This window comes from Acanthochromis polyacanthus, chromosome 8 (genome assembly GCF_021347895.1).
Source record: "Acanthochromis polyacanthus isolate Apoly-LR-REF ecotype Palm Island chromosome 8, KAUST_Apoly_ChrSc, whole genome shotgun sequence".
In the NCBI taxonomy this organism is placed as follows: domain Eukaryota; kingdom Metazoa; phylum Chordata; class Actinopteri; family Pomacentridae; genus Acanthochromis; species Acanthochromis polyacanthus.
Window position 1 is genome coordinate 10463048 of NC_067120.1, and position 72089 is coordinate 10535136.

At 39.8% G+C, this 72089-nt stretch overlaps 2 protein-coding genes across 2 annotated transcripts; both read right to left on the reverse strand.

The window, feature by feature from the left end:
* Positions 1–3570: 3570 nt before the first annotated feature.
* LOC110949352 (solute carrier organic anion transporter family member 3A1-like) lies at positions 3571–42888 on the reverse strand (the record flags this gene model as incomplete). Its single annotated transcript, XM_051952070.1, has 9 exons — positions 3571–5305; positions 7099–7163; positions 7259–7434; positions 7874–8042; positions 11315–11513; positions 11606–11770; positions 12814–13086; positions 13173–13271; positions 42660–42888. Coding segments are annotated over 9 exons (1728 nt in total), but the record flags the coding sequence as incomplete, so codon positions are not given.
* On the reverse strand, positions 42887–49557 carry LOC127535196 (solute carrier organic anion transporter family member 3A1-like). Its single transcript, XM_051952379.1, has 2 exons — positions 49256–49557; positions 42887–43114 (listed from the first exon to the last, which is right to left on the reverse strand). The coding sequence occupies exons 1-2, from the start codon at positions 49415–49417 to the stop codon at positions 42914–42916; spliced, it is 363 nt and encodes a 120-aa protein (XP_051808339.1). The 5' UTR covers positions 49418–49557; the 3' UTR covers positions 42887–42913.
* Between the last annotated feature and the right edge of the window lie 22532 nt (positions 49558–72089).

Consider the following 72089-nt stretch of genomic DNA (forward strand, 5'->3'; position numbering starts at 1 on the left):
GGGTTAAGGTTGAAAACAGCAGCAGGCTCATCACTGGCAGGTCTTCATGTGATGACGCTGATGTTTCCTCCCTGTTTAGGAGCCGGAACACTCAGTATGAGGATAAATTTAATATAAAGTCAATTAATTGCCATCTAGAATGAAAGGACTTTACTGTTTTCTAACATCTGAGTGTTTCCAGATCAGCTTCACATCCCTCCACTGCTCAGATGTTTTCCAGCCTCACAGAGCGTCAGTGAGCTGATCTGATATTTTTCCACTGCTGGTTTATGAGGCACTGAAGGCTGCTGCGTTCTGAACCACCCTGACCTCTCAGACCTTCTGCTCGCTGCCCACAGAGTCAAAACTGAACTTGGCTGCATTTAGTTTTCATGTGCCACATGTGCCAAACTTGAGGTTTGAGCAAACTAACAGCTCCTTTAAATTAGCATTAAGAATCTGCTTTATTTTGCTCTTGCATCTGTGACAGCTGAGGTCAGCACCATTAGGTTTTTGGGTTATCCATCTGTCGCTATTCTCGATATCTCTTGAACAGCCAGAGGGAATGACTTCACATTTAGGAAAAAACACATTGACTCTGTCAGATTTTAGCGGTCAGAGGTCACAGTGACCTTGTATAGCATGTTTTTGGCTGTGACGGAATAATTTATACAGTAATCATAAAAACCTTTTCTACAGTAAACATCTAGCGGAATAAAATTATGAAATAGTTGAACTTTGTCTCTGAAAGGTCAAAGCTGAAGTCTAAATGAACGTGGATGTAAACTGCAGCTTGACTGGTTGGCAGAAGTCAAATCTTTTTTTTTTATTCGAATGCTTTCTAAATCTGTCTTTTTATTTTGCGTTATTTTACATCTTGTCTCGATGACCTTTAACTTCTTCAGTAAAACACATTTGGAAGTTTGTGATACTGCAGTGAACTTTCCTTGTCTTATGTCATTCTTGTTTCTGCAGCATTTTCTGTTCGGGAGACAAACTGTACGTATAAATGTGGTGACGTTTGTTTTTGATCTGTATCTTCTGACTCATTTCAGCTTCCCTATGAAATCCTGATGTGCTCTGTAAAAGACATCCTCACATTTGAAATCATATCTCATGATTGGGTGGGGTGAAGGGAACTTTGCCTCTTTATTGTTAAGAGTTTATGTTCATGTTCAGTGTAATTTAGTTTCTTAGACCTCCTGTTAGGCTTGTTCATCAGGAACAGCAGAAATGCTCCTAGGTCATGTTTAATTATCCACTTATATCTCATTATTAACTCCATTAATAACCATTTCTACCTGTGTTTAGTGTAATTGTGTTCTGTTTTTTAATTAAAAAAGGCATGTTCAAGCCTTTTTAATGTGCATTGGAATGACCTCCATATAAAATACAATAGTTCTGCATGATATTAATTTTCTTTCTTAGATTTTATTTTACATTTTGAATTTTTTTCTTTTCATGGAGTTGATAATTTAACACAAAACACTTCTTCTGTTCAAAATGGGTTTGCAAATGTGTGAAATGAACCATTTTCATGTTATGTGTTGATTGCACCTGTTAAGCCAAGCAGAAGAAGCTTCACACTGAAAAATAATTGTCAATATTTTTTTTGTCAATCTGTTTTGATTTGGAAGTGCCGCTGTTATTTTTGTTTGGTTTTTTTTACGGTAAAATCATTCAAGATTTCTAAAATTTTAAATTGTGAGTTGTTGTTTTAGCTCCACAAAGGCAGGAAATCACAAAAAAAAGTTAAATTGAAGAATATTTTTTCCTCGGTTCTCAGGCGGATACACACACATATATAGTATGCAATAAAGTAAGACGCTTTAAAACCAGACATGCTCACCTGCTTTATAACTGATGTGTTCAGTAAAAAACATTCCCACATTTACAGCTCCACAACTGTGGGATCAAAATTAAATGCCTTGTGCTTTATTTCATTACAATCCTAATGCTCTGGATAAAAGACACTTGAGAGAATTCTGAAATACAATAAGTCTTCTTATCTTCAGCACCAGGCCGGAGTTAGTTTTGAAAAACTCCAGCTAAAGTTGACATTTTTCCTTCCACCCAATTAAAACCATAAATTAGAGCGAAAAGAGAAGCAGTCATGTAACAGTGATTCTGAGACACTGATGTTTCTGAATCTGCTCTAAAATCCTCAGCTGCACCAAATTTGATGTAGAAGAAACGAAGCGCAACAAGTCCGACATCCCTTTTCCCCACAGTCGTACAAGGCAGTGAACGGTCCACGCTTGACAAGCCTCACAAACTGCCTTTGGATTCAGCCTGACCTCTGCTCACAGACCGCACATCCAGCAGCATATTCACAGCTTCTCAAACACTCTGCTGCTCCTTCTGTCCTTGTGAGCGGTAAGTCAGTTCTTAAATCTGTCAGCTTCAAATCTGCTGCGCCGATCAAAATATGAAGTCTCTGAGCTCATGTGGTCCATTAATTTTCTCAAGTCCACACAAAGCATCTTGGCGAGCGAGCACTTAGTGCAATATTGTGAATGTGTGCCGAGCCGTGAATGGAACCTGGCAGCTGAGAACGTCAAGCTTTTATCTAAACGGTGCTTCGGCTCTTTAATGAGAATGTTTAAAGAGACGATTTGAAAGAAAAGAATGTAATTCTGCACAATACAGGCAGCGTATCAACGCCGGAGTTTAAAGGAGCTCAGATTAGATTTTTTAATACCACAGTTACAAATCCCATATTAGATGATGATGTATCATTTTCATACGATTCATAAAGAATCTTCACTGTATTTTCTTTAATAAGATTTTCTTTGGTTCTTTCAGTTTGAAATCCTCTTTGTTTGTGTCTGCAGAAAAATTGTATATAAAGATGTATGTAAAATACATAAAATCATTAAACCCTCCTGTCATCCTGCAGGTCAAAACTGACCCGTTTTAAAGTTTGAAAATGTGGGAAAAAAATTTATATTTTCACAGTGAAACTTCTGATGTCCACATTTTCAACATTTTTGGGACATTTTTGAACATTTTTTCACATACAAATCAACCAAAATCCAGCAAATTTCGCTGGATTTCGGTTGATTTTTTGTGAATGTTCTTAAGGAAAATTTTAGAAGTTTTACTGATATATATATATATGTAATCACTTTAGATATTTTTAGGATTTTTTGGAAGATTTTTACTCATTTTTTGAAAATATTTACAAGAATTTTGAGAAATTTGGGGGGATTTCTTTTTTTAAATAAAACTTTTAAGGGAAATTTTTAAGGAATTATTGGAATTTTTTTCCTGAAGGTTTTTGCAAATTTTCAGAAATTGGGGGAATTTTTTTGCTAAATTCTTGGATTTTTTCAGACAAGGAAACAATATTTTTTGGTGGCCATAAATGAGGACAACAGGAGGGTTAACCTTCATATCACAACAGGAGGATGGTTACCGTGGAGATCACATCAACTTCTAGTCTTATTTTGTGTCATGCTGGGATTTATTGTGCTTTTTATTCGCTTTTTTTTTCCTATTTTGTCTTTCCCATTCATGAATAAAACCAAATGTAAAGCAAAAACACTGCACACAACAGGCCCATGAAACAAACAAACAAAAACTCTCAAGCTTTTTCTGAAAAATAATTTATTTCCAGAGTAAAATAAACCATATGTTGCCATACAAAAAGTGTAAGAAAAGGGACAACATCAAAACTGTAACTGCAGAGAGATCAGTAGAGTAACGGGTCGCGTGTGCCGAGTCACGTTAAAGAGTTCAGATCCACGAAGAAATACAGTGCTGTTCGCTTTGACCCTGAAGCTTCATGTCGAACACTACAGGCCGAGCTCCAAGACACGGATTGTGTTTCTTTTCTCTTTGCTCCACAACATCCCACTTTCATCGCTACGAACTGTCCCAAATGTTCCGTGACATCAGACGCACACATCCCAGATAATTAGATTATATTTATAATTTAAACTGTCCTTTCAAACACAACCTATTAAAACATTCTGGGCCTAACGAAACAAATATATTACCCCTCTTTTACCTCGAACGCTGAAACACAGAAAAATATTACTTTTGATTTTCTTCTTTGCTCTTCCACTAGGTGCAACAGCCGTGAGAAAATATAATTAACATTCTTATTTAATTAATCCCTTATTAAGACATATTAGGCTGAAGAAACTCTGCGGACGTAAAAACGAACGTGGAAATGAAACAAACTGCTGCAATGAAAAAAAGCCTAAACAAAGCTGCAGTCTGACTAGGAATAAACACAGACAAGTCAGATATGAATTGCACGTTTGCACCTATGAGACGAGACCTCACAGTCTAGTCTAAGCAGTATCAAAAAAACAGTGTCTACGATCCAGCAAGAGAACAAGAAACTGAACAGTTAGAACATCTAGTAGGCCACTATAATAACCCGGTCTGGGCGTTTCTGTTCTCTTTTCCTGCATTGAAATCAAATGCATCGACTGATCAACTATTAGTCTGTAAACACTTGGCAACTTTTAAATAACCGAAGAACCACCTGAACTCTTTTTTTTGTTGTTTTTTTGTTATTGAAATAACCATAAAAATCTCATTTTTGAGAGTGACAGACGGAACACACAGTGCTGACTGAAAGGAAACTGTCATTTTTCACACGGATCACTGGAATCATGACAGACCTAAAAAAAAATATGGCATCTATAGTCGGAGCGGCGCCGCGTCCGCTCGCTAATAAACGACTAGGACTGAGCCACACAGTGCTGTAGTTGTCTTCTACCACCGAGTCAACACAGGAATTCACTGGCAACACTTGACGAAACCTCGCTCAAACGTAAACGACTACAATGGACCCTTTCGATGCAGTTTACCGAGGACGTCTCCAGTGACCTGAACTGACCGCCTTTATCAAAAAACTTTTTTCCTTTCAAGAAAAAAGAATAAAATCATAAAATATTCCTTTTAGAGAAATGTAAATGTCCACATCGTCCTTTTTTTGTAATTTTTTCTTTTACAAACTATAAAACGGATTCCATATTTTCACAAAACTCGTGGTCCTCTAGGTTATATATAAACTTTGTTCTGTCCACCAGCTTGGGGCCGTCGTTCAGAGACGGGTAAAACTCGGTTGGCGTCAGGTGTCCCTCGTGGCCTTTGATGTATTTCTTGTAGTTCCTCCGCAAGCAATACCACGTGGTGGTGTAGAGGAGGAAGGCGACGCCCTTCAGGATGATGGCCAGGCTCACGTAGAGATGCCTGTACGCCACGTTGTCGTACAGCAGGCAGGCGCCCTTATCGCCACAGTCCGTGCTCCAGAAAAGGCAAGTAGAGTCGATCCCAGCACCAAAGATCAGAGGAGGGGGGATGAAACCTGGAAAACAGAAACACTTCCTGAGCCCACTTACTTTAAATACCTTCTGAGGCAAAGCAAGGCAAGTTTATCTGTATAGCACCCTTTATGTTCAAGACAATTCAAAGTTCTTTACATAAAACATTCAGAGCATTACAGTGAGGTGCAGATAGATGAAAGGTATGGTGCAGATTTCATGCATGAGAAAAGAAACGTTTTTAACCTGGATTTAAAAGTGTCTACATTTGCAGAAAGTTTTATCTTTATCGGCAGTTTGTTCCACTTGTTTGCAGCATAAAATGCTGCTTCTCCATCTTTAGTCCAGACTCTGGCCTGGACCAGCTGACCTGAGTCCTTGGATCTAAGAGCCCTGCTAGGTTTGTATTCTCTGAACATATCACAGATGTATTCTGGGCCTAAACCGTTCTGGGATTTGTAAACGATCAGTAGGGTTTTAAAAGTCCATGCCAAACCCTGCTTTCTGTCTTCATGCTAAGCTAGGCCAGTGTTTCTCAAATAGTGTGGTGCAGAGGCATGAAGACGGGGGCGTGAGCGACTAATTAGGGAACTAATCAGCTGAACTATTGTCTCAACATCAGCCTGTTTTTTTTGTGGCGCACAAACTGCGGTGGCCGTCGTGCAAGTCCATACTTGGCAAATACGGACTCCTGAGAACAGAAGAACGTGTCGTTAATGTAAAATTGGAACACTGGTGTACTTGATCACGTCACCACCTCGGCCCACCAGATGGTTCATTTCGGCCCGTGGACGACTTTATAAAGTGTAAAAATTACAGAGAAGACATTAACTATAAATTGTAAATTTATAAAACTGTAAACTTTAAATCATTTCCAGACCTTGACAAGTTGTTTTGATCATAAAGTGAAATACCAGATCGCTCAGTTCCAGATGAATGTTTTGTATGTTTGTAGATAAACTGTGACCTGAAAGTTGTAATGTGTAAATGATAAACTGAAGCATAACACTGATGAAACTGAACTTATGTTTCCTAAAAAACTTCAGGTTCATAATTATTTCTAAAAAGATTCATTAAATTCATTAAATGTGAGCATTTTCACAATGTACTTTAAAAAAAAAAACTAAAACAAAGGGAAAAAGTTGGAGTTGTGGTGATTTATATGCTATTATGTTGTGATTTTACTGGTGCAGCCCTCTGCAGATCCAACTGGGCCCCTGAACTAAAATGAGTTTCACATCCCTGGTCTTTACTGTGAAAAACAACAAAATGGAATCAGATAAAATAATACAGCCCTGCATATTCATGTTTTAATATAAAAACTGTTTATATGTGAAGTTTTTGTCCTCCAAAGAGGGGCCTGACAGAAAACTAGAGCACTACTGAGCGATGCTAACCAGCTGCCCATTGTAGCTTCAATCTATCAAACAGCTTCCTGTGCTTAACTCTGAAATGATTCCAATAACATCACGTCATGTCTGTGTTTTGTACAGTACGCCTGCATGTCTCCATATAACTTGATTTAGATTTTTATAATTCCATTACCTCTCCCACCTACTGAATATGAAATTGTTTTTCCACTGTCATCAGTTGAAATTGTGTACGTCTCATCTGATTTATGTGTTTCCTGTGTGGAAATAAACTAAACCAACAGAACATCTGAGGTCGAGGCAGGCGTGTATCTGTGTGAGTGACAGTGTGGCCTCATTAACGGAAAGTCTCGGTGAGCTCAGGTAAACTTTAGCCTTAGCAGGAACCGTGGCAAACGCTCCGATCGTGAGTAATGAGACAGAGCGATAGAATCTAAAAACTGATGTGGTCTGATCGCAGCTCTTACCAAGCAGTCGTAGCAGCAGGAACAACACTCCGAGAGCGTATGATTTCAGTTCAGGGCTCACAGTCCTACAGAGAAGAGCGACATTCTGTAATCTTGTAAATTTATTCTGTGAATGAAATGAAAAAAACTGCACACTCCTCAAGTGAAGCCGCAGCGATACCTGATTAGGACGATGACGGAGGGCGTCTGGGCCATGGCTCCAACCAGGCTGCAGGCACAGATCACACACAGGAAGATGAGGAAGGCCTCCTGGCAGCCGGGCATCGGACACTTCCCTGGAACCGCCGTGCCGAGTTCACCTTCAGCACTGGTTATACACGAACACCCCCTCGAGTTCTGCAACAGAAAAAGAAGAAAGGGTTCAACAACAAGTACTTTGCAGGGAACATGTGAGATCTGGTTGTCACAAATGGTGCCAACACATAGAAAGAACTGTTTTATATCTGCACTTTAAAAACAAGAGTTGACGATGACTGCGGCAGTGAGGCAGCAGTAAACTGATATTCTGTGCTGCCGAGCTGAGAGCAATTCTCTCTACATGTGATTTGAATACAGAAAGCATTAATCTGCAGTCAGCATCTGATCTTGAAACAAGCGCAGCAGCACTTGATTGCTCAGCATGTGTTTGCTGATGACAGAGCTACGAAACACTGCCACTGTTTTCCTTGTAACGAAACACACGTTAAAACACACCGAGCTGCCTGCATATTTTTAATGGGTTCAGAGAAAAGCAGCAGTGGATTTCGTAGCTTTCTGTGGTCGGTGATAATAAGACCTTGGAGGAGTTGGACGAGGTCTGAGTGGATCCTGCGGGGCTGCAGCCGGCGAAGCAGGCCGACAGGTAGGTGACGCCGTTGGAGCCGCACACCGGGCTGATGGAGGAGGTGACGCAGTTGCAGTGACTGATGCACTGACTCTCCGGCTTCTTTCCCGCCGTTAACGTCCTGAACAGAGACGCAGAGAGAAATCTCAGCACCTCTCTCCACTCCACAAGTACCAACTACATCCGTACGAGGCACAAACAAAAATCGAAACAAGCACCCTTAGCCCCTTCATCCGTGATACTATGGATCTCTGGTGCACTTTTAACATCTCCATGGAAACTGCACTGAACAGCTAACCTGCTCTGTAGGAGAATGGGTTCAGGGTAGCAAATCAAAGAGCAGTGAAGCCCCCAAGTCAGTGTTTCTACAGGGCCACTGTACAGACAAAAATACTGCTTTCACACTGAAATAAGAAGGAATAAAGTCCACTCTGAGGCTGGGGATTGAGCTTGAATATTACTGTTTGGTAGAATCAGAACCTGTCAAGGATTTTTTTACTTAAGCTGTCTTAAGAAGATCTAAAGTGTTGCAAATAAAAGGAAAAGAATACTATTTCATACATCAATTCCTCCCACTGGCACAGCGGTAAAGAGAAACATTTTGCATCTTTCAAATGTATAATGTCAGCCAAAACACAAAGAAAAAGAGGCTTCTGTATAATTTAAAACACAAGTCGCTTTGCTGGTGCAAAACTTTAACTGAGAGATACACGCACATGCATAGAGTATCATACTGTGTACAGAATCCATTATCCTCCTCTGAATTTAATGTTTCCCTCTCCCTCGTGACAGTGCTTGTGGTGTTCTTGTTACTTTGCTGTGATCAGAGCTGCAACTAATGAAAATTATAATTATGGATTCATCGACAGATTATTGTCTTGATTAACTGGTTAAATCATTTTGTCATCTATAAAATACTTGCAAATTTCTGAAGACAAAAGAGTGGCGATTACACAAACTGAAAGTCAGAATAAAAGATGACAGAGACGGTTAACTAATTAACTCAATTGTTGTGTACTAATTTGAAAGCAACAAAGTGATTTGTTGATATTTTGCAGATCCAGTTACGGTACAGAGAAAAGATTTAATTGTCAAACAAAAGCTGTAATTGGCCTCCATTCACCTGTTTTTCAATGAGATATTTATGGATATAAATAATGCTTTGATTATGTTTAGTCTTTTTGGCTTTAATTAATTAAATTTGAGATATTTGGTGTCTTTTGTCCTTAAAGCAACTCACTCACAAAGTATTGTTTTAGCATCTAAACTTCAACATGAGTGAAGAGTATTTGCATAAATGTATTGTGTTTATAGCCCATTATTAGTTGTTATTCTGTTTTAATCCTCTAAACTCCAAGCAGTTTCTGGATTTTCTTTATTTCTGTCGTATTTGTACCAAGTTTTTACCATTTAAAAAGATCTAAAATATATCTGTATGTTGATTTTACACCCAGTTAGTTACTATTTATATTTTTGTTATTATTGTTGCAAATTTTGGACAGACATGTAGACTAAAGTGATTTTTACAAATATGGTGATTTCAGGGTTAGATTTAGTTCTGTTTTCCAGTGGAACAGCATGTAAACCGTGAGGACTACGACGACTGCCAGAAACTCAAAAGTTAAACAATCTCTACACTTTCTTGCTCAATAAATGACGTAATTTTATTGATTTTTACAAAACTAGAAACCCACCGGTGGATTTTGAGATTTAGAGGGTTCATCTCTTTTATTTTCCTTTTTATTGCTTGTTCTAATATATTTTTTCTGCAGCCGTAAAGAACCTGAAAGCGACTCTGTGTCTGAACTATGTGACACAGTTAAAGTTGCCAAGACAAGAACAGGCTGAGATGAAGTGACAGATAAAGTGGGTGCGAACAGATCGACAGTGACTCACCCAGCCGTATGACTCAAATACATATATATATATATATAGAAGGCATTTAGCATCTAACTAGAATTAATCAATCTATCAGTGTGAAAGTGAATGACGCATCTGACTCAGCTGTATTCATATTCAGTGTATGCAACCATCAGCAACACAAGGCCACTTTCTGAATAGAGAATCTCTTTAAAGACTTCATGATACAAAGTTGTTTGAATAAAAAATATGACTAATATACTAAGAATTTCTGTTTACGCATTTAGATCCCCTGCACTCCGCCTCCACTAAAAACCTCTGGTCTGCTTAGTTTTCACCGCTATCGTTTTGTTTAAGCTGCTTTCATTCATTAGAATAACTGGGACGCGAGCAGTGCACTTCTGTCACAATCTAGGGCATGAAGACACGATGAGAACAGAAAAAATATATTTATATAATATCTATTGTTTATTGTTCTTGTGCAGCCCGCATATAGCTCATCTTATCGGACAGAAAATACATCGTTCTGATGAAGCTGTGTGCGATCGATTCAAAGTTACAGAACGAGGTTTATCACGAAAATGGAAAATTTTGGGTGAGTTGTAGGACGAGTTATTCAGGAAGTGAAACGTTGTTAAAATAAGATCATTTTAAGATAACCTCATGGGAACTGTCACGGGAGACGAAAAGCGTCGTACTGCTCTAATCTTTAACCCTCCTGTTGTCCTCATTGACGGGCACCAAAAAATATTGTTTCCTTGTCTAAAAATAATGAAAAAATTCTAAAAAGAATTCCCTAAATTTTTGAAAATTTGCAAAACCTTCAGGAAGAAAATTTAAATAATTCCTTAAAAGTTTCCCATAAAAGTTTTATTTTTAATAAAATCGCCCAAATTTGACAAGAAAATTTTCTAATATTTTCAAAAATGAGTAAAAATCTTCTAAAAAATCCTAAAAATGTCTAAAGTGATTACATATATATATATATATATATATATATATATATATATATATATATATAAAAGTAAAACTTCTGATATTTTCTTTAAGAACATTCACATAAAAATCAACCAAAATGCAACAAAATTCGCTGGATTTTGGTTGATTTTTATGTGAATGTTCTTAAAAAACATTTCATAATTTCTTTTATTTTCCACCAAAAAATGCTCAAAGATTTCCAAAAAATGTTGAATTTGTGGACATCAGAATTTTCACAGTGAAAATATTTTCAGACTTAAAAACGGGTCAATTTTGACCCACAGGACGACACAAGGGTTCATGTTTTTGGCCTGATACAATGACGAAATGTGTGACCTCCTGTGACCAATGAAGAGTTTAGTCAAAGTGATTTCTAGTTTTATTCAAATAATTCCACAAATAATGCTGATAATCAACAGAAAAGCAAATACATTTAGTGCTGAGACTTGACTTTTTCATCTCACAGCCGCTCAACTTATAATTTATGTAGCATCTCCTGTCCTATCCTGTATTCCCCATGATGTTTAAATGCCATATAGTGATGTTCTGTCTTACTCGTTGCCGTATTTGACCGTCACTCCGGCGACGGGACCCGTGTCACAGCCGAGGAACAGGAAGGAGACGTAGCAGGCGGTGGAGATCAGGTTGACCAACATGGCCATGCGGATGGCTCCCAGTGCCGAGAGGTTGAGCTTCTTCACCAGCAGACCGCCCATGAAGATCCCCAGACAGGCGCACGGGATGGCCGTCATGCCTGAACACAAAGTGGGCCAAACATGTTTATCACACGGGTATGTATGCCAACATGTGGTGCTGCTTGTGTAACGTTTTGCCCTAAATGCAGACCTAGCAGCTGGTTTGCTGAGGTGGTGGTGAGGTTGAACTGCTGCTCCAGGTACTTCCCCAGAAAAGCTGCAAATCCAGCCACGACGGCGATCTCCATGCAGGCCGCCAGGATGATGCAGGTGAACACTGGGTTGGACAGGAGGTGCTTGGTCACCTTTGGGATCACTGGTGGTAAAGAAATGAGAGAAGGTGAGCACTGATTTGGTGGCATGCTGCTGAGCAGGAAAGACAGGATGCTTAGTTGCCTTTTTTTAGCACCTGTTCTGATCTCACTTGATTATATGGGTTTAGCATTCAGATAGCAGCAATTATACACTTCCAAAACCTGTACTTAGTGTCACAACCGTGCAAAACAGACACACCTGAGATAATTGTGATGACTGAAACTAGCATTTAGGTTCATTATTTAATTCGTACAATAGAAACTTTTAAAGCTTGAGAGCAGCTGCAGAGTTAGAATATGCTGCAACTGCTTAAAGTTCTGCATGCAAGTACACTTTTCAAGTTCTTTAGAAATCTAAAGAGATAGTTTACATACAAATATCTGGCAACACTTCATATTTCAGAAACTTTTGCAGTATTATTCAACATTTTTACTTCATTATATTTACTTATGACGGAGCAGTATTGCTGCTCGGGCCACAAACCAGCAATTATTTTCATGATCTATTAAAGTGACAGTTATTTTCTTTCTTCATTGATCTGTTTTTTTGGTGTATAAAATGTCAAAAATGTGCAACCTATCTACTAGAGTTTCCCAAAGCCCAAGACGATGTGTTTAAATGTCTTTTTTTTTTGTCTGCAACCCCAAAATCTTCAGTTTATTGTAATAAAGGAGGGAAGAAATGAAATATTCAAATCTGAACCATCAAATTTTTATTTTAGCTTCCTAAAAAATGCTCAAACTGATAAACAGCACATGAAGAAGTTGGCATTTAATGTAAAAGCTGGCAATTTATTGATTTAATGTTACTAATTGCAAGTGTCACTTCTGAAGGATCTGTACAATATTATTGAGCAGGTCAACTGCAACATCAGACACGTAGTTCAACAATTTAATAATTGTTTTTTCAGAAATACAGCAAATAAACTAATTAATTAATCAATCAGTATATATGTATCATACATTTTACACGTTTAAATGTGAATGGATGTAAACTGCTTTGGATGAAAACACTGCAGTACGACGCTGGATCTTGCACGCTCACCCCTGAGTTGCTGACAGCAGGTGGGGCTGTTGGCAGGCTCATGGTTCATCACAGCTCCATTGCAGGATATCGGTGCCTCATACTCTGGGCTCAGAGAGGGAGGAAGCATGACCTGCTCGCTGTCTGCTCCCTCCTCTCTCTCCTTTGTCGGCAGCGACTGAGGGAAGCCAAACATCAGGAGGGCTGAGCAGAAGAGCAAGGCGCCACAGAGGAGGAAGCCCGCCCACCAGGCCCCGATCCACCGAGGGTCGTCTGGAGTGACGCCTAAGTTACCTGTTTAGAGGAAGAGCATGGTGGGTGAATGCAGCACTGAGAAACACATCAAACAAACAGAAATATTGGAGGAATATTCAACTCACTGGTGTCAATGAAGATAGCGTCCACATAGAATTTAGTGCAGAGGGAACCGAGGATGAAGCCACAGGCAGGTCCGAACACCAGAGTAGAGAAAAGGATTCCTGTGAAGAAATAAATTTGAGTGGGTTGAGTTTTATTTATCTGACACTTTGACAAAAACAACCCGTAAATGATAGAAAATAATAATATCAAGATCATTAGATGTTCTGTGTAGTGCTGTGTTTGACTTCTAGATGGTGCTAAACACCTGAGAAACAAAGAAATGCAGAAAGGATCCTTTGTACCAACCAAAAAGACATGAACAAATATCTCCAATAAAGATTTATTGTACTCTAAAACAGCATTAACCATCTGAATTTGTGAGCCCCCTGGCAGGTTTCAGTCATGTCGTCTGTTAAAAAAAATCTCCAAAATAGCACCAATGGTTTACAGCCAGAAACTGGAAATACATAAAAAAAAAGTTTCTATTTTCAGCTTTCTCATAGTCAGTGAACAAGTCAGGTGTGATGCCCCGTTTCCTTGGAAAATGAAACCAAAGCTGAGCTTAAAGTCGTCATCAAAACCACTTTTTTCTTTATGTGTCATTTAAAGATTTGACACAAATAGGGCACCCCAGTAACTCAGTTTGGTTGAGCAGGTGACCCAAAAACAGAGGCGGTAGTCCCTGATGCAGTGATCAGGGGTTCAGATCTAACTCATGGCACTTTGGTGCAGGTCCTTCCCCTAATCTTCTCCCCATGTTTCTCCCTCCTATATAACAAAGGCCAAAATCATAATAATAACTTTTTAAAAAATGCCATAAAAAATACAGCGTTTGCCCTGACAAGACTGTGCAAAGAAACTAAAAATTATCGGCGCCTTGGTGCAACTGACAAGACATTAGTTCTGACCGACAGTCATGTGACAAAAATTGTCACTCGGCTGAACTGCAGGCTGTGTTTATGAAGAGCAGATAAGACAAGAAGTATGGGAGCAAATAAAAAAAATAGTAAAAATATCTACAGCATGTACAGTTAACTTTATTAACGTATTGGAACACTTGTACTGTATGAATCTGGGAAAGTACTGTACTTGTTAATGACAGTTTTTATTAAAAATAATCAAAAACATTCAACTTTTCTGACAATTTATTGCATTAGAACTGTGGGATACTGCACAAAAGACGTTCATGAGTCCTCTCTATGTCTAGCCAGGGTTGTGTTGTTTCTGTAATGGTGCAAAACTTTAACTGTATAGAATATATTACATTGACATATAGTGACAGGAGCAGAAAATGTTGTTTGGACTTCAGAGGAGCAACAATGCCAGTGAATTATGCAAAATTATGTAAAAACACATTTAGTCTTGGTCATCTGCAGCTCAGAAAATAAAAATAGTTTGAACATCACAAACTATTTTTTATTAATCATTTTTTGAATAACTAACATCTTTGAAAAGTCTGTAAATTACTAGGAAACAGGACAAGATATATACTGTGACAAACTCAAAGATCTTGCTATTTACTTACTACCATTATAAGATATTTGATTTAAAATGACATAAACACAAATAATGTGCACGTCTTCACATTTGAGAAGCAGAGAATATTTGCCTTTTTCCTCCTCATTTCAGCTCTACTTTTAAGTGTCCTTTTCCAGGAGCTACAGTGTGAAGCATGACAGCAAACAGGGAAGTATTTCGGCTGTCATGAAAGATCAAATCATCCAGTTAAAACCACAAGGCAAGTGCAGCAGTGGTGGCTGCACACACAGTGACTGTGCTTGTTATGTTCACACGGCTCCGCTCTCTCTGCAAACTCGCAGGGTAACACACACCGAACAAACAGAAACACACACTGTGAGGGAGACACCTGACAACAGAAACCGGTTGTTTTGTCCCAATCTGCTCCAGTGGGCAGCTGCAGATAAAAATGTGAAGCTCGATCCAAAATCCTCATTAGAGCGCCGTCAGCGGGGTGAGACTCTGGCACGGTGAGTCAGACTGCAGGCAGATAATGAAGACTCAAAGCTCAATTTGGGAGACAAATTTCTCCCTGACTGTATGTCCTATGATCTGTGGTATTATTAGACTGAGTGTGGAGCGTTGGACCGTATCTGGCACACAGCGACAAACCAGATCCCAGGCTAAGTTTGACTACTGTTACATAAAAGATCTGCAATGCTAGTCTCCAATTACCAGCTAAATAAAATGAAATCATCTCAGCTAACTGGTCATGTGGCATTAGTAGAGCAGAGTCCCTTTACTTATAACAAGTTGGCTGCAGGCCGGCCTGAGCATCGCTGCTATCAGCATGGCATCTCCAGTAAGATGCTGTTTGGATGCCAGGAGCAGCCACTTAATGAACAAGCATGGAAACTGTGACTAAGCTTTGTGTGTCTCTGCTGGTGCTGAGAGTGAAAGCACGGTCTGCTTCCTGGCTTGACCACCCACATAGGAAGGGAGTCAACATATTCACATAATGCGGCCTCATTCACATCAGAGTTTATTCTTCACATAAAGGAAATGGCTCACAGATTTGTTAGGTGTGGCTCAGTACCTATAATGTGGTACAAATAGGCTCCTTTATGCTTGACGAGGAGCGAAACAAAAGAGAGGGGTCTTTCATGTTGCGATGGAAACATTCCGCTTTTTTTTCTCAAAAGCATGCAACTGAAACAACTTTGCGGTTGACAGTCAGACCAGCACGGAAATGAACAAAAATACAGATGTGTCCATGAGGCGCCAGAGCGTGACAGGTTTTTACCTCTTCCTTCTGTTAGCTTCTGAGGTTTTTCACTAAGGAAAAGAAGTCAAACAGCAGACAAAGTCCAATTTCCTCTGCAAAAATGCAAAATATGAAATCAAAGTTTCAAAAAACAAAGCTCAAACAACAGTAGCTCCTCCTACATGTGCAGACACGGGTATTCACAAACACATATAGACAAAGGAAGGAGCTGTTGTGGCACATCAGGGAGTGTTTACTAGATACCAAAGTGTGTAGTTTAACAGCACTTTCATAAAACTAGAGGGCTGCAGTCACGATGTGACGACCAAATTTGCCTGTGGTGTTGTAAATGAGGCCTGTGCACTCTGTTTCTGGTGTTTCCTTAGAAACTGAGTGTTGTCTCCTCATAGCAACAACATCACAATTGCTTTCACCACAGGAAACCTCGAAGAGGAAATTCAGTTAGTGAAATCACCTTCCAAAGAGATGATGGCTCGGCCTGCCCACAAGTCCACGACCACTGAGAGGATAAATGTTTCCACTGCGATCCGTGCCTACCCAGGCTGCTCTCAGAAACACTGTCTGCTTGATGATAACATTGAGCCACAGCACGAGCTTTGCATGTGGAAAAGATCAGTGAACTACGAGGGAGCGTGCCTCCTTATCAATCTGCTGCTTCTGAGGAAGAAACAAGAGGAATGTAGTTTTGAAGCTGGTGATAATTTTCACAGGAAAGATTTAGTAAAAATAATTTGGATGGCTTTTTTTCTTTGTTGTCTTAAGGCCAATAGCAGCAGAGGAAAAGTATGTAGGGAGCAGTCTCTCACAAAGGGATTAAAGCTGGTATGAAAATCAAACGGACCTTGCAGTCAAAACATAAGCAAAGTATCACGTCCAACATAACTTCAGTATAGTTTCGTTTTCTTCCCTCTCCCACCAACCGGAGCCAACTTAAAGTGGCATGCTTGAGAAAATAACTCTTCTTTGTTTTGTTTTTTTACTTCTTTGGCAGCGGTTACATGGAAAGATGGCAGAAGACCAAACCCTAGCTGTTTGTCTTTAATTGTTTAGGTTGTCATTCTGGAAAATACTTTCCAATTTTTTTCACAGATAGTGGCACGAAATGATACTACATTTATGTGTCATCAGCCAGTGGTTAGCCTAGCTTAGCATAAAATAGCAACTAGCTCGGCTCAATCCAGAGTTAAAAAAACAGAAAAAGCATCTATCAGCTCCTTTGAAACTATATCTTTTTAATACTTGCACAACCAGAAATGCTGTGGTTTTGTGGTGTAAAGTAGCACAACGTTTGTGTATTTCTTGATAACATTTTTGCAGGGAATCACACCTGGTTGCCTGGCAACCTAACGGTGACAACAACACTCTGGGAAGTCCCTGCAATGAAGTGTTCACCAAATGTTTACGATAAAGACGTAATTTCCCCTAAAGCCAGTAACTGTCATTCAGGTTCAGTGTTCATGCTCATCTTTGCTACCTGCTTTCTAGATCCAGCTTTAAAGGACTAGTTTGATAATTTGGGAAACTTATCTAGATGAGATGATTGATGCCACTATTATGTTTGTTTGCTAAATATGAAGCTATAATCTTCTACTGCTTTGATTTGCTTGGCATAAAGAAGAGGTGGAAAAGCTATCTTGGCTCTGACTGAAGTGAACAAAACCTTCCTACCATCACCTCTAATGAACATGTAGTTTGTTGTAACATGTTAAAAGTTCATTTTAAGGTTAAAGCAGCAAGTTGTAGTTTTAAATGATTGTTATGTGTTGGATTATTTCATGGCCAGGTGTAGTGACTTAATGGGAGTCCAGTTTGCTGCCAGCTGACAAAAATTGGCACACAGTCCGCATAAAATGGTCCATCGTCAGTTTTATACTTAAGTCAGCGCAAGAATTTAACAAATAAACATGCTACTTAGCAATAATTAGAGATGCTGTAAGTTGAATTTTCATGCATTTAGACATTGGTCATTTGCTTCCCCATTTTCAGTCTCGTGCTAAGCTGTGACAACAAATATCTGTGGTTCCAATCTTATCATATATAGATGTCTTTAGACTGTGGCTGCGTTGCCTTTTTAGATGTCACAATGTGTGAGATGACTCATAAAATCGTGGTACCAAACGGTGTCAGACTCTACAGTATCAGTTTGAGCGTATCAAAGCTTAGACACACTATCAGCTTGTGTCATCCATGTGGATGGCTCTTGTCTTTGCCAGTGACAAACTTTTTTATTATTCCCTCGTTTTGGGGTTGTGTGTGTGTGCTATTCCTTAAATTAAAAAAAGACTCTACAACATGATTGGTTGCTTTGCAGAAGTTAGATGTAGCAGCTGTCACACTTGAATAATTGGCTTCGAAATTTCTGTCACCATCCTTGTCTTAGGTTGCCAAAGCTATAATTCATGGGTTTGTAAGTGTTTTTTTAAGTGATTTTGGACCACAGTTTCTAAATGACAAATAAGGTTCTCTCATGTTGTAAATTTTCATTTAAGAAAGTTGCAAAAAAATTGCAGTGGAATGGGGGGATTTAACTCTCAGAGATGACCATAAATCATTGCGGATTCGGTTCACTTCGTGTGAAAGACTCTCCCATGTACATTCTAATAAGTTTGTACAAACTTGGTACAAACTTCTCTTCTTAATTATCAACTAAGCAGCAGTTATTCTTTGTCCTAATGTTATTCTAGAAAATCAACTGTGACTGAGATCCTCAAAGTCAAAGACATAAAGACAACTGGGTCTGTGCAAGCTGTGAAGGGGCAAATTTTATGTTTTTCATGACAGGATTAAGAAGAGGAAGAAGAAGAAGAAGGGAAAAAAAGCAAACCTATGTTAAGCACATTAAATCTCCATGAAGGACAATACACGACCACAGCCGCGCTTAATCTTTGTAATACACTACTTTTCCAAATTGCCTCTAAATCCCTTTTCCCTTCCAGCGGTCCCGTTACAAGATAAGTACAAAACAAACTAATTTGTTCATGTTGTACTTCACTCGAGCCTTTTAGTACCCTGCGAATTATACTCTCAGGGGAGCATGTCAGATGTAATTCAATAACAAAGCTCCGTTCGTGTGTTTTTGTCTCCCTCTAATTTATTTAGAGAGCAACAGAAAAACCTAGGAAAGCCTGCTCATGAGGCTTGTCCTTTCTCAGATATTAATTAACCTGCAGATGCATCCCCATTACCTGTGGACTACATTTTGAAGGTTAATTCAATATTATTTATGAATATAAAATTATCCATGCACTTCCCTAAAGAAGACAGAGAGCTGTTCTTATGCAAACTGAAGATCAAAATCACTATTTCATATGAACCTTGTGGTTTTGCGCAGTCCTTGACATCACACTATTTGACGTCTTTACATTTCCACATACGTGACTGCAAATACAAGCACATTCATCATATAGCTTTCATAATGATGTAGCCAAAACACTAAGCAAAGGTTAAGCTGTGACAGAAAAGATGGTAACTGTGACAGACAGTGCTCTTCATGAAATTACTTCTGAGATTAACATGGTGGCAGGTGAAACCCATAGAGGGATGATTTAAAGCCATCGACACACATACATGGTCCTCAGCGAAGCTAAAGGGCATTTAAACAGCCTCCAGCTGCAAAGTTCAGTTTCTCGAGACCATCCAAGCCGAGGGCCTACAATGATAAGCCAACACAGAGTGCGGTTAAACAGAAACGCCTCCCCATCCTCCTGCTCTCACTGTACAAAGGGAATTCCTTCTTGTCCTCCATTAATCCTGCTCAAGTTGGCTCAGTAATCCCCTGAGCTAAATAAGAGCAGAGGGACGCTGCAATGTAGGAGGCCAAACAACAGCTTGTGCCACTTTCATGAGGGGCCAGACTGAAACTGAGAGTGAGCTAAATGATCACTAAAGATAAAGCCAAGAGATAGAGTCTCAACTCTCTCCATCTGTGAGGCCTAAACGTGAGTTTACGTCAGAAGACCAGTCGAGAAAGCCTTGGGACTGAAGGACTGAATAAAGCATAGATAAGATTTCATGGTTACATTTAAAGTGACAAAAAAGTTTAAAGATTCAAAGAGCCTTCCAACTAAGCCCTCAACTGCTCCTCTGTGGTGCACCAGGTCATGAAATCCTCTCAGTGGAAGTGTGAAGACATGTTTAAGATTGAAGAGCCTCTGGGGAAACTCTCAAATAGGCCAGAGGTGTCAGGCCGAGCACAGGCCATTTCCTGCATGCCCACTGAAGTAAGCTGACAAAAGATTCAGACACTTACTAGACACCTTTACTCAGATAAGTCACCTAACAACCAGCTGTCTGCTTCCTCTACTGCACAGACACTTTATATAGATGTCTTCAACAACTGCAAATTGTTTTTCAGTTTGTGAAATAAGATGCAACAGTACCAGGGGCAAAATTCTAAAGGTTAAAGACGTCTTTTTATCCAAATGAAACAACTTCACAGTATCTTATCTGTAGTTTTAAAGCCACTTGGTCTGCAAATTATGTAGAATAAATATTGAAAATAAGAGTTCATGGCATTCTGAGAGAAAATTTAATGACCAAAACCATAACCTGACAAAGTCTGTCATACATCAGTTTAGAATAGGACTGACATACATATGACACCTTCAATGTGTTTCTGAAATGTATGTCACGGGGCAAAATGTACACAGCTTTGGTTTCTACCACTTCAACCACAAAAAATGGTAGAGCAGCTTACCACTGTGTTCTGTGCCACAAAAACGATTATTTCCCATAATGTTCTCTGCTTGCCCGGACAGTCGCTGTTTGGCAGGTAATACATGAAGTAGCCAAGCTTATTGTTAGCATGTATTATAAGAGGTGGAAACTTCACTGTCTTTCAGTGTTGCTGCCAGTTTGTCTTTGTGGTCATTTGTGATACTGCAGCAACAACATCCCTTGTTGCCCAAAATACGATTCTACAAAAGATGTTAGTAAAGTGTTGACATTAGGGCTGGGCGATATGACGATAGATATGGTCTGGACGATAGAAAATGCCTATCATTTTATGTGAAGATCCTATCATTTATATTGCAGTGTCGCAAAACACGCTTTACGGCAGTATTTTACGTCACTGACGTGCCTTATGGCAAGCCCAGGCACGCGGACAGTGTTGCCAACTTAGCAACTTGGCAACACTAAATCTAGCGACTTTCCAAAGCGTCCTAGCGACTTTTTTTGTCAAAAGCGACTAGTGACAAATCTAGTGACTTTTTCTGCCGTTTTGGAGAGACTGACAGGAAAACTGGGATCATTCTGCAGGTACTGTTTTCAACAAGCAGCAGGTGCTGCTGTGAGCTCCGTCCCAAAGCACAGGCAATATTCGGATATCAAAATTAATATCCGGATAGTGCCCTAGCAAACGAATATTCGGATATTCGGGTCCAGCCCAACAAACAACCAGCTAAAACCGACGAGCTTGTTCCTAAAAGAGGGGGAACTTCTGTCATATGGTGGGAGTTTGGATTTAAAAAGACCGACAAGGATCAGACTACCGTACTTTGTAAGGTATGCCGCTGCCCGGTCCCAACAACAGACTGGAACACGAGTAACTGTTTTTATCACCTGAAAAATATGCTATATCGTGATGCATATCGTATTGGGATATAAAATTTGGGTCATATCGCCCAGCCCTAGTTGACATGACACATTAAACCAAAAACAAGTTTTAAAAAATGTATTACATCTTTTTTACTCATACACAAGTTGAGCAATGCTCATTCAAGTAACCGGTTACTGTTTTGACCAAAAAGAAGCAGGTGCTAGTTCAGTACTGGTGCTTAGTTAGTTCAAATCTCATGCCTCCTAAGTACTGGTTTGCTTTTCCATTAGCAAGAAGCCAAGTTGGAGCTACGTCACTGTGTCACTGTAAGACGTCAGTACGTCACTGCACATGTAGCCGTTCAACAACGTTCACACATCGTAACCATGCAAGCACCATTCCCGACTTTGTAAGTCTACATTGTGATCCAGAAACAAATAATCAAACTGTTATTAGCAACCTGTCTTCTTGGTAGTCACAGGCAACTACGTTTGAGAAGACATGGAACTATCAGAGATATTTTGATTCTTAACAGTGGTGTGTTAGCTTAGCTACCTAGCTTCGACTACGTTTGCATCCATTACATAGCAGTTAAACAAACACGATAAGTTGATAATATCTATGTTTATCTTTATAGACAATCTTAAGGTTAATTGCGAGGCAGAGGTCAGCTGTTGCCTGGGCACATCCGTAATTACACTATTAGCATCCATATTCAACAGTTTTTGAAACACTAACACTAATAGTACTACTACTACTACTACTACTACTCCTCACTTGGTTGTTTGAAAGTGACTGGGTGCCATTTCAAAGTCAGGTATTTATTTCTTTAAGTACATCTTGGTTATTTCAGTCAGTGGCTGCTGATAGCTGATGATGTTATACACGGAGAGGTGTGTTTTGTTGCTGAGGAAGATTGCTAACTGATAAGCTGAGTTGTTTGTGTAACATGTGACAGTAAAATATAATTTGCTCCGGAGGACTGTAATAAAAGACTAACCTCACATTTGATACATTTCTGCATATGCATGGATAACTGGATGTACCTTTGCCCCACCTTTCATAGTTTTGTCATAAATGCATCAGTCTTGTTCTTGGCACTTGGGAGATTACTGGCAAGCAGCTAGACAGCCCATAAGTAAATAGTCCTAGACTCTTGGACTCTACATAATTATCAGCGTGGGATGAAGAGTGTAAACTTAACAACAGGGAACTGTATATTGACCTCCCTACCTCATACGATATGCTGATGTCATTTACTTAGCACAATATAAAAGAAACCATCACTTTCTATCTTCCATGCTAATTTATTGTAGGTGAAAATCTTTCAAACCTCTAAATGTTCAGGATTTACGACTTCCACATGCAATCCGAATGATTGGTTGTGAGAAAGGACACAGTTCAGTTATTAACATTTGTGAGACTGCATGAGCTGACTGCAGAAAGCTCTTTTTGCTTACATGTACCATATTTTTCAACACTAAAGACCAAAACTGAAAATGTTTAACTAGATGACCAATATTAATTGTTTATCTCTAGATAAATGTGTGCTGTTTCAACTCTGTACTTAGTAGAGTGTTATCAAGTAATTTGTTGATCTGTGGCTTTATTTTGTTAGTAGTAATTACCTGCTAAATTTTTAAACCAACCACACACATGAGCCACTACAGGGACTAAACCAGCATGTGTTTCATTTTTAACAATTTGCAATCTGCTGCAGTTTTGCTGGAGAATTTTGTAAGGAAGGGCATTTAGATATCTGGTCTAACGTGATTCATGAGTAAAAATCAATTCAGGCATTTCTGTGTCGTAATTGCTTCGATTCTCATGCTTCTGATCTGCTGGTAACACACAGATAAACATACTTTGCCTGCAGGATGTTATCAGTTATGATCATAGTGATCAATTTACTGATACAGAGTTTCTGTAAAAAAGAAAAAAAAGAAAGAAAAACCGCATTTAATGAAACTAAATACTCAGGGACTCTGCAAAACGCAGAGTATCTTATCTGCTTGTCCAGGAAAGTTTTGTCTTCTGGTTCTTTTTTGTACTTTTTTTCTGCTGTCACATCTGATCTCAATCTTAAAGTTATTTGTCTTCAGGCACTCTGAGGGGAGCTGACAAAAAATTCTTATCGTACATTTCTGAAAGAACATCCATCTGAAGCACCACTTCCACTTCTGTCTTTGAATGATACCACTAACTCTCTAATCCTGCAGACTGCTGCTCAGCGTCTCTGTGACATTTGGTCGACATGTAAGATGTAAACTTTTGAACAACGGTGACAGCAAATGAGTTCATTTAAACAGAATAAATGTCTTTAAACAGACAAAACATGATTTAACACAAGACAAAAGCCAAATGTCAGTTCATACAGATAGTTGTTATGTAAACTTGGTTTCCCTTCCTGCCAACAGGATTACTACAAACAGCTAAAAGTCATGCCAAAGTCGCTCCTAAGGTGAAGTCTATTTTGATGAGGTACAGAGCAGATTAATGGCCACCAAATCTTCAGTGATCCATAAGTAAGTACTAACAGCATTAGACAGCAGCTCGCACCACAGGAAGCAAAGCCTCAACCCACTTGAGTGGCTTTTAGTATCAACGTCAACATCACTTGTCAAGGAGAATATTATTCACATTGAAAGCAGGAAGTGTCACTGACTGAGTTTTTTTTAAAAATACCTTAAGATGATTCAGTGTCTTGTGAAAACCATAATCGCTCCAAAATGTAAACTATGAATTAAATTATTTAATCCCACAGGTTTTTAGATGATTTTTTTTCACTAAACACTATAAACTGTGAATCTGGGTGTGAAAGGCCTGAAATATATACATGTATATATGTATATATATTAGTGGTGGGATGCAATTAAAAACATTAATCTAACTAATTACAGGCTTTGTAATTAATTAATTGTGATTAATCACATTTTTTGTCAGATAGCAAAATTTGACACAATAAGCACAGTTTTTCAGTTCAAAGAAATTTGGGTTCACGACAGAATCGATGAATAGACATATGTGAACTTAAACAACTTTTATCTTTCATTCGTGTTTGTCTGTGCATTTTTAATCTGTCTACTACATTCACGGATTACTGCAAACTTAAAAGTGCAGTTATAGCGATTATAGTCTACATTTTAGGACTGTTTGTAAACTCAAGCACTTTCAATATCTTGAAAGGTGATCTATTTTGGGGCTGACTACACCATTAGCCGATACCAGAACATCGTAGCTGAGGTATGGTGCGTCACCTCAGAGCTTATTTGCATTAAGTAGTTTCCTTAATGTGAATGTGGTGCGGGGAATGGAGATCCAACGCATCGAAACTTTCGTCAGACATGTAAACTAGTCATCGCAGACTAAAACGAGAACAGATTCAGCAGCGAAATGCTTTCAGAAATACTTTTTGCTGAACAGTTTTCGTATTAAAAAAGAAAGTTTGCGACCGAACCGCCATGTTGGTCTGACATTTCTGCGTTGATTCACTTTTTTTCTTCACAGTTGGCAAACACACTTTAGGTGCATTATCGCCACCTACTGGGCTGGAGTGTGCATCAGTGATACCGGTGTGCCAGAAATTAGGGAACTGAGAGAGGTGCGATGAAATGTGTTATTTTCTTAAATTAATTAATTGGAATAAAGGCATTAAAGTCCCAGCCTGAATATATACATATATATGTATATAAATATTTCAGATTTTGAACTTTTTTTAAAAAAAATGCTTGAACTCATTATGTATGACTTTCTTCTGGAAAATATAAACATAAAATGTTACTGTTTAATAAAAATATCCTCATTGTAAATGTATCATTATAAAAGGCCCAAATAAGGTGAAGCTAAAGAGGATAAAAAAATCTGACCTTCCCAACACAACCAAGACACGTGAAAAAAATTCAGAGACTTTTTAGGCTGAACAGCGTTGAACTGCAGGCAGTGTTTAAACTTAACAGTTAAGGAAAAATAATAAAAACAAACTAAAAATATAAGTAAAACATCTATAGTATTTAGAGCTATCTTTGTTCCCAGTATTGTTAACACTTGCTGGCACTTGGAAAAATGTTGTACATGTTGATTCCAGGTCTTTTTCTAAACAAATAATGAAAGAAATTGAAGTTTATTTTTTTATTTGTTTTTTTATGATTTCTGGCCTTGTATCTGTGTTATAATCTGCAAAATGGGCATTTTTGAGGTCTCTAGCCATGATTGTGCCGTTTCCCTATAGGAACTTTATACTGTAGTGAAAAATTAGTCCACAGTGGGGAAAAATGTGGCATAAGCAAAAAAAAATAAAATAAAATTCCAGAAACTTAAGAGATAGGAGAATCCAGGAGAACCCAGAACTTCAAAAACTTGGAGTGTCAGTATCTTCCTTGGCAATTTCTCTGTTTATCAACTGATGGAAAACTTGACCGTTACAGTTGTCAATTAATGCAAGAACAGGCTTTCTGATGCTCGGCCATATCCTATGGTAACCCTGCTAACTCGAGACAGCCATGACCTAAATAACAAGCCAAAGCTTAAAGTAGGCTCTCGACTCACATTCAAATGCCATTACATCAGGATCATCCTGCTTTAACTTCCGCTTGCGTCAAATCATGTAAAATCTGAAACCAGCCTTTTGCAGGCGCCCAGCCTTGATCTGATATCAAAACAGCTTCTTATTCGTCTAACTTTACACTTAAACTGGAGCAGACGTGTGTTTAAATGGTTTCACTGATGCCATATGGCTGCTGTGTAAAAAAAAACTACAGCTTGAGGACACGTTTAATACCATTAGCTTTTTGACCCAGAGGATGAGCAGTGGTGGTTTCAGCAAAGGGACGTCCGGCCTGCGACACCAGCTTTTCACCAGGTCCCTTCCCCTCAACACCCTGTCATGTTAAGCCCAACTCCGGCTCACTTTAAGCCCAGAGAGGTCGCAGCTCGACGTCGGAGGTCAACCTCAGGCCTCGCTGAACGCTTCACCGCCTCCCATCAGCAGCCTACAGTATCAGGCTGCAGATATCAGTCTAGACTGCTGATGAAGAGATGCTTTCGTGTGGCGGCTGACTTTCACTGAGTTTACTGTATACGCAGTTGTACAGTAGCATTTTACTATTTAATCGTCTTATGTAATTCAACACAAAACACACTGTTTTACACAGACGCCTTTATCTGGACTGTTTAATCCCCAACGTCAGAGAGGTTTGTTATGATTGTAAATATGATATTAAATTAAAATTTACAGCAATCAATATGTGATTTATGCATTACAGATTATACATAAAGCATATAAATATTATATTCTTAAAAATGTGCATGTTCTTAACCTGAGGAAAAAAATGGTAAAAACCTTGATGTACAATGAAACATTAAAATGTAAAAAATATTCAATACAAATATTTTGTACTGCTCTGAAATACAAAATTAAACCAACTACCTGAATTAATTACTAAATTAGTTTAGTTAATACAACAAAACATGTCAATCAAAATAAAAAATAGCAACTATTTTCATAACAGTCTTACTTATTCTTTAACCAAACATCACAAATATCTGTTTGCTGGTTTTGTGTTTTGTATTAAACTAAGCTGAGTATAATTGTTGTAGGCTGCTGATACCACAGACTAAGAATAGTTCTTTTGTTTAGTTTTTTTGCTATTTTTGATGTTTTGCACATAAACTGATTACCAAAATAATCCCTACTTACAGTGGAGCTCTTTATATTTCATATTGTTTCATTATATTCAAACCAACTGTTTGTCTAAGAGGTAAAAAAAGATCATCTGTGCCCGACAGATCTCTGTCCTATTTTATAATTCAGAGGCTGCGACAGCTGAGCTGCCATATCCCTTTGGATGACAATACAGAGAAAAATCACTTAAGTAAAACACTCTGCAGCAGGATGGGAAAAAGGGAAAGGTTTTATCGAGTGAGATACAAGACAGAGCCGGAACAGTGAAGGCCTGTCATGGAAATAAATGCTTTTTTAATCTAAAAAAATCCACATCTGAGTCCTCATACATTATATAAGACAGAGAGAAGCCATCATATTAAAGTTCTGAAAAAGAACACACTCTGAGTGTTCATGTCCTGAAAAATACTAAATTCTGATATTAAATGCTTAGAAAAGGCACAGTCAACAGACGGACGTGAGGGAAATCCTCAATGGGAATAAATGTTAAAAAACATTTACGGCATTTAGTCTAAAGTGACATTTGTAAAGGGATGCAAAACAGGTTTACAGAAGGGAGAAATGCCAGCTCAGTCCCAACACCTATTTATACACAAGAACCTGGATGGGAAGGCTTTAAAAGCATGTTTTGTGAACCTGTAGCAGGCTTGTAGCACGGGAACGCGTACAGATTCTGGCCAGCATAGGGTGAAAAATGAAGCCAAGGGATGGCTTACCAATGATACAGGACAGCTGTTTATGGTATTTTACTAGTAGTGGTAGCTAGTTAGATTTAGTCACTAAATAGTCAACTATTTCTTCTAATATATCTGATACAAGGTCCATTAATGATACACAGACATAGTACGTCACGCTCTGTAGCTTTCCAGATGTTACAGAACCAGCTTGGAATCATGTCATGAGTTAGTGTGTACTATTGATTGGTACTCACAAAAAGGTACTGTCTTCAGCACTACAAGTAGTAACTTTAGTTTCAACAAATGCCTCTTATGTCTCAGTCCCAATATGTCACATTTTTGTGTTTTGCATATTGGACCTGATTTAGAAACATGCCATATAAGCTCTGAAACTTCACTGGATAATACCCCAGACAACACCCTTTAAAATGGTATATAACATTAAATATTTCAAGGTACTTGAATCAGGCTTTTAACTGACTCATTTTAATTCTTTATAATTTCTTAAGCTGACTTTTATTCTTACAATTTTTATTATTATTTTATGTATACATTTTTACTTATACATTCTTTTCTCTTATCTCAGTCTTAGCTTTCATACCTTTTATTTATTTATTGATGTATTTATTTTTCACTATTTTTTATTTTTTATTTATTTATTTGTTTTACTATTTTAGTCCCTCGTTTCTCCAGTGTTTCCTCCTGGGGGCCTACCACACCTGGAGTTGATTCTGGTCCACTGATGGGGGTGCTGGCCCGTGGATGGCCCTGGCCCGGGTGGCTGGAGAGCTTTACACCTTCGTGTGGAGCCTCCTGTCTGCCTGGGCTGGGGTGGTCCTTGTGTCGGTTCCCCTGCAGTTATGGTCCATGACTCCACTCGGTGTGTGTGGCCCCCAAAGGTAGCTTCTTCCTCACTTCGGATTTCGGTGCCCAGCCATGTCTCCGCTATATCTCCTTACTGACAGATGGTGTATGTTGGTGTGTGTATGTTCGTATGTTTGTGTGTGTGGGTTTGTATGTCTGTTCGTATGTCTACGTATGTGTGTGAATGTATATGTGATTACGTATCTGTGTGTATATTTGTTGGGGGGTGTAAGGTTTCGGGTTTTTCACAGTGTTTTGTATTGTGTTGTTTTTGTTTTTATCCTCTGTGAGGCACTTTGTGTTACTCGACTGTATGAAAAGTGCCATATAAATAAAGTTGATTTGATTTGATTTGATTTGATTTACTTCATTTTTCACCCTATGGTGGCCAGAATCTGTACGCGTTCCCATTCTACCAGCCAGCATCCAAATGATCTCACTCAGTATCAGCTTACTAATCAACACATATCACTCCCAACTGAAATGCAGTTTTTCAATTTAACAAAGCTATTATTCGACCAGTAAGACTGAATTTACACAATTATGTATCATGCTTATTGCTTTGTTTTGAATCCAGTTTGGATCTTTAAGTCAATTTGAAAACTTAGTCATGTAAAACTGAAACTTCACTATTTGCATTACTTGTCTGAACCTGAAATCCCATCCGTGAGTTTGAACACTATGATATCTTTATTCGAAAAATAACCAAAAATGAAACCATTTATCAGAGCCAGGAACTACAAAAACAGAGAGAATTGTCAGATTATCAACTTTCTGACAGCCTCTGAACTACTCATAAGTGACATGGAGTTCAGTCAGAACAATATTTCATCAAACACCTCCACCTGTCTCGCTTAAAAATTTGTCAAAAATAAAGTCAAAATTCTGCACTCTTTGGTGCAACTATGAAGCCATTAGAGCAGTGGTTGGCAACTGGCAGCCCGCGGGCCAAAACTGGCCCGTCAGGAATAATATCTGGCCCACCAGATGATTTTGAAAATTTGATTTGGGACGGAGCCAAGCCAGTCTGTCACCGCAACACGAAACTCTCGTGGTCGGCTGCTGCCAGGCATTTCCGCGTTCGCGCTACACGGTTGTACCAGCCACATTTCACTGAGCAACAGTGTGTGCAAAACGTGTGTGTCTCGGGAGTCATTTTTAATACATCTGTGATCAGAATTGAGACGTGTGTCCCAAGCAGCAGCGATCAGCTGTAGAAGCTCCGCTGCTCGCGGTATCGCCCCCCCGCTCGCGGAATCGGAGCGCACCCCCCCGCAGGTTGGCCCGCTGTTCGATTGTTAACAAACTTTTTGGCCCGAAGCCACATCTACTTGCCGACCCCTGCATTAGAGACTCAGCTATGACCATGCAACATGACAAAAACCCACAGCTTTTTGGCTGAATTCAGGCTGTTTTTTTACACAAAGCAAAGAGAGATAATTCTGCAAACAAATTAAAAATGTAAGTAGCACAATATCTATCATATGTGGAGTCACCATTATATTACTATGCTGATTCCAGGTAGTTTCAAGTATTTTTCAATGAATAGTCAACTCAACTTTGCTTTTTCTTTTATGATTTATGGCATTATAACTTAGTCAAGACATTTTCTAGTTCTCTCTACCTCTAGTGTGTTTTTTTCACTGAGGTGCAGGACTTTATAATGCAACGAAAAATGAGCAAAAATGTGACAGGAGCAAAAGATGCCCAGAAACTGCTTGGGGTTTGGAGGGTTAATCAATGTAAAGTATGTTTTTTTTATCATATCATATAAAGCATTTCATCATCATATTTTATCACCATATTGAACATTAAATCAATATTTAACAACAACAATTCAGCTGACAAACCTGATAGAAACATTTAATGCTATCTACGGATTGTCGAGATACGTGATAAAAAGCAGATGAGCACTACTACTAAATGGACCTTTAAAGGGTGATTTTGTCAGCTGTTATCAAGGAGAAGGCAGTTCAACCATGAAAACAGTCATTTCTGTTTGTAATCTTCACCATCACTTTGCACTGAATGTAAGTTTGGAAGAGAACACTTTATATTGTGCCCTTTTTCAAGCAGTAATGACACATCTCTTGATCTACTTCATATTTTTTACTCACCTGCAGCCACATGGAAGTATAAATATGTAACACACACCCTTAAAGACATCCGTTGGAGGCCACATTGAAATCAGCTCTATAAAGAAATTACATCGATGCAATTATTCTAGGTTTTTTCATGCGATAGCTTTAGTACTTTACACTACTTAATATTTTGTGGCTCTGAAGATCCTGTCCTTGATGTGCACTGTTAGAGGAAGCGCTAAATGTTTTCTTGTCTACATTTATGTTGTGTTCAGTCTCCATGTAATCAGTTTTTTCCTCCACCTTGTAGGTCCTCGGCATTAGGCTACTTTAACCTGACATCCAGTAAGTTAATCTTTGAGTCCAATTAACCTTGTGTCATCAAACTATTCCAGGAAGCAGTAAAAGCCCTCATTAACCTAAATGGCACCAGCATTAGATGACTCTCACTCAGGTCCATTTGTTTTTGTTTAATACCCTATAGCTTTAAATCCACACTCCTAATTAATGAAACAATCATGACTGTTAGTAACCAGACACTTAGCAGCACGCGTCATTATAATGATCAATATTTTTAATACGCCGTTTCCCTGCTGTCAGGTCTTTTCCCTGCAACGCCGGCGATTTTTTAATATTACAGCAGTGTAAGCGTCGACTGCTGCTACAATAATAACGGCGGCCTTTCTGCGCCGTAAGATTACATAAACAGGCCAGGCACGTTTTCAAACAGGGTAGTGATGTGACGCTGGAAGCTCAGAGGACTTGGCCAGACTGCCGGTTCTGTGAACACCAGGTCAGCAGAGGAGGAGAGACACAAAGACACAGAAGAACGACGGAGAGACGGCGTGTAGGAGTTAATGTAACAGAGCAAAGCCGTGTCGTACAGTGATCTGTTTGTAATCGGCCTCAGATGCTGGGGCCGAGACGAAGCTGCACACAGTCGCCATTGTTGGGCAGCGGGGTGGTTGCATGGAGGCAAAGGCCAAAGAGAGCAGAGCCTGCACGACTCTCTGCTGGAGAGCTGCAGCTGCTCTATTGACGACGAGGAGCACAGAGAGGTTTGGGACTCTTTGACAGCAGCTGCTAACAGCTTCTTCAGCAGGTGGTTTAACCTAATTATCAGGATGGAGATGCCAGCAGCTTGTTTCCCCCTCTCCTCCAACGGGGGGAAGCAGGCGCAAGATACACAGCCGATTGTACAACATCATGTCTGCCGCCAATTAAAATGGAGGGCTAACTGCGCTACATCCTGAGGAAGAGGAGGACTGATGGAGAAGATGTGATGAGGGGAGACAAATGTGATTGGGTGATGAGCTGAAATCACAATCAAACAGGCTATGAAGACAAATAGAGATATGTTGTCATGTGGCAAATATGCTATTTTTTCTAAAAAATACAAGCTCCAATAGCAAAACTCTGTGTACACTGTAAAAACAATCCCGAAGGAAACAGTGAAAACATGGCAGCAGGGATGCCAGAAAGAAGACGTAAAAAAAACGTGGAATACTGACATGTTTAAAAATTGTAAAAAAAATTATGAAAATAACCAAAAAAATCAATAAAATCTTCAGATTTTTTAAAACAGATTTAAGAGGACTTCAAAAATCATATACACTTTCGACCAACTTTTTATAGTCAGCTGCTATATTAATACTATTTTCTGTGGTTTTACTAGATTATTTACCATTTTTCAATCTTTAATATACATACATTTTCTCTCAAATTATGGAAATATCTATAAAATAGCAATATTTTGTGCTGATTCAACAACAGCAAAAAAACTGTAAAGATTATGTTGACATTACGTACAAATTAGCCCTGTTTTTTTCAAATTTATCATGTAAAACACAATGTTTTTCAGTGCCAAAAGGTATTTTTTGGAATTTAACAACACAATGAAAATTTGTAAAAATGGTAAACTGTACAATAAATTAAAAACTGTTTAAAAATCTTCTCTAAGTTTGTTGCTTTGGCCGCAAGTGACCTTTGGCTGGCATCATCTGACATTTTGCTAACTAGATTCTAAACTGAAAGAAAAGCCCAAATCCCTCCATTGCAGGCATCAAACTAGATGTGGGTGTGGCTAACGTTTTTTTTTTAATAAACAATGCCAAAAAGCAACACAAATTCTTCAGCATTTCATTTCAGTTCATTTTAAGCTTTTAAACATTGTAAAAATTTAGGAGTATATGGAGAACAGATCACAATATCTGGATATCATCGCATCAAGACAATTTTATCAACATAGTAATTGCTCAGCCCCACAATGCCATCATCCAAAAAACTGATTTGTGTCGCACAACAAAACAATTTAGATTCACAGGTTGAAGTTTTTAAAATCAAATCAAACTGCAATGTGGCAGGAAAAACTTCTCACTCAAAGTTAATCAAATGGAGCATAATGTGGCAGGACTGAAAAGAAATAGACCCATTCCTGTTTGCCTGCTGAGTAAATACAAGTTGACCGAATCAAACAATTATTTATAATTACTGCCTGCCTATTGATCAGAGTCCATTTAATTAGACACCGTTATCCTTCATTCTCTGCCATCACTGATATGGGGATTAAGTGCTGAACATGCTTCTGAGTGATCGTAGGAACCCACAGAGCAACCACTTACACAACACTCAATCAATGAGGCTTGGGATTTGTGGCAAAGCCACGAGTGCAGTGTGAGTCTGTATTTCCCAAGCAAAGTCCTTGTCCAAGGTCAGGACTTGCCATGCACTAAAATGAGCAGTTAAAGGGGAACTTCGTTTTTTTTCAACCTGGGGTCTGTTTCCATATGTAATTTCATATATGTGAGTGGTGGAGAAATGAATTTTTGACATAGCGCCAGTATTTAGCCAGGCAGGCAGCTTAGCAGCTCAGCTAGCAGCTCAGCTAGCAGCTCGGCTAGCGAAAAGTATGGGGCAGCTGGCCCCATACTTTTCACTCCCCTTTAAGTGTATAGTAAGTCCAAGACCGGAGCTGACCATCAGTGTCTCCATTTGTGCGATTTTTCAACGGTGTAATCTGAAAATCAGACCAGCAAAGAGGCAGCAATGTCCTCTACAGCAAAAACAGAAGAAGGACTGAGCATCTCAATCCCATAGTAAGAAAAGAAAGGGGAAAAAAACAGCCTAACAACCGTCCGTTACTGTGGCAACAGCTTGGTGATGCTGCTGTGTTTATGATCTGTCTCCTCCCACCTCTTATCCCTGTGCTCCACCCTCAATGGATGACAAAAAAATCCCCTTTTTAATCAGCAGTGACAGAGCCTGACCCAGATTGCCTCAAGAAGACTGCCTCGCGGCATGGTGAGGTTTACAGAGGCTGCTGGGATCCATGACAGAGGAAAAGGTGTCACAAGTATATTGAGGCCAAAAGGCTGGCCGTGTCTGAGGCAGCATGGTACATGTAGCACCTTTCAGGCTATTGGGCCTCACCTTTACTGCTGCAGATGGCAATCTGATAGAAAAAAAACCCCCATAAAAATGCTTTTGGCAAAGCCAGACGCTTCAGCATACGGCTCAGCAGGCTCTAGTGACACAGCCTGAGGGGCTCCTATCTGTCATCCAGTCATGATCCATATCATACAGAGGTCTGACCTATTTACAGGCCAAACTCATACTTTTTCACTCCCCTGACATCCAACTGAGGGATCAAAGATTTATCAGACCAGAAAAGTTGGCCTCCATCATCAGTGGAACTATAAAAACTGTCCTGAAGGGGTCAAACTCTCTAGACACAGAGAGCTGGATTGACATAAAGCAGCATAATTAAAGAAGCTCTTAGCTGCATGAGGGGAACAAGACACTATTAGGGCAAACCCCTGGACGAAAATTATTTGAATCATCAGTCAAGAACTCCCCTGAGTCCATGCAGCTGAATCACAGCATTATTGCATCCTTTAAATCATTTCTAAATGTGAAAATGTTATGTTTTCACACCACGGATTACCTTTGTGCATTAAAATGGGAATTCTAAAGGTAAAACATTGGACTCGCTGTGCTGTTAAGGAGGTAAATGTTGTGCAGCTGTTCTAGAGACATGCAGGAAATTTCAGATTCTGTTTCTGTTGCTCAGAAACGAAGAGTGGTATGGTCACGTGCATGCAACAATAACTCTTGTGAGTCAGGATTTCATGTGACATCGCACAACATTGGAACCTGTGTTTCACGCATATACATCGGTTGGTGGTGTGCATTTGCGATTTTACCCTGGAGCAGTAGAAGCATCACCGTGTCGAATTCTGTCAGGATCTTAGTCAAAAGGCTTGGGATGACCAACCTTCATGTTGATTGACCTACTGGTATCTCCTGAGGCGTCAGAAGGAGAACATTCAGTGAGCATGACCTTAACTGTGGCCCAATAATAAAGTCCTACTCTCCAGATTTGGCTTCTGCAACTTCCTCCTCTTGTTGAGGATGAAATTCAAGCTCCAGAGCTGCCATTCTGACACACTGGAGGAGATCCAGGGCAGGACAGTGTGCAGGAGCACTGGGGGCGATGTATTGCTGCACAAGGTGACTACTTCGAAGGCAATTGCGATCTAATTTAAGCCACGTATGGTTTTTGCTTTTAATATGAGCAGAATCAGAACTTTTCGCAGTAAAGTCATTGAATGTATGTGTAAAAAATAAAACTATAGACAAGCTGTATGTATGAGTTTTATTAAAAAAATTAAAAGATACCTATATTTGACTCAATGCAGGAATTCTGCATCTATTAAACGGAAACAAGGAAGAATCTTTGACATGATTGTTTTACTGTACAAATGTCTAAAATTCAAAGATTTATTTCTATTCTATAAAACTGATGAAAAGGTGGGGAAAAAATCATGCCTCTGAAAAACTTAAAAGATTTTAAATTTTTACTCAATTAAATAAGATAAAATGGAAATTCTATTTTTGTGAACTGATACTTATTAACTGACTAATTGTTTCACTGCTTTCTCTCATCGACTTTAATTAAACTAAATGGTAATATATAATTACAAAGAAAAGCTCTCGAACTTTTCATCTTTCTCACATCTAGTTTTATGGATGCTTGTTATTTTTCCATCCGATTATTTCAAAGGGAAGAAATTAAAACGTCATATAACAATAGCCTGTCATCACTAATGCCACTACCAACACTGAATAATTTCCACACTGCGACAATAATCTTCACAAATTTATGTTTCACAGCAAAGCTCAGTGCAAAGCTGTACATTTTTAGTCATTCAAAGTCTGGGTGAAGAAGTTACTGGAGGATGTTAGAAAATTAAGTAGAACAAATGCATTGATCTACTGAATCTGTGCCACATGAAATGATTAAGATGAACAGTGGTTGGCAGGTGTTCAGCTACTTTCCTCTGTGTTGTCAGAAAAAAGACAGCAAGCAAGGAAGTGGGGTTTAAGTGAAACTTCAGACGTTTAGATCTAATCTGACCAATCAGATGTAAAACTGGAATGACTGGACAGACAGGAGCAAAAGATGCACTTGCTTAATTATGGCAGCACTGCAATAGTATCTCACAAAAACAGCAGATTGACAGAGGGAGGTGATTCACTTCAGATGAGCAGAGAGTTGATGAGTCGCTCTCAGACTACTACTCGTCCTGACACATAGCAGAAGTCTGGCATTGTGAAAAATCAACCTCATGCCAAGTCCGCACCAGTCTGAGGTTAATTTAATGTTATCAATGATCCTGCAAACCCGCCCCATACGATTCCCATCAGACCCGCACGTAAACAAATAAGTCTTTAATCAGCGCTTGTCATCTGCAAACAGCGTCCCCTGAAAAATATAAAATTATTAACAGTAGACAAATTTGCTCAGCGTGTTTTCCTCATCATTGCGCAGGACTGAGAGATGACCTAATTAGATTCAAGGAAGGACAGCAGACTCGCATCAAATCCATCTGCTCGAATTTAATGAACCTTTCACTTGGGGCAAGTTGCTAATCAATCACAATGGCTTCGCATTTACCAAAATGGGAGCACTGTGAAGTGTGCAGTCTCCCTCTGCTCGGCATTATGTCGGCTTGCTTCGTCTCGGACTCTATTACACAATGTGATACTCTGAGTATTCGAGGATAATTACTGATTAACTCTCAGACAGCATGTTGTTGACCAGTTGGGTCCCAGATAATCTCGTGTTCGCTGCCCTCTCTACCTTCGAGGACTAGACTGAGTGTAAGTGAGCAGGGGGTGGCCTCTGCACACGGGCCTCTGGCTTGATGTAAACGCCTCTGTGCCGTTCAGCTCATAAAAACTGCACACTGTTGCGTCCGGTCACACACGGTGGAAAGAGAAGCCCACACAGTTCATTAAAGCGATGCAGAGGAGCAGCCGCTGCCTGATGGAAGTTTCCTGCAAAACAATTTATCATCTTGAGATAAACCAAACTGGTGTTGCTAGGCAAACTCAGCATGCAGCTTATGGCAGGGACGGAAAAACCCATTTAGAATCTAATCCTTCAAGATGACATTAACATGCGCCGAGTTTAAGTAGCTTATATAAATGCCCCACTGCAGCAACTGTTTGGAGTCAGAGCATTTTAGCAGGAATGTTGACAAGTCTCTTGAGGATCTATATGAAATCTTTGTCACTGTAACGAACAGTCCTGAAGATAAATTTACCCTTGCAGAGCAAAGGTGAACATAAAATCATGAAATAGATCATTAGAAAAATGCTGGATGTGTCGGTTTGAAAAAATACACAGAACCTTTGGTGAAAGCAAGGGACATGACAGGGACTGGCAACAAAACTGCACAGATTGGAAAGATTTTTTTTAACTTTCCCTCTCCAGTTGGAGGTCTCTTTAAAAACATTCCCCACAGCTCCTAGTTTGGTAGTTTGGCTGAGAGGGAGGGAGAGAGAGAGAGAGAGAGAGAGAGAGAGAGAGAGAGAGAGAGAGAGAGAGAGAGAGAGAGAGAGAGAGCTAAAGAGCACATGTCTGCTGCAGTCGCTCAAACGGGCCTGTGCTCACCTATAAAAATCTGAGGCATTTCAAACCCTGGTGTTTGTGCTGATGTACACTGTGGCTGCTGTCTGTCACTGCTCAATGAAGCTGTGAAGTCCTACTCAAATCATTATTAGTCAAAACCACAGGAAAGTGTTAACAATGTGTTGTTAATATGAGTTTATTAAATAAAAAACAAGGCTGTTATTGGAAATGCTACTGTAGTGTTCAAGCCTTTGAGTGGGTGAACTGGTGCAAGTGTTTGATTGGCAGCTGAGCTGGAGAACAAATACGTGCTCAGAAATGCAGCTGACGAATCAAAGACAGGTTTTGTTAGCATTTAGCTCTGATTTTGACAGATACGTTTTGAAGCTGTTTAATGGGCCACAGCTAGCAGGCAAACAAACATCCACTATTCCCTGTGGATGTTTGTTCGACAGCTCGTCCAACAAGCCAAGGTGGAACACAAGACATGCCCATGTTTGTATACAAGAAGGAGATATCAGCTAAAAAGCTTATGTGGGCTGTTCAAAGTCAGTTGCTTCTTTTCTCGTGTAACTGCCTATTGTCTGACAGATTGTGAGTCAGCGACAGAAGCATGACATTGCTGACTGGGCATACATAAAGACATTATCTGGCTATGTACTGTCATGAAGTCATTAAACATGACAGAAATTTCCTCCTTTAGGTAACGATTTTACTTGCCACATTAGGCGTCTGGTTCCAGGCACGGAAGTGATGGCTGATCAGTCAACCACTTTCTATACATGTTGAAATGTCTCAACAACTCTTTGTTTGATTTCTATGGTGCCCGTAAGACAAATTCTACTAGCTTTATGAATGGATCACAGATTGTTTCTGTGGCGCCACCAGCAGACTTTGTCCAACATTTTGGTTTATGATCCCAGACGGTTTATGACACTAGACGGTTTTATGACATTAGATAGTGTATAAAAGATGAATGTCGCAATGGAAGCCTCGTGTTTGGAATTTGGTTAAAGCCACCTTGATGTTTTGAAAATGGGCGTGATGACTGAAAATTTGAGGGTGTCACACAAAGACAGTAAAGACCTGCCAATCACAACGTAGCCCCACCTTAAACCAAACCCTGCTTTATGTTCTATTTTACTGTAAATGCTAGCATGATTTACAAAATGAACATTGTGCCATATTGCAGGAGACTTCAAATGATCAACTGAGACCATAAATTAATTGGAAAAATGTCCACTGGGTTAACAGATCAAGTGAGAAGTATTGTAATTTGCTCATAGACTTGGATACAAATGGACACATCAAACTAAGATGGGGAACATGGGCATCGTTATATGTGCAAATCATCAGAATGTTAGCATTGTCCCCATGACCATGTAAGCATGTTGATATAGTTGTTACCTCAAGTAGTAGAGTGATAAGATAACAGCAGCATGTAACAATTAAAGTGGTCAATTTAAATTAAACCCTTTTACTCCAGGTCTCCATAAACAATGGGTCATTATCCCTTAAAATTAAACATTTTGTCATAATATGCTTTGCAGCTTTATCACTTTCCCCTAGTGGTAGACTTGTTCCTATGACGCAATTTCCATAGCAGATGCTACATGTTTGCTTTTGCAGGAAAAAAAATCCTGCAATTTAGACCATAAACTTCTCTGTAACAACGGCAATAATACTTTACTGCAGCAGGAAGTGCTTTGAAAATCTACACTTCAAGCGTCCTGCCCCTCAACGCTGCTGAATCCACGCAGTTATAAGCAACATCCACACATAAAAATCTGTGGGTTTTTACATAAGAGGTCTTGACCCTGATTAATTAATGTCATACTTTCAGACCACCTCTACATGTACAGTACTGCAGGCGCTACCTACTTTACATTACAGTTTAATGAAGAAATCCCCGGCTGTGTCAAAGCTTCTCGAACCTAGAGAGGCAGCTAGCTCAAGTTTGTGCTGAATGATACACAACGCCAGCTCTGAGTCCCTCTATGAGTGTCCTGTACAGTATATTTATGCAGTCGGGGTCCTGTGGGAAGAGCCAGAATTAGCAGTGGATAGTGAAAGGTCATAGAGCAGTGGGAATGGAGATCCTGTTGACGCAATTTGTCCAATCATATTTATTTCCTTTGGCCTGCGATGAGTGCCTACGTCTAGACTCTTGGAAACTAAAAGAGCACCATCCCAAATAATACATGTTGATGTTTGACTCTGTTTTTAAAGTACGACAGCGCCGGTGGCATTCAAGTCGGCTCCTCAAGAACACTGAAGTACATATTTTAAGAAGAACATGTAGCACTTGACAATACAAGCTCCCAAAAATCCCAAACAATGACAGTGAACCAGAGAGAGACAAAAAGCTCTCTGGAGAGTCACAGCAGACCCTCAGCTGAGTGTGTTCTACAGTTGTTAATTTAGCAGGGAGACATGTCTGCTGCAGCATACACAGTAAAAGCAGGCAGTCAGAGTCTCTGGAGGAGTTGTTTTTCACAGGCCTGCGTGGTATGCATGTGCGTCCCGGCCCACTCAGACCCACCTCATTGCTGGCTGGTTGGCATTCCTGCCTCACTCTGTAATTATGGCTCTTCTCCAGGCCTCTGTGCTATGCTCTGCCTGCACCGCCGTACTGTTACAGGGTGTAGGACCTGCCTCTCTCAATGGCGTACACTCTTCACCTGGACCATTTAGCTCAGGCTCTAATTTAAACAATAACTCATCACCGGGTAAAAATTTGCTTTCACAACAGCAGCAGGTGACACTTGTGCTTAGAAAAATTTTTTAAAAAAACAGCATCAGTTACACTTGGTGTCACATATCATTAATCGGGGTTAATCATGATGTCTATAACCTCGCGCTGAACTCCTAATCATTTCATAGTAAATGACTAAAATGAATTAAATGATGCTTTTGCTTTAAATCCTGTTTTGCACTGAGTACGTTTCAACACTTGAAGGTGTGGAAGAGTCCACATGCCGCACCGTATGTTGATACACACTAATCTGACAGAATGAGAGTGCACCAGTGGAGGAAGTTTCACTTCTACGTGCTAATACGGCACGTCTGCCTGCAACTCTTACGAAAGGCATGTGTCAGGCTTAAGTTTCTGTTTTCGGGCTTGAAAGGTGTTTCCTCTCTAATTTCTGTCTAACGGCTTTTCCAAACCGCTCCCAAATTCCACATCAACGCTTTGACAAACCTCTCTGCAAACTTTTCTGCAGAGATAACGAGCTCAATAAATTGAAGCCAATTTTAAATTAAATAATCCTGCGATGTTGAGTTGATAATATTATGGGACCTATTCGCAGGAGTGTTTACAGGGAGTTAAAAATGAAATATGAGACTCAAGTGAGGACAAAGCCAACAGAACCTGCTCAAAACTTGCAGGAAATAAGCAAATTCTTGGCAACAACAACAAAGCCTGTTCACGCACAACTTTGTCTGCGCTGAAACAATGTTAATGCTGACGTAAACTGATGAATAATCCAAATACATAACAGTATATGAAAGGAAATCTCACAGAATTGCAGACAATCTACGCCATTCTTGCAGCTGAGGGCACATGACATGCCTGCAGCAGAAGGATTAGGACGATCAGCTGAGCACAACTCAATACCACATTGTTCCTCACTGCTCACCGCTTGTTTTTCCTCCAACTCTCCTTGCAGCTTATCAGGGAAGGACAGAACCAAATCTCTCCCTCTTTTGCCTGCCAAACTTCAATCATTCACAGTCCACTTCCCACCATAAACCGCTAACAAGCCACTGCACGGTGGTGCGAAAATGTCAAAGGCTTTTGTTGTACTTTGTCAGGATCTTTATTGTTTCAAACAAAGCTCAAGGTGCTTTTTCTGTAAAAACAGCTCATGTTCAGGACAAATAAACACAATGACTGGCAATTAAGAAAATCAGCTCTGGGCTTGAGATTACGGAGCACACTGCTGCCTTTGTTCGTAGGTCACATCTGTATTTGAGTGACAAAAGGCAGCCACACAGCTTGCTGCTGTTCGAATGTATCAGGAAGGGTGTGTGCCAGCCTGAACTCATCCTACATTCAGACTCTCATTGTCTCTGCTCCACACTGATAACAAACATCACGCACTATGCAGACACATCTCATCCAGTCCATAAAAGGTTGATGTGGCAGTCTGGACAACAAATTACAGGAACAGCCACAACAAGGAAGCACACTATTATGTGATATGTAGCCATAGTTCACAGGTAAAGACAAAGATTGAAGATGTAAATGCATTAGTCTCTGAAAGTCACTTTTATTAACAAGCCTTAAACACACAAACTAGACACAATATGTAAATATAAGAGCCTTAGATGTGGAAGTAGGGAGATTATTTTTACCTTCAGACACAGCCAAGCAAAGTATTAAAACTGCGATCTGAATATCAAAATGGCAAAATATACTTATCACAGTTAATACACATCCCTAAACAGCCACTGTGCATTCAGCATTTTGCACAGAATGCACTCTGGATGCACCTTGAAACCTCGAAGAGCCACATCAGCAGCATCATGCCTTTGAGGGAGCACTGAGCAGACATATTCACACATATCTGGCCACTTCGCCTCTTAAACCACTGTAATGGAGATTAAAAAGCTCCAAGATGTGCTCACCTGGCACTCACATGAACCGGCCTGAGCTGCTCGGAACAAAGGGAGATAGTGTGCAGCAGAAGAGCACACACGTCTGCTGTGTTGACTCAGCCTATGCAAACATCGCACCTGATGGCGATGAACAAACATGTTCGTGGTTCACTTTCCACTGGACCAGTTTTAGTTGCCTTGGGAAATCAGTGTGTTGCCGCAAATGGATTTCTAATTTCCAGCATGATAATCATCTGTTTCCTGCATACTGTTTATCTTTAACAGCATATTTTTTTTGTCAAATCTTACCTTATGTTACCCTTATGTAATCTGTCTTTGATTAAACGAGCTGAAATGTGGTTTTTTTTTCCATTTAGTCTAAGCAATCTTACAAATATGACTCACCTATATAGAGTGAGGAGTCCTTCTTCTTCACGTGATCATCGATATAGGAAACCCCCAGAGGCTGCACCGGCGTGGCTCCAATCCCAGCAGGACCTGGGCCCCGATCAGCAGCAGGTACATCATGTTGGTGCTGCCTTGTTGGCGCACACGGCCTCCTCACCGTCCTGACTCTCAGCGCTGCTGGTATTGGAGCAAGTATCTCGACCTGTGTCAGTTCTCCACGCTTGCCCTATTCATACTGCTTTGTGAGGAACTCAGGCAAAGCGGACAGAAGAGCGCCAAGCGCCATGACGATGCCGCCGCAGCCCGATCAAACGGGGCCGATGCGCTTTGGCCCCAAAGTAGCTGACAAACAGGATCAGTGCCAGGTTGCCTATCTCGAAGCTGCTGGCTATCACTCCAACGTCAGCGCTTTGCAGGTTGAACCGCCGCTCCAGGGTGGTCAGCACACTCACCTGAAAACAACAAGACAAAAGAAGTTAAAGGTCAGAGGAAGAATGCAGAATGGAGCAGAAATGTGCACAAATACAAAACCAAGTATGTGGGAATGTAATGGCACCAAGTGAAAGAGACATGATGCATGTGTAACATCTGGTTATTCTGTCTATATAAGGAAAACAGGACACAATGGAGACAGCATGAACGCTTATTAATACCAAGTTGTAAAGGGAAAAAAAATCCCATAGATCATATGTCATTATCCACATACCGTTTTCAAAATGCTGCTCACATAATAGCACTGGGTAAATGGCTTTATGTGATTCTTTCAGATATGCTTTTGGCCAAATCGTGTGTTTTCATCAATCATCTGTCACGCTGTTTTAAAAGGTGGGCCTTTCCATCGGAATATCCTGAATAGCGAGCCTGTTCAGATGTTCCACACAGTGGCTCCTCCCTGCCAACGGGCCTCTGTTTCTGATTAGCCAGGCACAGCAGCGTTTACTTCCATGCCTTTAGTGAGCGTGGCTCATCACGAGCTTCTCTCTTTCACCAGCTGTCATCTACACAAGAGTTAGAGCTACCAGTAACTTCGAGCCGAAGCAAACAACAGCAGAATTGATGTTTGGGCAGTTTGTTTGCAACACGGTTTTGCCAAGATGTGATTCAGAGGCCGGTGATTAAATGCTGTGAGGCCACATTTATTCACAGGATAGTCAAATACACATAGTAAGACTATATTTTTAGTCAGTCACTTGCATGTTTTGGCATTTCAAAGTAATAACTTTATTATATCATACTGAATTTTATTGTAAAATGGGAGCAAGGACATGTTGCTTCATGCTCGTGATGTGTGGGGAACAGTCTCTCTGTTCGATGTGAAGCACAGCGTCACATTTAAACAGTAAAAATGCTATTTATATATTGGCCCAAACTGTCTTGAAAGGCATCACAATTTTCCATTTCCCAACTGGCTCTGTTTTGATTGAGGACTAAAATAAAAAAGAACAAAAACGATCCTACCAGCACAAACATCCTTTTTTTAAAAGAGGGCAACGCCAGCCAAGTTGTGGTTTTGCCTTTGCACAGTTTTCCATTTAATTCTCAATTACAGCAATTTAATGTACATACACAGCTGATCTGGATTTGGTGGTTCTTTGAAACACAGAAATGACCTTTGTGTTTGCATGAGACTCAGTGCTTCAGGGGTCAAATGTTGAAAATTTACTCCATTTTTCCATTCAAAAACACTTCAATCCCCTTTTACTCGTCATTAGGAGTCATACTTTGCACGCACTAAATCTCCATAGTAACAGTTTTAGTGAAAGTATGTTATGTTCTAAGAAAACACTACCTGCTCAGTATTTTAAAATGGCAACGTAGGAGTCATGCTAATATTCTTAAAAATAGTCATAGTTTACACACTCTTCTTACTCTAATAAGTCTCTAAAAACTACCATATATATACAGTTTACATGACAGATGTGGTGTTGTATCAGAAACACCTTTACTGCAATCTTTGATGTGGACATTTATAACAAAAAAAAGTAACCAATGTACCTCTTTACATGGTATTATTTCCATTATCTATACTCCTACACTCTGCCCCCTTACAGACGAGGTTTAAAGGGCTCATATGATGCACATTTGCAGGTTTACATTATGTTTTTGGGGTCAACTTGAATATGGTTACATGCTTTCCTGTTCAAAAAAACACTTTCAGTTTCTCAAACTGTGCATTGCTGCCACACCTCATCTCACCCAGTAACTGAAAACGCTCTGTTTCCTCAACAGCCCAGTCTGCTCTGACCTGGTCAGCAGCAAGCCAGCATTGATAAGCGTACCATAAACCAAATTATCCAACTAGTTTAGGTAGAGAGATGAAGCCTTAGCAAAGCGGCTCTAAGTAAGGAAATAATGGCGGCCTGCGAAAAGGCAACGGGCCAATGTTAGGCTTCAGAGCCATTATCGATTGTTATTAATCAAGGAGGCCAATAACTGATATTTGGCAGCTGTAAAAAAAAAAAAAAAAAAAGAATAAAAAAATGTTTATGATAAACTCGGTGTAACTTAGTTCAAGATCTTGTGGCCAAGATGATGACAGAGAGAGGGGTGACGGCACGGGAGCTAAAGTACATTATTTATTTATTTATTAGGGGGGGGGGGGGGTCACTGGTCTTTACAGAAATTATATATTGGATATCATAATTGGTGTTGCAATAATCGGCCAACCCTAATTCCTTTTTTATGTGTTATGCAAATGTGTTACATGGTGTAATACATAAGTACATGAGAGAAACGCCTAGATTTCAAAAGGAGGCATTTCAGGGACTATGATTTCTGCAGACAGAATAATTTTGTTCTGGACCTCAGGTGTCACAAGTTGCAGACCTTTTACATGAACAGAAAGTTGCATAACACTACGGAAAAGCCAAAAGACACTCCAAAAAGCATAAACACAAGTCTATACTGTACAGGTGAGTAGTCCGTCATTTTCAAAAACTAATAATTTACCGTCTCTTTGCTTGTCACACGAGTGTAAATATGTTGTCTCCTGTGACTTTTAGGCGTCAGAGTGACAGCAACTCATTCTTGCAGCTGCTCCAAACGCAACTGCAGCGACTCCTTCACTACAGATCAAAGACAGGGAGGATGATTGTGGGAGCGGTTCGTGCCCCGAGTCCTTCAGTGGAGTTCAGTGGAGGGAAAACTTCACAATGAGTCATGACGTTTCTGCCCTTGGGTGCTCTTTCTCACAAATGCGAACACACTGGACGGGCTTCATGTACGCCTGGCTGGCTCCGCCCGGCTGGGATCCCGATCACAACAATGTCTCATCATGCTTGAGAAACAATTACCAAGTCCCAACAACCTGTAGACGCTACAGCCTTTAGCTCTACACAGACATCAACACTGCAACAGGACAGCAGAGAGATCGAATCATTTATCCAATCAGGTCCCATCCCACTATGGAAACTGAATGAGTGCGTGTGAGCGACAGCTTCTGCAGTAGAAATCCTCTGGATGAGTTATGCTCTCATCTGCAGGTTTACCATGATTGTGTTCTTCCACTCTGATGTGAACATGTAGCTTTCGAGAAGGGCCAGACAGAGCAGCATAAATTATATAGGAAAAACTTAGTGGAGTACACACTGGTCAGTGGTCCACAGCCACATTTTGTCCGGCTCACAAACTCACGCAGTGGAAATGTTTAATCTGTTGCCACGGCAACAAAACAAACGTAGTCATGCTGCGTGACATCCCATCACCTCACAGAAGAGTACATGTTGTCTGAGCCACAAGCATCGTAACTTCCACAGACGCTTTTCAGGACGTACTGACAGAGGCTGTATTATCAGCACGCAGGGAAAAAACAGAGTTACTCACTGCTGACATTCACTTTCAGCACATTAAGGTTTAGCACTGACGCGAAAGTGCTGAAATGGTGCTATTTGTGATTGGCACAGCAGCTGTTTATAACTGAGCCTCGGCTATTCAGAATAATTTCCACTTTGTTTTATGAAGTGTAACTAACTGAAGGTTGACTGAAGGTTACCTAAAGGTACTTTAATCGCACCAAATGAACTTTTGTAAGTGTTATTGGTGTCTAAAATAAATTGACATCTAGTCACAGGCACACAGTTTATTTCTTACTTTTTTAAAAGTCATTCATATTTTATCTCTTTAGCAAACTGCATATGTGGCATTGCAAAAAAGTCTGACTGGTTAGAATATTTGAAAATGTTCTTGTAACCAAACACCTAAACAAAAGCACTTGTCACTATACATTTATAAACATTTACCTGTTCTTAAGGTACCTTGACGTCAGGTGCTCCGTTAAAGGCTTACACATATTCACCTAAGTAACAAAAAAGGCCCAAAGACTGCCTGACGCCAATGAAAGTAACCAAGGTGTTGTATTTTTGACCTGAGCAAAAAACTGACCCTTTGACAACTCAGGAGAGAAAAATTATCTCGTAAAGTAACTATGTTTCTGAACAATATCATACTTGACCTAATATCTGTGCTAAAAACAGAAGATAGCTACTAATACTGAGATTATATAAATGACACTACGGTTTTCAGTCGAGGCTTCTCTGCCTTCCAACGTGCAGATGAATTCTACGGAGCAGCACAGTTCAGGTTCAGGTGTTGGTTGCACTTTGCAGCTCGAGCTCTGAAGTGTCGGATTGCTTCTTATCAGAGAGGTGTTACCACAACCGACAAATCTCAGACCTCAGGTGCTGCCAAACACATAAGTCACAAACAGCGCTTCCCCACAGATTAGTAGAAAACATTCCCCCCTACAATTGGAAATGGTGACATGCAGAGAGGTGGGAATCAGGCAGCACTGGTGAAAAAATGCTAATTTGTGTATTGATTTAAAAATAACCAACGAAAAGTTAGAAGCATTAAACAACTGCTCCTGCCTCGCCGATGTTTTGCTGCCTATTAACTGACTGACCTGTCTTGTGTTCACAAATTGCAGTTGACTGTTTAACTAAATTATTTCTGGTACTAAATGAGGAATCTATGTCCATTTGAGTTGAAATGACGTGTTGATTAATGCACTTGACAGACACATTATGTCAGCTCAGTTATTTGTTAGCAAAAGTGGAGAGAATGGCACCATTAATCAGGTTGTAGCTCCACAAATCTGCTTTTCTCTGTAAAATCTCACTTAAACCGAATACCTTTGGGATTTAAACTTGCAGTCTGTATTATGACAGTCCTATTATATTATGTGAAGCCCCCAGTGTCGATTAGAGCGATAAAATCAACTGATTTGTCATTATTTACGATGTACAAGTAAAATCACAAGGAGCTGCTAATTCCCTCTTATTACTAAACAAAACTAGGAATTCCTAGGAACCAAAAAGCAATCAAATAAATCAGTCATCACTAATTTATCTCTGCTGCGTTTGTGCACTTGCAGTCAAGCTGCAAAATCAGGACACGCAGCATGTCGCTAAGTGTCTTTCACAATAAGCGGCTCACAGAAAGTAAGGGGGCCATGATAGTTGAATTTTGGCCCCTTCGCTTCTAGCAAACGCTCTTAAGCACCGTCATCCAATTAGAGAAATCACAGTAGCTCATGTAGGTCGACACCAGTTCATCAGACTGCCACTGAGCCAGGTACCTAATGTCCTGCCTGGGTAAATAAAGCTCCAAGTAAATTAGCTCTGCTGGTCTGAAGGATGAAAGCCCAAAAAGCTGCTAGTGTTCGTCTCAGTCCATGAACTTCACCTCCACTGTATGGTTCAGACACTGCTTGATGGGGCTAATTTAATGCCTGTTTTATCTGAAACAAACAATAAAGAAGAAGATCCTCTTTTCTTTTTTATCATAACTGGCCTGAGTGGCATTGCTGTGCTCTGTGGCTGCCCTGAGCTGCGGGATGCTTGATGCTCAGCAGGTCCACTAGCAGCAGAGATAAGATGTTCCACTCCAAATATGGCTGAGGCATTTAGGGTTCACTCCATTAATTGGGGAGCGGTGCTGAGGAATCGGTGCGATTCTTGGAGAATAAAACATGGTCGAGACATAAATGTTCACAGTGGTTGCCCGAGGCTCGGTTGGAGCTCCTCTGGGACGCTTTGAGGAAGATTTTGGAGCACTTCGGGTGGCTTTGTTCCACTAAATCTATATTAGGAGTACCTGTGTGCTTTCAAATGTTTTCACATTTCATTGCAAGAGTGTCACAAAATCACACGACACATTACGAGAGAGGGCACAATAAGTTCTGATACTTTAAGAGTGAAAGAGTGAGTAAAACTGAAATACAGGTAGAGGGATTCTTGACCTTGAATGACATTTGGTAAAAATTAGCCAATTGCTCCCTTCCTAAATGTATTATTAGTAATAATGCTAACAGGAGCTTTAGAGGCACTTTTTGGGAACTGCTGGATGAGAGTTGTTCAGTTTGAGTTGTGATGCATTAAAGATAAATTTCTCACATTAAACACAATCAGGGGGAGCAGCAAGAAATCTGTCCTCCGGGCTGCCACTTTACTGAGGAGGAGGAGGAAGGTTTTCTGTCTCCTGTCATTGCCTGAAATTTAGCAGCAACCCCATAAAAGCAAGCCCAGAGCCGGATAACACAAGTCTGAATCACAGCAATAGCGTCCTGCAGGAGCCCGGGGTTGTGTTGTACTCACCAGGTATGCTCCGACGGTGCCCTGTGCCAACATGAGGGCGCATTCCGATATCAAGAATATCTTGATATTTGAGAAGCATGACGAGTTTTTACGAAGGCCGTCTCCTTCCAGCATGTCCCCGCCGCTGCTCCGGTCCGAGTCCCGGTGCTTCTTCACCTGCATCCTTCCCGGCAGCCGCACGGCACGGCGAGAAACCGAAACACACACGCAGGAGGACACTGGCAGGTAGCGCGTTTCGCTTCCCCTCTCTCTCTCTGCCCGGCTGAACGCTACATTCGCGGTGTCCCTGGCGCAGTTGTGTCCCGAATTTCAACAAATTGTCCCCCGTTTGACACAGCTAAGAAACACACGTCCAAACTCCGAGGGCGGCTCTAAACATCGCCTCCTCGTCGACGCGCAGGAACATGTGAACTCCTTGAAGGTGTTAGCTAAGGCACAAGTGAACCACGGGCACGAAAATGTCTGTCAAATAGCATGTTTGCACCGGCGGAGGGGTTTTTTTCGTTTCGCGGCAGGTGAAGGTTCCGCTTCGGTGTCTTCTTCTTCTGTTTAACTCTCACACTTCTTCCCGCACTCTGCCCGCCGTGTCTCTGAGTTCCCTCCTCTCCTCACCGCGGCTCTCCTCCTCTGCCGGCTGCTGCTCGGCCCTAGAGGCGCTGCTGTGTAGCAGCATCACAACTCCGCTCAACTTAGAGAAACCACTCCACTAGTCCTGTGGGGCTCCTTGTGTGTGTGTGTGTGGAGCTTCACAGGGAGCTTAGGATGACTTACTGCCTCTTTTAAACTTGTCATTTATCAGTTTTTCTTCTCTCTCGAGGATTTCCCTGTTTAATCTCACAGAAACTGTAGCTTAGGTTAATTTTAGATTTAAGCTAACACTAGCCGGCTAATCAATTAGCTTACTACGGCGTGCAATTCTTCTTTGTTGCTAAACCAGCTTATGGGCGCACTACCGCCACCTACAGGCCAATAGTGCGTTACAGCGCGTTTGCAGCGATAAATAGCTAAATATATAAATAAAGCTAATTTTACCCAATTAACCCTGTTTCCTTCAGGTCATTAATTAGATGACTATGTATATTTCCCATGGTGCATCTTCAATGAGGCTCCTACAGAAATAGGCAACTTAGTTTAGCTTTCTTTAATGTAATGTCAGTTTCTTAGCAGATTCGGATGACTACATGTTTAGCTAAAGTCACAGAGGATGACTTTATTTTTAAAGAGATCTTTTACAGTCAGGTAGGTGGCACCATCCCAAAAGAACAACACTGGTATCTGTGGCAAATTTGGAATAGTGGTCAAACTGTAATAGTTCATCTTCTCCATGACTCCATAAAAGATGAACAAAGTAAAAATAATTGACCCATTGGTTGTCGAGTTTGCGATTCAACCATCACCATATTGCACTTTTGAAACCATACACAAAGAAAGAAGGAAAAAATGACTACAGCTTCGCCAATATGTTTTTAAAACCAAAGCACATGATGCTTCCCTTTTTTTTCTGTATTTTTTAAATTTTTCACAACCAACACTTCTACTGGCTCTGCTACTCAACAGACTCGACTGTTTTATCAATGCATCTTATTTTACACCAATTACATAGCCTAGCCGCGCTAGACCCATGTTCTGAAGACGCAAGGATCTAGGACCGCTCGACAGGGAGGGAGGCGGGCTAAAAGTTGTCTTTCAAATCATCTGCAGCAATTGGTAGGTATACAACCAATCAGTGCAACGAATAGGGCTGACGTAGTCCTAGAGCGCCGGCGGATTGTGGCTAAGTCACATTAGCTTCCCAACCGCGGAGGCCAACTGGTATATAAGGATTTGCCACATCCCGTCGGCATAAGTCCAAACGTCTTCTTCTCAATGAAACCACTTCAGTGCCGTCCTTTGTTTATCTTTCAAGTTGAATTTAGCTTCAAATCTTTAAGGGCTGTGGCCAAAGCCGAGTCAAAAGATAACTGTTTATTGTGCACCGGTTGTTTCTGTCAGAATCGTCGCGCCTCTGTCGTCACTTAGTTACGCCCGCCTTCTGACTCTACACTTCATGGTGATTGGTCCGGCCAGTTTTAGGAGCATCCAGCCTCGAGCCTTATGGAGGGTAACTTGACCCACCCTGGCAGAGAATTAAATTTGTTGCCGTGGGTTGTCTAGCGCGGCTAGGGCTACCAATTACAATTTATTGCACTGCTTTTTACATCTGTAAATATACCGTACTGCCATCTGTACATATATCTACTTGCAAGGCAGTATTTTACTGCACTATCCATTGAACTGTATTGCTTGTTTCTTAGTATCTTGTTCTTGGTGTCTGTCTTTTTTGTATTTCTACTGAGCCCTGCATGTTTGCACTGGGGTTTGAGAGAAGCAATATTTCAATCCTGTCTGTTCCATGTACTTATACTGGAATTGACAATAAAGTTGACTATTTGCCTTTGATATTACAAACCTGCCGATCCCAGGATCGACCCGCCTTTAAACAAATCCGGCTTTATTGTCTGTTTCACTCTAAAGTAAAGCATAATTTACAAAATGAACACGATCAAAGGAGAAGTGAAACTAGCAGTTGAGACCACACACTCAGTAAGAAAATCTACACTGAAGTAACAAAATCCAGGGAGAATCAGTCATTTTCTCATAGATTCCATACAATTTTTTAACAAACAAAACGCCTCCTACTGGCTGTAAGAGAATAATCGTCGGCCTCCTGTGGGTATTTCCATCTTTTATATAGAATCTATGGGTGCACACTGGCCCTAAAAGTATTCCTCTACAATACACAATCAATGGAAAACCCCCCAAAAGATATTTTTATCATCAGAATATGATCCTTTTGGTCCAACAACGACCTCAGTCCCACATGCTGTATATGAGCTCAGTAGAGAAGAATGCTAATGTGCATGATCTATGGGTCTAAATTTATAGGAGCATACAGAGCATCCAGATAATCTAATTCAAGGCATAAACTTGGGACACTTTTTGGACTTATGGCTCACTGAGAAACTTTGTCAACAGCCAAGTGACTCTTGTACAGCATCATTAGTATGGTAGCTAGCAGACAAGGTGTATATACTGAAATTGCATAAACAGCTTTAAAATTTCCCCATTTTTAAAAAAACAAGCACACATTTTGGAATCCCTCAAGGTTCTGTTAGTACAGGTAACCAAGGAACAAACTTGCCTGAAAACTAAGCAAAACGTGCAATAAAATGTGAAAATATAATATCTAAAATCTATATTTTGGCTAGATTGTTACTGCCCCATGAACATTATTTATTTTTTAACGTGTATGCATATATGTGTGCATGTATATAATTTTTAGATTTAATTCTTTGAACAATTTGCTGGTATTTTACCATTTCTTGTTAAATTTCGGATTTAGCTTTTGGCTTGATTCCTTTTTTGGTAGCTTTAACTCAACCTCGTGACCTCTCAAGTTCTAACTGTATGTTGTATTTTTAAAGAACCTAATTTTGACCTGCATATCTTCATTAACGTCAAACATGAATAAAACGTGGAAGTAACCATAAAATAGCTCACGTTCAGACAGCAAAAGCATTTAAGGCTGCAACTGAAGATGGTTTCTATTGTGGGCTAATCTGCTGATTATTTTCTTGGCTAATCATTTGTCTGTGTCTTCAAAGCAAGAAATAGTTTGTCACACAAATAAAACTTGTCGTTTTTACACTTCAGTTTTGTAGGGAATGATTAAACAAAACCAAAAAAGTGAGGTAGTAAGCTTTAGAAGTGCTGGAGGCAGATTTTACTTCTATTGAACAGAATCAGACTATTTTCAGTCTTCCTGTTAAACTAGGTTAATTGCCAGCTGCTGCGTCATATCTTTTCTACAGATGTGTCAGGAATCAACCTTCTCATCAAACCCGTATCAAGAAACTGAATAATCATATTTCTCAAAACAATTTCTCAAAACAGCCGAGCTGCCAATTAAATCTGTTGCTCACCTAATGAAACAACTGACTAATTCTTGCAGCTCTCCCTTTTTTTAACGATGCCTTGGCAGACGTATAGCGGGAGTCGTGATGTTTCCACAGTGCTTCCAGCCTTTATTATTGGATTATCATGTTGTCATAATGTCTGGGATGAGGTATTGCCATGGCCATGATGTAATGTAACCACATAATGTGATGATGATGGGGTGGAACTAAACAGGATGATAAACAAATGTTGCGTAAAGGCTGTGTGGGTTTTCCACACAGCTGTACGCACAGCTTTGGATCCAGTTGCAGCAGCAGCATGAGGACATGTAAAGGTCAAGAAGATGAGCTGGTAACTGACGAAGTGTGAAATATGTTTTTGAAAAATAAATAGAATAAATATTTAAAAGCTAGTCAGTGACATGCAGATGGTTTAGTGGATTATTATTGGATTTGGTAGATATTTTTCTCTTAGGATTTGCTCCTCTGTGTCTGTTTTCTTATGTTTTGCATGGAATATTTCAGTTTTTCGACTGATGATGGTCACCTTAGACGTCTCCTAGTAATGCTAGATTAACTGATCATATAAACAGGCATTAGTTACGTTTTAAATGTGGCCACTGCCTGAACATGAACTACTTCTGGGTTCATTTGTCTTTCGTTGAACAGTTAAGTGAGGTATCAAATACAAAGTTGTTAATCATCACAATTAAAAGTCTGACTGTATATTTTCAGGTATATCCCAAGCACATTTTGCATCAAAAACAGGTTTACAACAAGACTGATTTTTGGAGACATTTTGAGTACAATAAATATGCAAAAGCCATTCAATTAAAGTATTTTCTTCCAGTAAAACATTTAAAACCATTTCACTTAGCATCGTGAACATGAATTAAGGGTTTGAACTTGTCGCACTGAATCCTGTGGAAAAAATGTAATCTATCAATATCATCCATCCATCCATCCATTCTCTATACACCACTTTATCCTCATTAGGGTCGTGGGGGGTGCTGGAGCGTATCCCAGCTGACTCGGGCGACCTGTACAATATCATAGGTTTCCCAATATTAATTGATTTTTCCCACAGTTCCACTCTTATTGTAAACCCAGAGGGCCTGAAACCAACTGGCTTCCACAACACAAACAAGGAGCCAAAGCACAATGAAAACTATAAATGATCACTGCGAGATTTAAAAGTCGGCTGTGATTCGGGCCAGCCTCCTCGTTCTCGGACTGAGCTTTGGCAGCTGTCCAAACCAGAATGATCATGAATCGTAGACGCTCCCTCACTCTTGACCGTGCAGCACACTCCCACACAAAAATCCTTCCCACACTTCTGAATGCTGCTTCCTACGTGCAGCCTGCTGGGAAAAGCAAATCGTAGACTGTCAGGCCAGCAGTTGTAGTGTCAGATGCCTCAATCAAAAAAGCTGTGTTACGGTGTTAACTTCCAACCGAGCGGCGACATGCCAGATCTGAGAGTATGTAAATAGTGAGAAATGTACAGCAGAACGGTTTGAGGCACATGCTAGTTTCAAACCAGAGATTATGGTTGAAGCACCCAGTGACTTACACAGCTGCAGCAGCAACCTGTGGTTATGACTATGTGACATTTACTGAATATTGTTATTATTTAGTGATGCAAGAATGCGTCTCTAACCTTGGTTCCTGGTGTTTTTAGCTTATGGCCCCTACTTCTGCTTTAATCAATGGTCATGGCTGAACAACATCCACCTGTACAGCTCACCAATATTGGAATGTCAGTTTATGTAGTTTTTTAACACCAACAGTACCACATTCATACCCAAATCATTCATGCATAGTTCATGATTAGAGACTCTTTCAGAGTCTTTCTTTACACAAGTATTTCCAGTGTTGTTGGGCAACATGTTGCAGTAGTTGTTTTTACCCTCCTGTTGTTCTCACTTATGGACAACAAAAATATTGTTTCCTTGTCTGAAAAAAATCCCAAAATTTTGCAAAAAAATTCCCCAATTTTTTTAAAAAAAAGTAAAACCTTCAGGAAGAAAATTCCAATAATTTCTTAAAAGTTTCCCTTAAAAGTTTTTTTTTAAATCCCCCAAATTTGGCAAGACAATTCTTGCAAATATTTTTCAAAAAATTTGTAAAAATATTCCAAACAAAATCCTAAAAATATCTAAAACGATTACATATATATCAGTAAAACTTCTAATATTTTCTTTAAGAACATTCACTAAAAATCAACCAAAATCCAGGGAAATTCGTTGGATTTTGGTTGATATTTTTTGTGAATGCTCTTAAGAAACATTTTTAACATTTCTTTTTTTCCACAAAAAATTTTTCAAAAATTTGATTTTGACCCGCAGGACGACACGAGGGTTCAAATCTACCCCTTAAGCTTAAAAGCCCTGCACACCTACATGGGCTTTTAGTTTCTCTACCTGACTAGATCTCCAACCATTTTGAAGTAGAGTACAAAGATGCTGCATGATTTCACCAATGTCAATGAACTCATAGCAATAATTTAAAGAGCAAGTCTGTTTCCATTGCAGCAGCATCATAAAAATACACAGTTTAGGTAACATATTTACAGAGGACATAATAAAGCCTGATTTGTTAACTGCCTGAATAACAATAAAAGCAAAGGAAACAGGCAGGATGGGAGGGGAATTCTTGACCTTGAATGACATTTTGGTTAAAATTAGCCAATTACTGCCTTCCCACATATATTAAGGTTTTTATTCTTAATGCTAACCCAAGCTTTAAAGCCGCTCTTTGCTAACTGCAGCATGGTCGGTTTAAGTTTGAGTTGTGATGCATTAAAGAAAAATCAGACATAATGAAAGACAAGCAGCTGGATATTTTCTCACAATAAAACAACAAACAGGGGACAGCAGCATGAAATCTGTCCTGCAGGCTGTACTTTACTGAGGAGGAGGCAGGTTTCTGCGTGCTGTCATTGCTCTGCTGCATGTAATTTAGAAGCAACCCCAAATGCAAAGTCCACAGTAACAGTACAGGCAGAGTGAGGCCTATAAGAGCTCGAACTGTGCTCCAGCAAGAGGAGATTGCAATATCAAGATACTCACAGTTACTTAGGATTCCTAAAAAATAGAATAGAATAGAATCCCTTTATTCATCCCCGAAGGGAAATTCAGTGTATAAAAATAAATACACTACATATTAAAGGAAACATATATACAGCTAATCGATTATAATAGATAGCTATTGTGACAATGATTATTACAGAACAGTTCTAGCTTGTAATGTTGGTTCTGCAAGGCCTTCTCAATAAGTTTGGCCTTTTTCTGCCAAAAACAGAAAGTAAAATTTACTGTGGACCTGCCAGAAAACAGTATCAGTTCATTGTCTTTCCATGTTGTGTGTGTATGAGCACTTTGGGTTCCTATTGGTCATTTATTGTCATGGAAGCTTTGTGAAAGTTCTCAAAGAATGGGAGAGAAAGTAAAACAGTTCAGACAGTGATAGACTTTCTGCATCTGACTATGGTATACTGTGCCAGACAACAATTAAGGCTTATTTTCAGTCCCGGCGCACTTCATCCGTCCGTCTGACTGGGCTATTTTCATGCCAATATTGTGTGATCTGAATTAGACACTTTGGTCTTACGTTTGAACAAGAAATGAACACTTTGTAGCTCAAATTTCCATTTTAATTGAAGGATTTTAGAGGTGATTACACAATTACACGAGAAAAAAAGCCAAAAAACTAAACTGGTGAAGTGTTGCTTGAGGTGTGAAAATGGAAAATGTTAATGTTTTCAAGAGGCACTGACTAGTGTTTGAGAGGCTGCAGTGTATTGTAGCTGTTTTATATCACTTTTTTGTGATATAAAAAAAGTTGTAATCATTTTATGAGCCTTACATTTATCTTGGGACTCATTCAGGATTGTTTTGACCTCCAGGTTAGAAATTATTGCTCTAACCTTAGAACAGCCATCGTTCCAAGTTGTGCAGAACAATGAGGAAGTCCAGAAATGTGCTTTTTATATTTGATGTTGTGTTTAAGTAGAGATTGAAAATGAACAGAATACAGGTGAGATCTATGGTCATTTTCTTCTAAATATCAGTAGATGTTGTTTTGTGAGATTTCCACACAGTTCTGTTGTGATTGTAATAAATCTGTTTGTACTGTGCGAGTCAGATCAGTTTCAACAATAGTATACTGTAATGCAGAAATGTGTGTGTGTGTGTGTGTTTCTATGAAATCCCTTGCTGCCCTGTGAGTGTGCGATCATAGAAGTGTGCGTGTGTGTGTGTGCACCACTGTTTATATACAGTAGACTTGCAGGGACATGAGTCAGGTAGTAGCAGGCAAAGGGCGGAGACAGCTCGGACCCGCGCCAGGAATGGATGAATGGGAAAGCCTGCAGAGTATTGTTCTGCCCTCTGAAACAGCTGCTATTTATAGGGCCGACTGTGGAAAAGAAGCCCAACCCATCTGCTGGGAGACATTGGGAAAATTGGAGGAGTCTAAGGAATGACTGGGAGTACAAACAATACCGTACTGTAACATTTCCTGTTTAAACTTTTGGGGAAGCATGACTGCACTACCTGTTATTTCACAATATTTATCAAAGAAAAACTAAACTTTGCAAAAAATATATATATATATAGCTACTTTTGTTTTTGGTCATGCAACCTCTCAGATAAATAGCATTTTTTTGAGTTATTGTTCTTATACATGTTGCAGATGCCCATGACCTCTGGTTTGTCTCACTGGTTCTAAGTAATGTGCTGGAATTATACAGTATTTCAAATGTTCTGTCCAAGTTTTATTCCACATTCGAGATTTCACTTTCACAACATTACGGTATTTGTGTATCTGTGACACTTAGTGGAATTCAGAAGCGACATTTGAAACATAAAGGCAGCTCAGTAACAATGCAAAACAGTTGAATATTCACTGACATGTACTTGAAATGTAAAGGATAACGGGCTAAAACTGCATTTGCATTGTGTAGACAAGCAGGGACAATTTAGATGATGTAACCTTAATAATTTCAAAATAAAGAATCTGCTGTGTATTGAAAATGTTGAGCAATGAATGTATGTCATCAGGGCTCAAATACATGGACATATAGATTCACAGCCAAACATTTTAAACAAAATAACCTAATCATATTGCAGTAAAATCAACTTTAAGCCACATTATCTCTTCTTTTATGTATTTAGTTGTCACTGACATCGCAGCACTTTGTCATTTTTACAGGTTAAATTCATAATTTTGTCTGATATTTTTCACATATTAAAGTTTGCAGCATGACCACCAGTGGGACTGTGGGAGACATTTTTTCTGTGTACTTATTTCCTTCATGAACAGAGCTTTTCTTACACAGGTCCACCGTGGAGAGAGCCATAGACCATTATTTCACAAAGCAGCACGGTCTCTGACTTTTCATGGTTCACTGCACTTTAAGTCCCACACAGGTTTCACCTCCAGTGGAGGCTCAGGACAGTCTCTTCTTGTCTGTCTGTTACCTGCACCTGTCAGGAGTAGTTTTTGTTTCGGTGCCACAACCGAAAACCTCAAACACAAATTCAGACATGAGCTGCATCTAAACACCTGCAGCTCTCTGTCTTCGTTCGGCTCAGCTTCGATTCAGGACTGATTGCCGTGCTTTAGTTTGCGCACAGAGTCAAACTATCATCGCACGGTCTTCATATCATCTGTCATTAGTTCTCGGCAATCATCTAAAAAATCCTCAGCCTTTCCTGTATGCCACAGTGGTTGCCATGGAAACAGTTCCCGGTGGATACGGACAGCAGGCACATTGCAGAGGGACTTTGTGCTTATGTTGTGAACTTATCAAGAGATTAATTGGAAATGAGATGTGACGTGCAGTAAAATGCAGTGGTCATTATGGGTAACTGCTGACGCTGCATCTGCTTCATGAAGATCTAGCTATTGATAGATGTTTCTCTATGGTGGGAACCTGATTATAATTTAAAACATTTCCTCGTAAGTGTTCCTTGGGAAAGACTTTTCTTCAAGATGACAGATGACATCTTGGCATCTGCTGTAAATTTAAATCTTTTCTTTCATTTAAAGCAGTACATGACAATTAGCTTTGCCATTAGCTGGGCTTCCCACAAAGATTCAAAATAACTGACCTGGTTCTGTCAAAAACACAAAATACACCACTAGCTACCTTTAAAACTCACTAATAGGTACATCTTTTTAACCTGTAGACTCAGACAGAGGCATGTTCTCATTTATAAAGCTACTCTTTTCTGCTTATATCATATCTATGGATTTATATCTGCCAGAGAAGCATGGGAAGCTGTTTTCTTTGCTTCCAGGACTTATTTCATACTGAATTGTGGAAAACTATGTTCAAGTATGCTGCTGCCTTTGCTTAGAAACAGCTGCAGTTCACTTGTAGGAAGACGTGTTTGAATGTATGTGTGAGAGCGGTTGTAAATTATAACTACTAATATTGCTTCATTACCTGAGATGACTGAAGTTCACTCTTACTTTCATTTATTCAGAAATGTACACCATAAAAGGCACACGTGTTCTACAATATGTTTCATTTTTTATCAGAGGAACCAGTCAGTCATGAATTTCACTGCATGTTCAGACAGAATGTAGCAGCTTCCTCCTTCAGTCTGGACCCAGAGCTGCCTCCTTCAGACTGATGCCCTGTCAGTCTGGCCTCAGGCGCTGCAGCGTCCAGCCAATCAGAGCTGCTGAGCTGAGCTGGAATTTCACCTGGAGGGAGTTGGCTCTGCAGAAAAAGTCGGTTACTTAAAACACACGTTAGTGGAGGAATATTTTAAATGGAAAACCCCTCAACAACACATTTCCTGCAATGTCAAGCCTCCTTCACGTAACTCGTCTGCATTCACAAACCTGTTTGAGACTTCAGAGGTTCTCATATTCTATTGCGTGCCAAGAAAACAACAAAAGCACAGCTTTAAGATACAACTTCAGCTGCTGGAATGAAGCCCTGCAAGCAGGACTCGTGTAGGTGTTTGTTTTACCTCTAACTGCATTCGTATTCGTTGTGGAACTTGATACACTTTACACCAAACTGTAAATTCTGTGTACTCTATTTTATCCCATATTTCTTGCTTACAGTCACACAGAGCAGAAGTAAAACTGCACTTTAAACCCAATTTTATCCTCAGACATCAGGAGAGATCTTTAGGGCACATAAATACTGCATTAATGTTTGGACAGCAGTCAAATTGCATTCAATTAAGAGTTAAGGCACTTTTCCTGATTGTGTCCCCTTTAAATATAGCATGCTGCTATACATTTAGCTGTGCTGCTCTCTGTTTTTACGCCGGTATCAGCAGAGAGGGCCGTGTGGGGGGTTTAAGATAGAGTAATATTATCTGTGCCGGTCAGAGAGAGTTTCACATACTGTATAAAGCAACATGGTCCAGTTTCCTCGCTAAATAAAGCCAAAGGATCAGCGTGCATATTTACAGATCTGAAGAGATTTCTGTTCACTCAGCTTTGCTCCAAATGATCTTTCTTGGAACATGGGATGCTGACAACACATTAGGCTCACAGATAAAGCCACTCCTCCCTGCAGAAGTGGCATTCTCAAAATCTCTGCGAGGACGTTCTGAACACCAGCCAAACCTGCTTCATAAGAATGTCACAGACAGTTCGCAGTGTACCTTGAATGCATCCGCGAGAGGACAAAATGCAATGCCGCTGAAACCAGACAGGCGAGTTGGATGGCATACGCACAAAGAAGGAAGAATCAGTGCGAGCCAGCTGAGAGCACGGGGAAAAAATGCATATAAAACGTGTTGAGTTACAAGTGGAGCGAGATGGGAACAATGGCAGGACAGACTAGATAGCCCAGGGGAGTGTTGGAGAGGACATTTCAGTCAGATCTCCACCAGTCACAATTTGGATATTGTTTTTGCACATCGGCCTCCACTTGTCTGTCAAAACAACATTTGCAAACATGAACAACTCGCTCCCAATGCGAGGAAACCACACAGTCGAGGCACAATGACATCACAGACATGCACAACCTGCAGCGACAGATGACTTGACTCACTTTCGAGCTTTTATGACCTCATGAGCCTCACTTTATAGCTGTATAATGATGTGAACAAGAAACATACAAATGTCGCCTAAAAATACCCCCAGAGCACACTTTTAATGTCGTGGAATAATCTAATGCGTTTTCTGTACAAACTGAAGACTCCTGAGGGCAAACAGATCAGAACACTTAAGTTCAGAGCTAGTTAAAGAGATTATCATAAGAATTATTTGTATAGTGTGTAGCTTATGTTAAGAAGTTGAGCAAAAACACCTTATGTAACCTTAAGCAGCAGTCACATGCATCTGGATGTGTTTCTAACACCCACAGTCTGCTACTGTAGAGCCAAACTCATTCTGTGTACCTGCAGGAGACCCTGAATGTGTGCACAGTCCACATGCTTGTACGTGATAATCATATTACTTTTCATTTACTGGTGCTCTACCTGTTGTTTGGGTTCATTCATGATTTGGAAACCCTTGATTACCTCTACTGATAATTTGATGTATAACAAAGCTTCTTATTTATCCAGTTGCACTTCTATTGGCAACACTTTTTTAATCTACATGTTACTGTTTACCGTCATGCACTCAATCACTAAGTCAGATTCCTTGTATGTGGAAACTTACTTGGCAATAAAATCTTCTGATTCTGATTCAGATTCAGATTCACATTTGCTTCATTGTTGGCTTTCTGGACTGTGACATAGCAGGCATTTCATTTTTGTTCACAAACTAAATTAAAATCATTTTCTGTGCATACATGTTTCCTAAATCTCAAGGAGAGTCAATATCGATGTTTGATAATTTATCACAATGCACAGATTATTACATATATTTTACAAATAGTTTTGATAGCGATGATTAAATGTAGTTTTAAGAGCTGTGACAAAACAGCTGAAAAACAAACTTGTCATCCTCAAACGGCTGCACTTAACAGCTTTGCTAATATTTTTGGCATTGTACTTCAGTTTTTATGATTAATCGCATAATTAATCAACAGTTACACAATCTACATTGGAAATAAGTTAATGAAAGCCAACTTATCAGTCTGTATGTAATTCTCTTCTAATGACACATCACTGAACACTATTTAATTATTGGAAGGTTATAAATATTGCATGGACTGATACCAGCGGTGTATTTTTGTTTGCCTGCATGCTTCCCTGACACCAAAAATCACATCTCTCTCTCTCTGTTTCTCTCTCTCTCTCTCTGTGAGTCTAAAAATAACCTCTCTGCCTGTTTTTTTTTGTAGAAAACAGAGTAAAATCATGAGACATGACCTCTGCTGTCCTCACTGGGAGCTACTGCCCTGCATATCCACATGATAACTGACAAGAGGATGTCATCGTACCAGAAGCCTCTCTCTTTCTTTAAAGTTGCAGCACTGAAGCGGTACTAATGTCTGAATCTGAGGCACAGAAAACACACCTTACAAATCATCAATCTAAAGACCCACTGCGGTGAAAATCATGTTTTTTTGTACCTTATTATTATGTCCATTTTTTTTATGCTAGACGACACATCATGAGCAAAATAATCAGTTATTGGCTAAATCTTTCCAATATTGCAACTTGCCATTGTGTAGCATAGAGTAGTTTTGCATTTTTTTGTGTGGTGTGGAGTAATTTTAGCGTCTGAGCCGATTGTTGGCGAGCTAGTAAGCTCCAGCTGCTGTGAATAGGGGGTGGAAGAGTCTAAATAGATCCACTTTTCTAGAGAAAGTAATAGTGTGGAGTTTCACCTTAGACATTTTAAGGCAGGAAAGGATCATTTTAATGGGAAAAAAATCTAAGTGTGTAACTCTGATATACAGAAATAGCATTTTAGTAGTTAAATCAATGACCAGAGAGATATTTTTAAGAGCGTAGGGTGGAAAGCTTCGAGTGCAGGCATCATACATTTTGTCACGTGACCTGTTTTTTGAAATGTGAATCACCACAAGCCCATAATCCCTTTAATTAAGGCCTTCTTGCTATAGCTCAGCGACAACTGGCAACTACAGAGGAATACACGCATTAATCAGATGTCACCATTCTGGACTTGGAGGGGAAGTTAAAGCAAAGCTTTGTTTAAGATGGGTGGAGTAATCCACATGGTGAGATCTGACAGCCGCCCTTATGAGAAACAGTAACCAGCAGTCTGCAATATGGCCTTTTCGGATAAAACAGTCCATAGTAAACAGTGAAGCAGCTCTGCAGGCTTCATCCCTTCACTCAGCACTTTTCATTGCTCATTTTGCAAGGGTGATATTTTAGTCGCTGACATTTTGATTGTCAGCGTTTGGCATGTGGTGGGCTGATAATTCACGTTGAAAAGCTGACTAATTGGGCACCACATCCAACAGACTCTCTATCACTGGAGGCTGTCCAGAGTTAAGATGATTTCATGCAACTGAGGAGATAATTCACTCGCGGATTTCACTCGGCACAGCACAAGATATGCATGTGACTTTCTTGGCCCTGATAGTATTCCTCATGTTAGTGCAGATCCTTGCCATTCGTCTCATCGTCCTCAGTTTTAGTGCAGACTTCTTATTATTTCAGCATACGTTACTAAATAATCTGCTACAGCAATATAGCTTTTTAATGTCCTCTGCACGCCACAAAGCCCTGCTGAAGTCGGGCAGTGTGGCTGCTCCAGTCAGTTCATTTACATATGGTATATGTATGCAAATACGCTGGAATCTCCTCTCAGTGTGTGAGACTTCCTGCTTCCACAAACTGCATAAACTCAGCAGTAACCCGATTGTGTTCTCATTTCCAGTTAGTTTACCATATATTGAAAAAATTCTTAATCACAAACAGTAAATATTATACTGTTTGCTTTTATGACAAAAAATAAAAATAAAAAATACAGCCAAAGCACCTTCCTTGATTTTCTTGTGGCACCTCAGTGTCTCCACCCTCATGGTCTCTGCCCTGTACTTAGGTTTTCTTTTGTTCTGCCCTGGCATTTCTAAGTGTTTCCTTTGTTTCTCTGACTGTGTCTTCCTCTGTTTGTCTCCATGTGTATTCCTCTCATTTTAGGTACTTTTTGTTTTAATTTGAAGTCACGTACCTCTCATGTCTCCGATGTTCTTGCCTGCATCCCTTTGTGAGTTTCCCCCCTATTTGGTTTTCTGCTCCACCCTTATTAGTTTCACCCGTATCTTGTTTCCCAATTAATTGTCTGTGTGTATATAGGGCAGCAAATTCCTCTATCAGTTTGTATGTGTTTGCTGTCTGTTTACTTACTTGTGTTATTCCCTCTAAGTCCCCAATGTTTTTGTTTCCTCAGTCTTAAATTACATTTTTGGATTAACCGTTGTTTCTATGGGATCTTAATTTTGTTGGAGTTTGATTTGAAACGTCACTATTATGCTTGGATCTTGAGCAGCTTTTCTTGGTTGCTTTGCCAGTTTATGTTCACACCATCCATAAGTTTTATTGAAGTTATTTTGATTTATGTCACCATTTTGTTGAATCTAACTGTTTGAAACACTTTGCAGCTCATAGTTAAGCTCAAGAATGTCAACTTCAAGGGAAATATTTGGATTCTGGAGTGAGACTTTTGCCAGAGTGCATCTTTAAACCTGCATTAGTTTACTTTTAAGCAAAACAAGATGTAAACACAGCACAAGGAACAAAAAGAAGCCCTAACCTACTTCATGAAATGATCACCTCATAAAGTTTTTGTGATGACTGATTAGCGATCATTTGGAGTCGTATCCGGCCTTATTTCAGCTCCGTTTCTAGTCCATACCAACACCTGAGGGAAATATGTGACTGCTGAGCCGGTGGGCGTGCCAATAGTGTCATCAAATTATTGCAAACTATGTGTTTTTAAACTGTTTTGTACTGGGTGCGGTGGGCATGTTTAAGATGCGACATAGTCTGCTGGTGAGAATCAGTCGTGTGAAAAGAAACGGTAAAGTTAAACGGCCAAGAAACCAAATTAAAAAACAGACCTGATAGGCAAAAAAAATGGTGTAGTGCAGAATGACTGTAGCTTTAAAGTTATATCATAAAAATATTACCACTAGCTCACCCAAGCACGAGGCAAAAGAACATCCAGCTGCTGTATTGTGAATAGCATCAGCCCATTTTGAACTACTGCCTGAAAGCACAAAGCCTCAGGATGCAAATGGTGTGAACCATTTAAAGATACCAATAACACAGCAACGAGGAGAGCAGCAGCACAAGTAGTTCCTTACTTTCTTAATAGGAGTGCACACACAGTGAAATAGTCATTCTTTTTTGACTCTTTTATGTTGTGCTCCTACTTGTTAAATCACTATTTGTTGCTCATTATTTCCAACAAACAAAAGGCTTCCAAGCTTTTAGTCATTTTCAGTAAAAAGTAGCAATGGATGTTTTGTTTTTAAAACCCAAGACTTAGAAAATCTAAATCTTCTTTCCTCCAAGTATTAGTATTTAATGATGCTTCAAGCAGGAAGAATAATAGGTAAAAAGCTTTGTGTTTTGCTCAACTTTGTGCCTTTCTATCTGTAATTGTGCAAATGAAAGTGGTTTATATATGGAAAAACATTCTGTGGCACAAGCTGAGAGGAAACATGGGAGTGATGGAGAAGACATTATGTAAAATTCTGACGAGCTTTCAGGGGCCATTACAAACCACTTACCATATTTATACCATGAAATATTCAGGCGGCACTTTTCCCAGTAAGCACACAACCATTCTTGAAGTCAGATGCAACCAAACTAAAAGCAACATGTGAACATATGGTCTCTCGACAAACTCAGACGCAGTGGAACAGCCGCCTGAGAGAGATGTTTTTTCACTCTGGCAAAGTGGAGTCAGAGGATGTGCTATTAAATCACATTTTCATATGATCAAAGGGGATTACAAATCTGCAAGGAAAACAACTCAAACTTGTCATATTTTCAATCAGATGGAAGCTAAAAACAGAATGAAGCCGAGGACATTGTAAGGGATTATAGCTGTTTAATAACCACTCTCCATATTTGCTGGGTTTTGTTTTGGAGAGCCCTCTTTGCTTGTCTTCCTCTGCCAGAGCTGGCAAGGAAAGAGGAGGGATTGTTTGGGCCTCTGTATATAAAAGGTGTCCTGGTCTTTTTCCCTCATCCTGTAATTCTGATGGTGCGAGTCTGAAAGCTTCCTTCCTGTCTGGGAAATGACATGCTAATGGCCTGCTCTTCCCTCTTCTCCAGTCCGGTTATCACAGCTGTCTAATGAGGACATCAGTGTATAAGTGGCTGCTAATGATGGATGCCTTCAGTCTTATCAGCTGCAAGCAACTGGCATCAGTAGTCCTGAAGAAATAATCTTTTTGCTGTGGACTGAAATGATCCATCTGTCTTTGTCTGCTGACATCCAAAGATAGATTTCTATTCTGCGTCTTTTGATGATATAAATATTCTTATTAAAACACGGTGTTCATGAAATACAGGCCAAAAATACACTTCAAGTCAAAACAATGCTGTTTTTGATAGTATTATATATTTAAAGCTGCTGAAATCACAGTTTTTAGCCAGTTGGCTGGTCCACTACCATTGGCTGGGACTGATTTATTTTTCTCTACAGCTACTGAATGAATTGCCATATTATTTGGTTTATAATGAGTAATGAAATCAAACCATATCTACAAAACTAATGGCATTCTCATCAAGCTCTGTTGTATTTCGTGCTCATTGCAAATGTAAACTAAACATCCATATGTCCACATTAGGGTGACCATATTTTGATTGCCAAAAACCAGGACACGCGACCCTACAATGAGACACTCAGATGATACTTGAGGTTTACTCAAAGATGCCTTACAATTTCAATACATTTAAAGTATGCCTCCTCTGTATGGAGAGAAAATTGTTATATTTCAAAATGCTATCTATAACCAAAGACACAAATTCAGATAGGCTTCTCAGAAGTTACTCAACATGTTTTATTATGACAAGTTTCAAAAATATCGAATGAAATAATGTCTCTTCTGTATTAGAAAAAATACCTCTGCTATTTTAGCAATTCAACTTTAGCAAAAATAGCTCTCACAAACTTACAATAAACACGCTCCGCTCAAAACATCCCCCGCCTTATATATAGTGCCTCTGAGTGCAAGAAATAATAATATATACTGGACGATACACCTACAAAATGATACATCTTCACTACAATGACAACAATCAGGTCAAGGTCAAGCACCAAAAAAGGCAGATCTACATTATGCACAGGTGGCGTTGGTGCAATATGCATGAAATACTTCAGGTAGTTTCTGACATATGCTCCAGAAACAGAATCGAAAAATATTTGAAGTGCCTCACTATGACCTTGAAAATGAGGTCAAGGTCATGCACCCCAAAAGGCACAGCTATACTATATAGAGATGGCCTGGGTGCAATATGAGTGAAATCCCTCAAGTAGTTTCTGAGATATGCTGCGGACACAAAATGTGGACGTACGTATGTACGTACGGACAGACGGACGGACGGAGGGACGGACGGACGGACGGACGGACATACGGACGGACATACGGACGGACGTGCCCACGCCAATACCCCCCTCCGTGCCTACGGCCGGCGGGGGATAAAAAGTAACTAACAAAAAATATCCATATCTTTAGTTTTAGGGCATTTTAGTGGCCCAATGAAAAACAATGAAAATCACGACATTTTCTTCACTTAATAAAAAACAACCAGAACAGGACATGAAAACAGGACATTTGGTCACCCTAATCCACATGCTGAAGCTAGCATATAAGTCAAAGCATGGCTGTCTAATGTGGTAAAACTGTGGACACTGGCTATATTATTCAAGGATACACAGACCTAAGTGCAGCGTGACAGTTGACAGTCTTCGTGATATGCTTTCAGAATATTGTTACCATGGACTGTATATAAATGGACAAATCCAGTGTGATGTCACCCATAGGTTTTCTAAACTACAGTTTTGGAGCTCAGTGTGCTAGAGCTGTTGCCATCTTTGCAGTCTTCCTAACTCACTGCAAATTCCAAAAATGAGCCAACAGGTAGAGCTGAGGAAGCCATGCAAGCATCTCTGGTCCATTTACTGCCCTGCGATGGCACCTGCCTCTCATTCAAAGCGCCCACACCCTTAATTTTGCATGAATGTAGGCCTCGATGAAATTCAAATGTGTGAGTTAGATAAATATTTCACTCCCTGTACATTTTTCACAGAAAAGGAATTAACTATCAAAACCACAAACGTTCTTTGTACCAGGCTGTAAACGTGTTTATTATTTGAGGAACTGCAGTTTTTGGCACAGGAAGTTGCAGTTAACTGCCACAATACAGTTCCACTCGGTTTTACATGTATGGTTTTCAACTCTATAGCTTTGATTAGCTGTTGCTTCTCGTCGGCCAATAGTAAAGCTCTAGAAACTCACCTAATGTTCATTACACAGCCCCAAAATATTTAGCGTAACAGACAAAGAGACAGACATTTCTCTTAGGGGATTGAATATTTGACTTACATGATTCCAAAAGAATTATTCCCAGAATGTATAGAAAGGTCGTCCCCACATTAGTGTTCATCTTAGGAAGGTGAAGAATATACTTAGACGATACAAAATATCTCACAAACTAAGGCTCTATATATGTTAGATAAGGTAAAATTGAATATCTTCTTCACTTATGACACTAATGTTGAAGAACAGCTTGAAAATGAGCTGAAGTTAAACAGGACTTAAAGGACGATGTAACTCTGATGAGCTGAGCATCACCTCAGTTCAAATTCCATCCTTCTTTATTCAAAGTGGCAAATTTCAAATGGAATTGCAAATCAAGTGCAAATTTAAATAAGGAATGCCATCCAGTGTCGTTTTATTGAGAGGATGGTTTTCAGTTTATTTCCTTATCACAGCTCTGAAACAGGGAAATGTGGAATTATCACACACATAAAGTGAGTGTAAGTTAAGTCCTTAAGAAGATTTATTTGCATAAGCACACACAGAGACGGAGCAGTTTCCTGTGGAGCAGCCTTTGATGAAAAGACCTTGTTGAGGTTAGAGTACATAACTACTGTACCAGTGAATATCACAGAGGACCTTATGCCTCCAATTTCTGCTGGAAAAATATGTGTCTCAGTGCAAAAATGTTTGGTATTTAGCATCTAGTGAGAATAAATTATGGGACAAGCAAGATAAAGATGAAATGCTTTATTGAATTCTTAAAATTCCACTTTTAAAATAGCCTTCAATGCTGCACAAAGATTCACATGTTGGAAGCAGTCATGCAGGTACTTCGGTTCAGCAGCTTGGTCGGGTTAAGGATGAATTAGCCACCACTTACTGTAACAGAAGTGTGAGCAACCTCAGCACTGAGACACATTTGCATAAGTTTAGTTCTGCACAGTGCACTGATGAAATGTCTCTGCGGTAACGTGTGTCATTTAATAATTTTCTGCCATTTGCATTGATTATCTTGTAGAGAAGAGTCTGGGAGCTATAAAGAAGTAAATTATGTTGTTTATTTAGCTAAAATATGTTGTGTTGTTAAGCATCTATTAGAAGAAACTTAATCAGTTGTAACTCTTATATTTGCAGACATTCACTCTCATGCATTTAAAGAGGCTTATTTGACTCAGTCAAAGTCACGTTTTATTGGAGTATAGAATTCAACAGACAGTTAAGAGGCAGCTATTCTCCAACTGAAAACATTTCTGAAAACGACACCATCCCACAAGCACTGCAAGTAAATAAGCTGCTCATGAAATGAATTAATTCCCCCTGTTTTGGCTGCATATTAATTTGTTTTGAGATTGTTTCCTTCTCATTTTTTTAACGTTTTTTTGCCGTCTTACCAGTAAAATATCTTTGCATGAATTTTCATGAATGTGGCACCTTCACTGGGCAGGAAAACCGGGCATGGCTCTGGTCTCTGAGCAGAATTTCACACAGACGTGCTGCAGTGATAAAGGTCATTTCTGCTGACAGCCTGGGAAACGTGCGGACCGTTTTATTCAAGTCATTAAGAAGCAACGTGACTTGATGATAAACATTCTGTGCTCTCAACTGTGAATAGTTTTCCACACGTTAATTGGTGTGTTTTTTTTTGTTTTTTTTTATTTCTGAGCTATGTACATCAGGTTTTTTTAAGCCTGTGCTATTAATTATGATGTATTGGCTGTACAGAAAAAACTGTGATTGTTTTTCATGAAGTTAATTTAATACATTATTATCTTATTCACAAATTAGTCAATACCACACCTCTCATAATGATAAATGGAGACATTTAAGACACTTTAAATCATTGGTGTCCTATTATAACTATGCTTTTCGAACTGCATTTACAGTCAGTGTACCAATAACCAAAGATAAATGATGCTCACTACAAATATAGACATTTCCAAATTAAATCCTTGGTAAATAAGCAATGAACATCCTATGATGCACCAAACACTGTAACGTTTGCAGTGCAAAACCTTGGAAGGTAAAATTAGACTTTTTTTCATGAAATTATATCAGTTATAACCATCATATATACCAACCAAATATTGAAGTATGTGCCTTCTTGGAGCCTCCAGTCTCAGAATGATCTTACTAACATGAGATAAGAGACAGGAAATGATATTAGAGATGATATGAAGGGTTTCTGTGGTCCGGCTTTGCTGCTGTGGCTTAAACAACTGGCTACTGTCCCTGCAAAGCTCGCCTTGCTGCTAAATTAAGGTTTTTAGAGGGAACTTCAGTATTTTTCAACCTGGGGTCTGTTTTCATATGTCATACATGTGAGTGATGGAGAAATGAATTTTCAACATAGCGCCAGTATTTAGCCAGGCAGTCAGCTTAGCAGCTCAGCTAGCAGCTCAGCTAGTGAAAAGTATGGGGCAAGAGGCCCCCCCGCGTCAAAGTCCACCATAACGTGCTTTTTTTCCCACACTGACTGGCTCGGATAGTCTCAACGAGTGTCCCACAACAGACTAGAGATGAGAAGTGAACGAAAACCTCCTGAGCTTTGGATACAAACCACAACAAAGGGCAATCGCCAGGTAATGTGGAGGCTTTCGTTCACTTCTCATCTCTAGTCTGTTGTGGGACACTTGTCCCACAACAGACTATCCGAGGCAGTCAGTGTAGGGAAAAAAAGCACGTTATGGTGGACTTTGACACAGGGGGGCCACTTGCCCCATACTTTTCGCTAGCTGAGCTGCTAGCTGAGCTGCTAAGCTGCCTGCCTGGCTAAATACTGGCGCTATGTCGAAAATTCATTTCTCCATCACTCACATGTATGAAATGACATATGAAAACAGACCCCAGGTTGAAAAAAACACGAAGTTCCCCTTTAACAAACAGAAGAAACCAGACGACTCAAAACGTATTGAAGCAAGGGTGGATCTGGAAATTACACCCGGTTGAGAATGCTTCGGTGCTGTGTGATTTATATACTGTAGCGTTTCCCTGCAAGCTCTCTGTTTACATGCACACAAGAAACCAGGTTACAGGAGAAATCAGATTAAAGCAGGAAATTGTAGCACACAGGGGAGTCAGTAAAGCTGGATAAGATAAAGACAAATCTCACACACGAGCTTGTTTCCATCACTTGAGAGGACAATACGTTGACTTTCATTTCTTGGCAACTAACCAAACCACAATCCTAACCGCTACTTGCCTCGCTAAACTTGACCTTAAACTAACCACGCTCTTATCTCAAACCAAATCTTTGCCCTGAAACTGAAAGATGTTCAGAAGGAGGTCAGAACACGATGTGTAAACAGATTAATGTCCCATCTACATTAGCAAAGCAAACACACACATTCATGCCTTCTTCTTTTGACATTTGTGACAACATCATTCTCATAATGCATTCTTTAGCCCCTTATCCTGACATCCTCTATCACCACTAAAGCCCCAAACCTACTCTAACTTTAACCTGTTCTAACCTAAAGGCCTCAAACCACATCCCAGC

Coding starts and splice junctions, on each gene's coding strand:
- LOC127535196 (XM_051952379.1), bottom strand. CDS start 49,417: ATGCAGGTGAAGAAGCACCGGGACTCGGACCGGAGCAGCGGCGGGGAC. Junction 43,115..49,255: donor GCACCGTCGGAGCATACCTG/GTGAGTACAACA, acceptor TGTTGTTTTCAG/GTGAGTGTGCTGACCACCCT.